This window comes from Ovis canadensis, chromosome 11, assembly GCF_042477335.2.
Source record: "Ovis canadensis isolate MfBH-ARS-UI-01 breed Bighorn chromosome 11, ARS-UI_OviCan_v2, whole genome shotgun sequence".
In the NCBI taxonomy this organism is placed as follows: Eukaryota; Metazoa; Chordata; class Mammalia; order Artiodactyla; family Bovidae; genus Ovis; species Ovis canadensis.
In genome coordinates, this window is record NC_091255.1 from 49,788,482 (window position 1) to 49,860,570 (window position 72,089).

A 72,089-nucleotide genomic window follows, 5' to 3' on the forward strand; every position below is an offset into this window, starting at 1 on the left:
ACAGCTGGCTATGGAAGGTCAGAGTCAGGAGAGGCACACATACAAGGTTTGGCAGTGCACAGGCACGAGGGGCCCTCCTCCTGAGTCTTCCAGCCCCTTAGGAAAGACCACGTGTTTGACATGAGTGCATGGGATACTATTCAACAGTTTGTTGTTCCTAATACTTATTTTGATTCTTTGCTCTCATAAAAGGAACTTCTAGTTGCTGTTTGACTTTCCCTTTAGATACTCCTGCACAGAGAAATGACGGGTCTAATAGACTGTCCAAACTGTCGTCATTACAGTTATGATTGTGGTTAATGCGTGTGTGTGTGCACGTGTGCTCAGTTGTGTCCAGCTCTCTGCAGCCCCATGGACTACAGCCTTCTAGCTCCTCTGCCCATGGCATTTTCCAGGCAAGAACCCTGGAGTAGACTGCCTTTTTCTTCTCCAAGGGATCTTCCTGACTCAGGGACTGAACCCAGGTCTCTTGTGTCTCCTGCATTGGCAAGTGGGTTTTTTACTAGTTGAGCCACCAGGGAAGCCCAATTGTGATGAATAAATTGGCATTAGTCTATGGAATGAATAAAATTATTATGCCTCAAGAGGGGTACATGAATCAGAGCAGATTTCTGAGTTTGCAAGAATCAGTTCAGAGACTTCTTTGGAGCATAATATATTTTGCAAGAAGTTACTTAATTCTTTCTACTCTGTCATCACATTCTTAGGCCAAAGAACAATTTTCTTTAGAGGATATTCTTTCTCACACTGGATGCTTACAAATATTTGATGAAGACGAATGCATGAGTGGCTGGACAACACCCAAGGCCAAAAAGAAAAAAACCCTCTGCATTCTAAATTGCAGCTATAAAATCCTTCCAGCACCCAAATATTATATATATATATATGATATATATATATATCATATATATATAGTTTGCAATTTGAGACAATTGAAAAAGTAAAGATGTTAAACTAGTTTAACTAAAAATGTTTTTGCATGTTTTTTGATAAATATATAAATAAATATTACATATAAATATACATTTACTTACATAATTTTATATATTTGTATTTTTGTTGCAAAACACTAATTATAGAATTGCTTATGAAATTTTGTAGTCAAAATGTTTATGCTATTGGATAACCTAAATATATTAATGTAATGCAAATATTTACAGACCTAATGAAGAAGTAGACAAGTATATGGTAATAGTTGAGGACATTAATAGTCCACTCGAGGACATTAATTTCACCACTGGACAGATCATCCAGACCAAAAAATACACAGGGGAATATTGGCCTTAAATGACACCATATACAAATCCATCTTGACAGACATATATAGAATACAGCTTTCAAGGGCAACATAATACATATTCTTCTCAAACACACACTTTACATTCTTCAGGATAGATTATATGTTGGCTCACTAAACAAACTTGTAGTAAGTTAAAAAAGATTGAAACTATATAAAGTATACTTTGAAACCACAGTAGTATCCAACATTAGAAAGAAAACTGGAAATTCACAATGTGGAGATTCAATAAAATGCAACTGAACAACCGATGAATCAAAGAAGAAACCAAAAGAGAAATTTTAAAATACCTTGAGACAAATGATAATGGAATTACAGCATACCAAAACGTATGGGGTGCAGAAACAGAAGTTCTAAAAGATAAGCTCATAGCAATGAATGCTTGAGAAACAAAAAAATTTCAAATAAACTGCCTAAGTTTACACTCAAGGAACTAGATAAAGAAGAACAAAGGAAGTCCCAAGTGAGCAGAAGCAAGGAAATAAAGATCATAGTGGAAATAAATGAAACAGAGACTAAAAAAGGGAAAATAATAGGAGAGAAGATCAACAAAACTAAAAGCTGTTTTTATTTTAAAAAGGTAAGCAACTTAAAAACTTTAGCTAGACTCACTAAGAAAAAGAGAAGCCTCAAATTTAATATCAGAAATGAAAGAACATTGCAAACTACTGTGTAAACACTGTAAAATGTAATACATTGGTGAAAGAAATTGAAGAAAATACAAATTTTTTGCTCAGGGATTAGAATAATAATATTGTTGAAATATCCTTACTACCTAAAGTAATTTACAGATTCAGCGCAATCCCTATTAAAAATCCAATGGCATTTTCACCAAAACAAGAAAAAAAATTGTAATATGTGTATGGAAGCATAGAAAACTCAGATAACCAAAGCAATCTTTTTTTTTCCTTTTTTTATTTTATTTTTTAATATAAATTTATTTATTTTAATTGGAGGTTAATTACTTTATAATATTGTATTGGTTTTTGCCATACATCAACATGAATCCACCACAGGTATACACGCTTTCCCAATCCTGAACCCTCTCTCCCTCCACCCTGCCCCGTACCATCCCTCTGGGTCAAACAAAGCTGGAGACATAATGCTTGCTGATAGCAAAGTGTGTTACAAAACTATAGTAAATAACACTGTATGGTTCGGCATAAAAACGCACATACATCATGGAACAAAATAGAGAGCCCCGGCATAAACCCATACATTCTACAGCCAATTAATCTATAGCAAAGGAGCCAGGAATATACAATTGTGAAAATACAGTTTTCTCGAAACATGGTGTTGAAAAAACTGACAGCCACTTACAAAAGAATAAAACTGAGCTACTATCTTACACCATACACAGAAATTAACTCAAAATGGACTTCCCTGGTGGTCTGGTGGTTAAGAATCCACCAGGGTTTGATCCCTGGTCTGGGAAGATTCCAGGTGCCTCAGAGCAAATACGCTCACCTGCCACATCTACTGGAGCCCCACACTCTCGAGTCTGTGCTCTGCAGAAAGATGCCACCACAGCGAGAAGCCTGCACACCTCAACTAGAGAGTAGCTCCCACTTACCCCAACTAGAGAAGGTCTGCACACAGCAATGAAGACCAACACAGGCAAAAAGACAAGAAAACTCAAAATGGATTAAACCTGAATCTGAAACCATCAAATTTCTGGAGGAAACATAGACCTTAACATTGCTCTTGGTGCTTAAAAAAAAAAAAAAATGACACTAAAAACAAAGGTAAAAAGTAAAGTGGGACTACATCAAACCAAAAAGCAGGAATTCCCTGGTGGTCCACTGAGTGTGACTCTGTGCTTTCACAGCTGGGGACCTGGGTTGAATCCCTGGTCCAGGAATTAAGATCCCACAAGCCACATGGTATGGCAAAAAGAAAAAAGCTTCCACACAGTAAAGTGAATGGTAAAAAAAATGAAAAGGCAGCCTACTGACTGGGGGAAAATACTTGCAAATCATATACATGTTAAGGATTGATACTAAAATATATAAAGAACTCACTTGACCCAATAACAAAAAAACAAAACAAAAACAATCTGATTGAAAAAATGGGCAGACGTTTAGAACAGACTTTTTTCTTTTTCCTTATAAGACATACAGATGGGCAACAGGTACTAGAAAGGTGCTCAACATTACTAAGCATCAGGGAAATGCGAATCAAAAGCATGATGAGTTATCACCTCATGGTTTTGCATGACTATAATGAGAAGGACGAGCTACATCAAGTCTTGGTGAGAATGTGGAAAAAATAAAAACATTTGTGGGCTGTTTATGGGAGCATAAATTGGTACAGTCACTATGAGAAATACTATGCCTGTTCCTCAAAAATGGAAAGAAGAACTACCATCCAATCCAGCAATTCCACTTCTGGGTATTTATCTGAAGAAAACAAAACACTAACTGGGAACAATATAAGCACCCACATGTTCATTGCAGCACTGTTTACGATAGGCAAGATATGGAAACAACCAACGTGCCCATCAATGGATGAATGAAGAAAATATGTTATGTATTATGCAATGGAATACAATTCAGCAGGAAAATATAAGCTGCTTTCCCATTTGTGACAATATAAATGGACCCAGAAGACTTTATGCTAAGTGAAACAAGTCAGACAGAAAGACAAATACTATATAATCTCACTTATATTTGGAATACAAAAGAAACCCAAAAATCTAAACCCTGGGCTCACAGATGGAGAGAACACATTAATGGTAGGCAGAGTTGGAGTGGGGTGGTGGAGGGTGGGCAAAATGGGTAAAGGGGGTCAAAAGCACAAGCTTCCAGTTATAAATACACTCATGAGGAAGGTAATGCACAGCATCGTGACTACAGTTAATAATACTCTCTTACATATTTGAAAGTTGCTAAGAGAGTAAATATTAAAAGCTCTCATCTCTCCAAAACATTTGGAACTGAAGTTGGTGATGGAGTTTAACTAGACTTACTGTGGTCATTGTGCAATACATACAGATATCAAGTCATTATGTTTCACACTTGAAACTAATATAACGTATTATGACAATTATACCTCAATTTATAAAAACAAGAGGACACATACCAGTAGAATTCAGAAAGCTCACAATAGACAGGAGAGCACATAACACTGCTGGTAGTGAAATGCTGAAACACTGTTTTATTCTTTTTTAATATTGTTGACTATATTCTTTCCCTCTGTGTGAAAGTAGTTTAGTCATGTCCGACTCTTTGCCGCCCATAGACTCTACAGTCCATGGAATTCTCTAGGCCAGAATACTGGAGTGGGTAGCCTAATGCTTCTTCAGTGGATCTTCCTGACTCAGGAATTGAACTAGGGTCTCCTGCATTGCAGGTGGATTCTTTACCAACTGAGCTATCAGGGAAGCCAATATTCTTTCCCTATGACATGAAATTACACTCCTACATTTGTAACTAGAGGAGAGAGAGGGAGAGAATAGCACAGGAAAAAAGTTAAGAAATTATGTCTCACACATTCAGCATCTGTTAAAATATGTAAATTGCCAAATTCAAATATACCTTGGCTATCATTGTATTTGACTCAATTTTTAAAAATCTGTGTATAAGTGGGAGGTCTCACCTCAGATCACTGACCCAGCTACAAAATGCTGCTGCTGCTAAGTCGCTTCAGTCGTGCCCGACTCTGTGCGACCCCATAGATGGCAGCCCACCAGGCTCCCCCGTCCCTGGCATTCTCCAGGCAAGAACACTGGAGTGGGTTGCTATTTCCTTCTCCAATGCATGGAAGTGAAAAGTGAAAGCGAAGTTGCTACAAGTCGAATTGCTTGGTGAAAGTATTTATACTGACCTCTGTAGAGGTCTTCCCCATTTTTATTTCTAAGTGTTTCATACTTTATGATATTTTAGGGTACAACTTAAAATGCTAATTTTTCAGTGTTTCTAACATGTGTGTGCATATGTGTGTTTTCTACATATGTGAAATGTGTGTGCATATATGTGTTTTCATATGTATGTGTATGTGTGTTTTCATATGTAAGGGTATGTGTGTCTCACTCTTTGTGACCCCATAGACTGCAGCCCACCAGGGTCTTCTATCCATGGAATTCTCCAGGCACAAACACTGGGGTGGATTGCCATCTTCTTCTCCAGGGGATCTTCCAGACCCAGGGACCGATCCTGGGTCTTCTGCATTGCAGGCAGATTCTTTACCATCTGGGCTTCTGGGAAAGTCCTGTTTCTGACATGTAAAACAGCAATTAGTTCATATATTATAACCAAACTTCCTCATTACTTCCAATAGTTTATCAATAGATGGGTTTTCTTTTTAATTTTGCATGCATAGTCATTGTCAACTACAGCTGATGGCTTGACCCTTCTAAAGTCTAACTTATAAGACAGAAGTAGGACTAGAACCAATTTATACAAAAGAACTTATAGAGAAATTGTGGTATCAAGACTAGCAGAATTTCCTCTTGCCTGGAAAGGATTTGAAAAATGAACGTGTGTTTTTGAAATGGGGTTGGAGTAGTCAGCCATGGGATTTCAGTCGGCAGAGGCACACAATCAAGGGTGGCAGTGCAACCAAGACTGCACAGGGGAGGGGGCCCTGCACCTGGGTCTTCCCGCCCTTATCAAAGACTACATAATCGACCTGAGTTCATTAGATGCCACTCAGCATTCTGTTATTCCATATACTTCTTCTGATTGCTCACAAAATGACCTTCTGATTATTATTTAACTTTACGTGTAGGTATTCACGCACAGAGAAATAACTGATCAAATGAACTATGAAAACTATAGTTCCTGCAATTATAATTGTGATCAATAAATGTGCATAAAATAATGGGATAGATAAATTGTTATGCCTCAGGAGAGGGGTTCAACCTTTGTATGTAAATAAGAACAGATTTCTGAGTCTACAAAAATAATTTTGGACCCTGTGTATTTGTCAAAATAATAGCAATCAACTTGAAAGCACTTGGGGAGAGAGCTACATTTTGCCCAGGTGAATGAATGTCATAATTTGATGGCACCATGTAATATTTTAATGTTACGCCTTTGAGTGCTTGTGGATTTCAGAGAAGGACGGCAATGCCAGCAATCAATGTTAGTTACAGCGTTTGAGCAAGACAGAGAATGTTGGGACTTCACAGAGACTCAGTAATGGAAGAAACCCTTATAGTCTCCTGCTAGAATTAACTCACAGAAGCTGCAAATCAAAGACACAATACCCCTACTGCCAACTGGTTGTTTAGTTGAGATATCTTGTCTCCATAGTAGCCCATTCCTTTTTCAGACATCTCTTATCAACAGTGATTATGTTAACATCTATCCCCCATTCCCCTCCCAGCCTGGTCTCCTGAATCTTTTGCTTATTGGGATCACTTGTTAGATAGCTAGATTGGCATTACTGAGCGGTTACTGAGCAGTACTCTCCCCGGTAGAAGATATGCACACTGAAAAATCACATTTGTTTCACACTAACCGCTGGCATATACTTTCCCACCTCCCAGGGTGCATTTTGGACAATGCCCAGCATTTCCCTACTGACTGCAGATGTTCATTTTTCCCTGAGGGCCCAGTCACTAAACTTTCCAACTAGATCTATAGTGTTAAGATTAAGTCTAAATATTTTCTCTAAATATTCTAAATGTACTGGATTATGGTTTAGTGGAATGAAATACCATTGAAATGCATGAACATATGTTATCATTCTTATGAGTGTGTCTGTGCCTTTTTAAGATGTTTCTAATTTACATTATTCACTTTCTGTACTGGGCTTCCCAGCTGGCACTAGTGATAAAGAACCTGCCTGCCTGCCAATGCAGGAGACATGAGAGATCCCTGGGGAGAGAAAATTCCCTTGAAAAAGGCACCCAAACCCACTCCAGTATTCCTGCCTGGAGAATCCCATGAACAGAGGCACCTGCCAGCCTACAGTACATGGGATCGCAGAGAGTCAGACACGACTGAAGCGACTTAACATGCCTGCACGCACTTTCTTTACTAAACTCACTCTTAGATTGTGCTTTTATTTACTTCAGATTTTATCTTCAACCATAAAATCTCTATAAAGGAAGGAAAGACCACAGCTCTTAGTCTTCTTGCCTGGAGAATTCCATGGACAGAGGAGCCTGACAGGCTGCAGTCCATGGGGTTGCAAAGAGTCGGACACAACTGAGCAACTATCACTCACTTAGTTACGGGAATTAAAATCATATGGAAGAGTACTCAGATTCTTGTTCAGCCACTCACTAGCCTTATTGGGAGAATGTACAGAACATACTTTTCATATATATTATGTTATCATTTTTCATTTTTAACTTATTTCTATTTAATTATAGTTGATTTACAATGTTGTGTTAATTTTCCACTACTTTCTTTCATATTATGTCCACTTATGTATTTTTTAATTATTTATTTATTTTTTTTACTTTACAATGTTGTATTGGTTCTGCCACACATCAACATGAATCCGCCACGGGCATATGCGTGTTCGCCATCCTGAACCACTTATGTATTAATCTACAAGTGTTTTCTTTCTCTTCCCCCCACTTTTACGGGTCAGCCAGTCTATAAGCAGATGGCTTTGAAAAAACACAATTGTTATATTTTCAAGAACATCACAGAAAAACAAATCTATTCATCACTAGAAAATTGGTTTTTCCCTTACTTGTTTCATGATAATCTAAGGTTTTGTCTCTTTTGTTTAACACTGTATGCCTGCGTGGGTGCATGCTAAGTTGCTTCAGTCATGTCCAACTCTTTGCAAACTTATGGACTAAATAGCCCAACAGGTTCCTGTGTAAATAGGATTCTCCAGACAAGAATACTGGAGAGGGTTGCCATGCCCTCCTCCAGGGGATCTTCCCAATTCAGGGATGAAACCTATGTCTCTTAAGTCTCCTGCATTGGCAGGCAGATTCTTTACCACTAGCACCCCTGGGAAGCAACTATATGCTTGACTTATTTTTTTTTTTTGCTGTAACTACTGAATTCATTCTTTAAAATATAAATTTATTTAATTGGAGGCTAATTATAATATTGTACTGGTTTTGCCTGACTTAACACAAATTAGCAATAAACTTCCAAGTTTTCAAGAGATGGGAATACCAGACCACCATATCTGTCTCCTGAGCAACCTGTAGCAGGCCAAGAGACAACAATTAGAATCGAACATGGAATAACAGACTGGTTCAAAATTGGTAAAGGAGTGCGTCAAGGCTGTATGTTGTCACCATGTTTATTTAACTTATATGCAGAGTACGTCATGTGAAATGCCAGGCTGGATGAAGCACAAGCTGGAATCAAGATTGCCAGGAGACATATCAATAACCTCAGATATGTAGATGACACCACCCTTATGGCAGAAAGCGAAGAGGAACTAAAGAGCTTTTGTTGAAAGTGAAAGAGGAGAGTGAAAATATGGCTTAAAACTCAACATTCGAAAAACTAAGATCATTGCATCCAGTCCCACCGCTAATGGCATACAGATGGGGAAACAATGAAAACAGTGACCAATTTTATTTTCTTGGGCTCCAAAATCACTGCACATGGTGACTGCAGCCATAAAATTAAAAGACGCTTGCTCCTTGGAAGAAAAGCTATGACCAACCTGGATAGCATATTAAGAAGCAGAGACATTACTTTGCTGACAAAGTTCCCTATAGTCAAAGCTATGGTTTTTCCCATAGTCATGTTTCGATGTGAGAGTTGGACCATAAAGAAGGCTGAGTGCCAAAGAATTGATGCTTTTGAACTGTGGTGTTGAAAATCCCTTGGACTGCAAAGAGACAAAGCCAGTCAATCCTAAAGGAAATAAACCCTGCATTTTCATTGGAAGAACTGATGCTGAAGCTGAAGCTCCAATATTTTTTCTACCTGATGCAAAGACCTGATTAATTGGAAAATACCCTGATGCTGGGAGAGCGAGAAGGCAGGAGGGGGAGGGGATGACAGAGGATGAGATGGTTGGGTGGCATCATCGGCTCAATGGACATGAGCTTGAGGAAGCTCCAGAATATGGTGAAGGACAGGGAAGCCTCATGTGCTGCAGTCCATGGGCTGCAAAGAATTGGATACAGCAGAGAGACTGAACAGCAAGAAAGTCAAGGTATTGGAAGGTAAGAGAACTTGTACCACATCCAAGGAGAACAGTAGAGTTTTGTGCTGCCCTCAATGACTAAAGAGTACACAGGTAATAACTGCATTTGATTCTTGCAAAATCTAATTGATCATAATATATAAACATGCAATACCTTAACTTTCACCAGTCCTTAGCCCCACAGAAGTTTTATACCAGGTGGAGAATTTTGCGTACTACAGATAACACTTTTGCTCTTCAAAGGCAGTGGAAAGAGAAAATAGTTACAGTGAACAATCAACAGTACACATGGGCACGACATATTTATTTTGCGGAAAAGTGGCCTCACAGTGATGTTCGTTGGCTGTTTACAAGTGGTGAAAGCCCTGACTGGATTGAGCTTGGGAGAAGCAAGACTGGAACATAAGGAGACTTGGAGAATAATTATTTATATAGAGATGGGTTGAGGACAGAAAGTATTTCCCACTTGTGTCCCACATCATGATCTTCAGAGTGTTCATGATAGAGAAGTCACCAGACAACTACAAATGTGGAACAGCTCATCCCATCTCTGTCTTCGGGTGCATCAATATTTGCACAAGGGAGCATGAACAAAGCTTCCACTGGCAGTGATAGAGGACTTGTGTGAACCCAATAGCTTAGGCTCCCTCTCACCATGGCTGCCCCTGCTCTGTGTGCTGCCAGTCAGAAGCAGAGAATGTTGCTGAGCACCGACAGGCTAGCGTCATAACTCATTCACCACACCACACAAAGGCAAGTTATCCTCTCAGACTAGTAGGAAAAGAGACAGGTTCTCCTTTCTAGGACTGCATGTTCTAAACATGGGTTTGTCATCCCTATCAGCTGTACTGTTGGCTAGAGTAGTATTGGCATAGGATTCTGAATAGCATCAATTTGGACCAAGAGACCCACTTTTTGAAGAACAAGACCAACAACAGGCACACAAACATGAGAGCTACCTGTTCTACCATACATCACATGACAGAGATGACTGGCCCCATGGACAATTGGAGTGGTCTTGCAAATGTGGGGCAAAGAACCAACTTAGAGGTGACAACACATGGTTTTGATATCGTGTCTTCTGGATGTAGTGTATATCTTGACCCAAAGACCATTACCTGATTCCTCTTAGGTAGTACCAAATATATCCACAGAGGTAGTACACATGGTTTCAGAAAGTGATGTAGGAGTGAATCCTCTCAACTGAACTCAAGGTAACATTCTTGGGAATCTGTGCTTCCCATCCTGGATTGAAGGCTTTAACACTGTGAAAGTCACATCTCTTTGAAGGAATATCAGTTCAGTTCCGTTCAGTCACTCAGTCGTGTTCATCATCTGATCAGTTTGCATTCCTCATGTAGGTAGACCAGTGGGAAGCTCTTTGAACTCCATCAAGCTGATTCACAAGTTTTTTTAAGAGAGATTTGTAACAAATTCTGGTGGAGCATACTAGTTGTCAGCAAAGTCTAAGGAGTTATTTTTTGTCCTCAGTAGCAAGTCAGTTAACATAAGGTGTTGTGTGGGGACAGGGGTTCTTTTACAGTTACTAATTGCTGAGGGATGGTTATCAAGAAGAGGTAGAGAGTAGGGACAAATAGTCTGAACGTAATTTCCTTGGCATATCTTAGGATGTGTCCATGCCCAGCAACTGTACATAAACAAAGACAACAACTACAGCTTAGTCACTGAGGTTCAAGCATCGGTTTCCTTGGGATGTAAAGGTAAACACCTGTGAGCAGGAACAGAAGACTCTATCCTTGAAGAGTGTGTTCATTATTAGCTAAAGCATACTACACAATCTACTTAATGAGCTAATAATTGATTCTGAGAGCTAACATGATACTCATAATGGATAATGCATATAGTATGTAGTATGTACTTAAGTCTCTATATCAGGAATGCCATGTAAAAATCAAACACAATGTAGGAAGATTATGGCAAAGAATTTATTGAGAAACACACAGGCAAGACTACTGCCTCTAGGAAGACAATTCCAAGGTACCATAAAAGGAAAACGCAGGTCACAAGAGACATGGGAATATTGATAGAGAAACATATGATTATGTTAATTATGATAAGCTGCAGAAACCTAATGAAACATTATGAGGACTTGTTTTCCTAAGCTACTTAGAAGTACAACATGGTCAGTCCTATTTTCAGAACAAAAACCGAGACATAATTCCTTATCAAAGATGCCTGGCACATGATGCTCTTACACCAGAGAAAGACAACTGGGGGAAACCCTCTGCACTCTATCAAGCTGATTTATAAGCTCTTAAAGAGGCAGATGGGTTAACAAATTCTGGTAGAGCATACCAGTTGTCAGCAAAGTCTAAGAAATCATTTTTTGTCCCCAAGTAGCAACTCAGTTGCTATAAAGTGTTGCGAGGAGACAGGGGTTCTTTGGTGAGGTGATCAGCAACAGGAAGGCCGACAGCAGGTAGACACACAGCTGGGGCGGCAGCAGGTGGTCTCACAGCACACAGGGCGGCTGCAAGGCTGGCAGCAGTTGGACCCACATTCCTGGGCATGGCACCCAGGCAGGCAGCAGCACGTGGGGTGGTAGCAGATTCTGTGGCAGTACACAGGGGCACAGTACACAGGCTGGCAGCAAGGCTGGCTGCAGCTGGACCCACTGAAGGTTTGTCCACAGCTGCTGGACCCACAGCAGGTGGGCTGACAGCAGGTGGTCACACAAGTAGGCTTGTGGCAGGTGGTTCTACAGCAGGTGGTTTCACTAGTTTGATAGCAAGTTGGAGGGCATGAGGGCTGGCAGCAGATGGACTCACAGCAGGTGGGCTGACAGCAGGGTTTGCTGTAACAGGTGGGCTGGCAGCAGCTGGTCACACAGGTAGGTTTGCAGCAGGTGGTCCTGCAGCAGGTGGTTTGACAGCACATGGGGGGGCAGCAGGGCTGGCAGCAGCTGGACTCACAGCAAGTGGTCCTGCAGCAGGGGGGCTGACAGCGCAGGGAGCAGCACGAGTGGGTCATTGTGTCAGTGGTGGAGGGTGGACTCCGGCTCAGAGCTGAGTTTCTCAGATTCTGAGGGCTTCTCCTGTTCTGGGCTTTTATATCCTGGACCCCCAATGTGGGACCAATAAGCAGGACTTTCCTGGTTGTTACTTATGTTATTGTTGTATTTTTGGATAATTGTCATGGAGGAAGTTGCTTTCTTAGTGTTTTATAGAGAGGCCTCTGTAAATCAGTGTTTGATCTTTTCCTTAATTGGGTCTAGTATTTAAGAATCTTTCCTAGAAATGAAAAGATCAGGAATCATCACCAGCAGCATTTCTGGTCATGTGGCATCATCTGGTCATGGGGTAGTTCCTGCTGGCTCTGTGAAGGGCACAACTGTTCTCTTTTCACAGCTTTGTTCCTTTGGCTCTACTTAGATTGAGACGTGCCTCGAAAGGGTCGGGATGCTGAATCATTCTGTGATGAATGAAGCGTGCTTGAGTTCAAGCCTGATCTCTGACAAAGTCAGAGGTAAGAGTTCCACATGTATATATATATATATATATATATATATATACACACATTTGGCAACTGGTTTGAAATGTTTCCCAGTTTTATCAGGGTCATCTGAGTGGAGAATCGTTGCCACATTGTTTTTCAAATGAAAATCAGCACCAAAAGTGGAACAGAGGCAAAGCTGAATCCTATTTTCAAACAGCATCCCTTCTGTACTGCTTCATTGCTATTTTCTAGTTAGGCTAATGACCTCTGGTGAGACATCCCCACTTGCATATACTTTCTTCTATAATTTGTGACAAGCGGGTTAGATAGGAGAATAACTAAGGTATGTTTGAATCTGTAAATTTACATATTCTGACAAATGTGGGATCTCAGCCACAATTTCTTAAAGCTTTTAGGCTTCATTTTCTCTCTTTTAGATATATATGCTAGAGTATGATTGCCGTGTAATGGGAAAACATACAGTCAATAGCAGTAGAAATGATAAAAATGATAGTGTAGAAAGGATAAAATGATAATGTAGTTCCAGTGGCAGAAAGAAGGAAAACAATTAAAATGTGTATGGAACCACAAAATAGCCAGTGCAACAGTGATAAGGAAGAACAAAGCTGGAAGCATCATTTCCTTGATTCCAATCAGTATTACAAAGCTATACCAACAAAACAGTATGGATTGGAAAAAACCGGCACCTAGATCAGTGGAATGGAATAAAGAGGCCAGAAATAAGTCCACACATTCTATGGCCTACTAATTTATTACAAAGGAGCCGAGAAGATATTAATGCAATAAGGAAATTGCAATCTTTTAAATAAATTGTGGTGGGAAAACTGGGCAGCCCTGTGCAAAAGAATGAAGCGGGACTCCTCAGACTCAAATGGACTCTTCCTGAGGGATATCTCCCCGCTTACGACCATGCGGATGGGCCTTGAGGACAGTAAGCCAAATGCAATGATCTAGAGAGAGACAAATACCATGTGATCTCACTTATATATGGAATCTTAAAAATTTTTTCTAAAACGGACCTCATAGATAGAACAGATCAATGGTAGCCAGAAGTGGGAGGTGGGGTGGGTGAAATAGGCAAAATGGATTAAATGGATTAAAAACTTGAACTTAACCTGGGCTAACAAAACCCCTAGAAGACAAAATAGATAGTGAGCTGCTTGACATTGGTCTCAGGGTAGACTTTTTGGATTTGACACCAAAAGTAAAGGCAACAGATCTAAAAGTGGGTCTAATTAAAGAGTTTATGCCTGGAAAAGGAAACTATCAATCAAATGAAAGGAAAACCTGTTGAATTGAGAGAAAATATTTTCAAATCATGTTTCATAAAGGGTTGATATTCAATGCGTAACTCAATTACTCACATCACTCATAACTCACATGACTCCATAGCAAAAATGAAACAATCTCATTTAAAATGGGCAGAGGTTCTAAAGAGATACTTTTCCAAAGAAGACATGCAAATGGCCATCAGATACATGAAAAAGTGTTTAATATCACTAATCCACAGGAATGCAAGTCAAAACCACAATGAGATATCAGTTCATACTGGTTTTAGCATGGCTATCATAAAAAGGTGACATACAAAGTTTTAGTGAGAATACGAAAAAAGGGAACCCCATTCCCTGTTAGTTGAAATGTGAATTGGTGCAGCCACTATGAAAAACGGTATGGGGTATGGAGATTCCTCAAAAATTAAAAATGGGAAATGGGGAAAATAGAATATGATCTAAATATTCTACTTCTTGGCATTTATCTAAAGAAAACAAAAACACTGACTCAAAAAGATTGATGCAGCCACATGTTCATGATAGCACTGTTTACACAAGCCAAGACATGGAAACAACCAAAGTGTCTGTCAATGGATGAATGGATAAAGAAAACATGGGACGTCTTATATAATGGAATGTTATTCAATGATGAATACAGGGATATCTTCCCATTTACGACAATGTGAATGGACCTTGAGGACATTAAGCTAAATGAAATAAGCTAGAGAGAGACAATTACCATGTGATCTCACTTATACATGGAATCTTAAAAAATTTTTTTGCAAAACTGAGCTCACAGATAGAACATATCAATGGTAGCCAGAGGTAGGTGGTGGGGTGGGTGAAATAGGTAAATGGGATCACAAGGTACAGGCTTCCACTTATAAAATAAACGCATGGGGAATGTAACGTACAGCATAATGACCAGAGTTAATAATACTGAAATGTTTGAAAGTTGCTAGAAAAGTAGATTTTAAAAGCTCTCATGCGGCTCAGAGGTTTCAAGCTTTGTATGGAAATACAAAAAACCTCGAATAGCCAAAGCAATCTTGAGAAAGAAGAATGGAACTGGAGGAATCAACTTGCCTGACTTCAGGCTCTACTACAAAGCCACAGTCATCAAGACAGTATGGTACTGGCACAAAGACAGACATATAGATCAATGGAACAAAATAGAAAGCCCAGAGATAAATCCACACACATATGGACACCTTATCTTTGACAAAGGAGGCAAGAATATACAATGGAGTAAAGACAATCTCTTTAACAAGTGGTGCTGGGAAAACTGGTCAACCACTTGTAAAAGAATGAAACTAGATCACTTTCTAACACCGCACACAAAAATAAACTCAAAATGGATTAAAGATCTAAATGTAAGATCAGAAACTATAAAACTCCTAGAGGAGAACATAGGCAAAACACTCTCAGATATAAATCACAGCAGGATCCTCTATGATCCACCTCCCAGAATTCTGGAAATAAAAGCAAAAATAAACAAATGGGATCTAATTAAAATTAAAAGCTTCTGCACAACAAAGGAAAATATAAGCAAGGTGAAAAGACAGCCATCTGAATGGGAGAAAATAATAGCAAATGAAGCAACTGACAAACAACTAATCTCAAAAATATACAAGCAACTTCTGCAGCTCAATTCCAGAAAAATAAACGACCCAATCAAAAAATGGGCCAAAGAACTAAATAGACATTTCTCCAAAGAAGACATACGGATGGCTAACAAACACATGAAAAGATGCTCATCATCACTCATTATTAGAGAAATGCAAATCAAAACCACAATGAGGTACCACTTCACACCAGTCAGAATGGCTGCGATCCAAAAATCTGCAAGCAATAAATGCTGGAGAGGGTGTGGAGAAAAGGGAACCCTCCTACACTGTTGGTGGGAATGCAAACTAGTACAGCCACTATGGAGAACAGTGTGGAGATTCCTTAAAAAATTGCAAATAGAACTACCTTATGACCCTGCAATCCCACTTCTGGGCATACACACCGAGGAAACCAGAATTGAAAGAGACACATGTACCCCAATGTTCATCGCAGCACTGTTTATAATAGCCAGGACATGGAAACAACCTAGATGTCCATCAGCAGATGAATGGATAAGAAAGCTGTGGTACATATACACAATGGAGTATTACTCAGCAGTTAAAAAGAATTCATTTGAATCAGTTCTGATGAGATGGATGAAACTGGAGCCGATTATACAGAGTGAAGTAAGCCAGAAAGAAAAACACCAATACAGTATACTAACACATATATATGGAATTTAGGAAGATGGCAATGACGACCCTGTATGCAAGACAGGGAAAGAGACACAGATGTGTATAACGGACTTTTGGACTCAGAGGGAGAGGGAGAGGGTGGGATGATTTGGGAGAATGACATTCTAACATGTATACTATCATGTGAATTGAATCGCCAGTCTATGTCTGACGCAGGATGCAGCATGCTTGGGGCTGGTGCATGGGGATGACCCAGAAAGATGTTCTGGGGAGGGAGGTGGGAGGGGGGTCCATGTTTGGGAATGCATGTAAGAATTAAAGATTTTAAAATTTAAAAAATAAAAAACTAAAAATTAAAAAAAATAAAAAAATAAAAATAAAAAAAAATTAAAAAAATAAAAATAAAAATAAAAGCTCTCATGCAAGAAAAAAGACTTTGTAACTATCAATTGTGACAGATGTTAACGTTAATGAGACTTCCTACAGTGATAACTCTGCAACATCTACAAATATCAAATTATTATGTGGAACACCTATAAACAATATAACGCCATGTCAATTACAGCTCAGTTTAAAACAAACAACCAAGGATAGATACATACTGTTAGAGTTCAGAAGTCTCATAGCAGGAGAGTACATGACACTGCTGTAGTGAAATATTGAAACACTTTCATTGTTTCCACCGCTGTTGGTTGTATGCTTTCCCTATGGCATGGCAGTTATACTCTTACATGTGTATCTGAAAGAGAGGGCAGGAAAAACTCTAAGCAATTATGGCCGACACATTTCACATCTATTGAAATCTATAAATCTATCAATTACCCATCCTATCTACCTCTTTGTCACAAATTATAAAAGAAAGCATGTGCAAGTAGTGATGTCTCACCAGAGGTGATTGATCCAGCTAAAAATAGTCATGGGACATTAATGCATTGATGTTGCCTGAAAACAGGGTACAGCTTTTGCCTCCTTTCCAGCGTTGGTGCTGAATTGTTAGTGAAGAACAACCTGTCAACACCTTCTACCTAAATGTACCATATAAAGCTGGGAAGGAAACGTTTTAGGTCAGTCACTACTGATTGGAAAGACATGTATATACATGTTTCAATGCCATTCTCCCAAATCATCCCACCCTCTCCCTCTCCCACAGAGTCCAAAAGACTGTTCTATACATCTGTGTCTCTTTTGCTGTGTTGCATACAGGGTTATCGTTCCCATCTTTCTAAATTCCATACATATGCGTTAGTATACTGTATTGGTGTTTTTCTTTCTGGCTTAGTTCACGCTGCATAATAGGCTCCAGTTTCATCCACGTCATTAGAACTGATTCAAATGTATTCTTTTAATGGCTGCATAATATTCCATTGTGTATTTGTACCACAGCTTTCTTATCCATTCATCTGCTGATGGACATCTAGGTTGCTTCCAAGTCCTGGCACAGAGACGACCCAGAAGGATGGTATGGGGAGGGAGGTGGGAGGGGGATTCAGGATGGGGAACACGTGTATACCTGTGGCAGATTCATGCTGAAGTATGGCAAAACCAATACAATATTGTAAGGTAATTAACCTCCAATTAAAGTAAATAAATTTATATTTCAAAAAAATTTTAAAAAAAGAAAGTCATGTATATAGATACACGTGATTATCTTGAATCTCAGACTTTGTCTGAGAGCAGACTTGGACTTTAGCAGGCTTCATTCATCACAGAATGCATCAGCATCCAGCAAGTCTCAACCTAAGCACAGTCAAAGGAACAAAGGAAAGGTGACTGTTCCGACCCTGGCCAAGGCAGGAAGAACTATCCCATGACCTGATGCCACATCAGGTCACATGCCAGAGATGCTGCTGCGATGATTCCTTATTCTTTTTCACTTCTGGAAATGGTTCTTAAGTACTAGTAATAATTAAAAAGAAGATCAAACACTAACTTAAATAGGCCTCAAAACACTAAAGAAATCATTTCCTCTTGGATAATTTCCCACTGACTACAAAAACGACATACACAAGGAAAGTCTTGCTTATTGGTCCCAACACTGGGGGTCCAGTGTATAAAAAGCCTCAGAACAGAAGTAGTCATCAGAATCTGAGAAACTCACTTGTGAACAGGAGTCCACACTCCACCACTGACAAAATGACTCACTCCTGCTGCTCCCCGTGCTGCCAGCCCACCTGCTGTGAGTCCAGCTGCTGTCGGCCTTGCTGCCCCCCAACTTGCTATCAGACTAGTGAACACACCTGCTGTAGGACCACCTGCTCCAAACCTACCTGTGTGACCACCTGCTGTCAGCCCACCTGTGGTGGGTCCAGCTGCTGCCAGCCTTGCTGTCGCCCTATCAGCTGTCAGACCACGTGCTGCAGGACCACCTGCCTCAAGCCTACTTGTGTGACCACCTGCTGCCAGCCCACCTGCTGTGAGCCCAGCTGCTGTCGGCCTTGCTGCCCCCCAACTTGCTATCAGACTAGTGAAAACACCTGCTGTAGGACCACCTGCTCCAAACCTACCTGTGTGACCACCTGCTGTCAGCCCGCCTGCGGTGGGTCCAGCTGCTGCCAGCCTTGCTGTCGCCCTATCAGCTGTCAGACCACGTGCTGCAGGACCACCTGCCTCAAGCCTGTTTGTGCGACCACCTGCTGCCAGCCCACCTGCTGTGAGTCCAGCTGCTGTCAGCCCTCCTGCCCCCAAACTTGCTGTCAAATCACTGAAACCACCTGCTGCAAACCTACTTGTGTGACCAGCTGCTGTCAGCCCACCTGCTGTTGATCCAGCAGCTGTGGACAACCCTGCGGTGGTTCTAACTGCTGTCAGCCAGCTTCCTGTGCACCCGTGTACTGCCATAGAACCTGCTACCACCCCACATGCTGCTGCCTGCCTGGGTGCCAAGACCAGAGCTGTGGATCCAGCTGCTGCCAGCCTTGCAGCCGCCCTGTCTGCTGTCAGACCACCTGCTGTCGGACCACCTGCTGCCGCCCTAGCTGTGTGTCCAGCTGCTGCCAGCCTTCCTGCTGCTGATCACCTTGCCAAGCATCCACTGTCCCTATACAGCACCTTCTATTAATTGACTTGCTACCTGGGGACAAAACAAAATCACTGCCTAGACTGTGCTGACAACTGACATGCTCGACCAGAATTTCAGTTACTCATCTCCTTGCTTAAGAGCTTGTGAAGTAGCTTGACGGAGTGCAGGGGGGCTTCCTCCAATTGTCTTCCTCTGGTGTAGGAGGACCATGTGCCACCTTCCTGCATCTGTGATAAGGGAGTATGTCTTGGTTTTGACTCTGAAAATAGGATTGACCATCTAGTTCTTCTGAGTAGCTTCAGAAAACCAGATCTCAGAATGTTTCTATAGGTTTATATAGCCTATCATAATCTTTATAATCGTATTTTCTCTTTTGCTACCCTCATAGTTCTTGTATCATGCTTTCTCCTTTTGCAATCACTTGGAGATTTACCTGTATGTTTCTCAATAAATGTGAGAATTTCTCACACAATTCTTCTGTATGTGTTTGATTTATTGCACCACATTCCTCATTTAGAGATTTATATGTTATATGTCTTATCCAATATGAGCATCCTATTAGCCCCCTTCCTAATTATTATCTCATTATTTTAAAAACCCATTTCATTGTGTAGTGTGATTTACCTAATAATAAACAGACTCATCCAGGATGAAGTCTTCTGTTCCTGCTCAAGGGCACTTGCATTACATCCCAAGGAAGGATGAATAGATGTCTGAACCTCAGTGACTATGTCCTTGGCGAACTAGAGTTGCTGTTGTTGTTCATGTGGTTTTCTATTGCTGGGCCTGGACACACCATGAGAGACTCCAAGGAAATTATGTTCAGACTATTTCTCCCTGCCCTCTATCTTTTCATGATAATGACCCCTCAGCAATTAGTAACTCCTCTCTCTGCCCACTGGTCTATCTAGATGAGGAGTCCAAAATGACCAGGTGACAGTTTAAACATAGACTTTATTCCCTAAAACATGTGACTTTCATAGTATTAAAACCGTCAGTCCAGGAGAGTGTAGATCCATGGGGAGGGGAAGAACAGATTCCCATATATATTACCCTGAGTTAAAGTGAGAGGGTTCACTGCTACTTCACTTTCTCAAACCATGTATACTACCTTTGTGGATATACATGGTACTACCTATATGGGAACCACATAGTGGCCATTAGGTTAAAATATGTACCAAATTGAGAAACAACATATCAACCTCGTGTGTTGTCATCTCTAAGTTGGTTCTTCACTGCACATCTACAAGACCATTCTAATTTTCCATGGGTCAGCCATCTCTTGATGAAACTGAAAGAGGCTTAATACTCTTGGCTTAAAACTCAACATTCAGAAAACTAAGATCATGGCATCTGGTCACATCACTTCATGGCAAATAGATGGGGAAACAATGGAAACATTGAGAGACTATTTTGGGGGGCTCCAATATCACTATAGATGGTGACTGTAGCCATGAAATTAAAAGAGGCTTGCTCCTTGAAAGAAAAGGTATGACCAACCTAGACAGCCTATTAAAAAGCAGAGAATTCGCAATTTTTAAAGGAATCTCCACACTGTTCTCCATAGTGGCTGTACTAGTTTGCATTCCCACCAACAGTGTAGGAGGGTTCCCTTTTCTCCACACCCTCTCCAGCATTCATTGCTTGCAGACTTTTGGATCGCAGCCATTCTGACTGGTGTGAAGTGGTACCTCATTGTGGGTTTGATTTGCATTTCTCTAATAATGAGTGATGTTGAGCATCTTTTCATGTGTTTGTTAGCCATCCGTATGTCTTCTTTGGAGACATGTCTATTTAGTTCTCTGGCCCATTTTTTGATTGGGTTGTTTATTTTTCTGGCATTGAGCTGCATAAGCTGCTTGTATATTTTTGAGATTAGTTCTTTGTCAGTTGCTTCACTTGCTATTATTTTCTCCCATTCTGAAGGCTGTCTTTTCACCTTGGTTATAGTTTCCTTTGTTGTGCAGAACACACCGAGGAAACCAGAATTGAAAGAGACACATGTACCCCACTGTTCATCGCAGCACTGTTTATAATAGCCGGTACATGGAAACAATCTAGATGTCCATCAGCAGATGAATGGATAAGAAAGCTGTGGTACATATACACAATGGAGTATTACTCAGCCATTAAAAAGAATACATTTGAATCAGTTCTAATGAGGCGGATGATACTGGAGCCGATTATACAGAGTGAAGTAAGCCAGAAAGAAAAACACCAGTACAGTATACTAACACATATATATGGAATTTAGAAAGATGGCAGTGATGACCCTATATGCGAGACAGCAAAAGAGACACAGATGTGTAGAGCGAACTTTTGGTTTCTGAGGGAGAGGGAGAGGGTGGGATGATTTGGGAGAATGGCATTGAAACATGTATACTGTCATGTAAGAAACGAATCGCCAGTCTATGTCTGATGCAGGATACAGGATGCTTGGGGCTGGTACATGGGGATGACCCAGAGAGATGTTATGGGGAGGGAGGTAGGAGGGGGGTTCATGTTTGGGAACGCATGTACACCCGTGGTGGATTCATGGCAATGTATGGCAAAACCAATACAGTATTGTAAAGTAAAATAAAGTAAAAAAAAAAAAAAAAGAAGAAGAAAAAAGCAGAGAATTCCTTTGCCTAAAAGGTCCATCTAGTCAAAGCTATGGTTTTTCCAGTAGTCATGGGTGGATGTGAGAATAGGACTATAAAGCTGAGCACCAAAGAATTGATGCTTTTGAACTGTGGTGTTGAAGAAGACTCTTGAGAGTCCCTTGGACTGCAAGGAGATCCAACCAATCCATCCTAAAGGAAATCAGTCCTGACTATTCATTGAAAGGACTGATGTTGAAGCTGAAACTCCAATACTTTGGCCACCTGATGTGAAGAAATGACTCATTTGAAAAGGCCCTGAAGCTGGGAAAGATTGAAAGCAGCAGAAGGGGATGACAGAGGATGAGGTGGTTGGATGGCATCAATGGACATGAGTTGAGTAAGCTCCAGGAGTTTGTGATGGACAGGGAAGCCTGGTGTGCTGCAGTCCATGGGGTCGCAAAGAGTCGGACATGACTGAGTGACTGAACTGAACTGAACAAGACAATTCTGATTTTCCATGGGCCGGCCATCTCTGTCATGTGATGTATGGCAGAACAAGTAGATCACATGTTCATTTGCCTCTTGTTGATCTTGTTTATCAAAAAGTGGGTCAGTGGGTCCAAAGTTGGACGATTCCGAATCCTATGACAATGTTACTATAAGCTGGTGGACAGTACTGCTGATAAGGACAACAAATCCATGTTTACAACATGGAATCTTGGTAAAGAAGAATTGCTGTCTTTTCCATGCACATGTAACCTAAGAGGAAAACTAGCCTGCCTTCAAGTTCGATGGCTAGGCTTCCTGAGGGATGTTATTCTCTGCTTCTGACTAACAGCATGTACAGCAGGGCCAGCAATGGTCAGAGCCAGCTTGTGCTGTTGGTCCACACACATCTCCCACGCCTGCCACCATGGATACTCCCTTTATGCTCTCTTGTATAAGAATCGATGCACCTAAAGACAGAGATGGGATAAGAGATCCCAAACTTGTAGCTGTCCCGTGTCTCCTTCGTGGTAAACACTCTGGAGGTCATTGATGCGGGACACAAAGGGGAAACACTTTCTGCCCTCACAACTACCTCCATCTAAATAATTCTCCAAATCCCTGTACTTTCCACTCGTGCTCCTCCCTTGGCTCAATCCAAACAGTCAGTCCTTTTACCACATGCAGATAGGCAAAGAACATCATTTCCTCAGGGCACATTTTCTCCAAAATATATATATATATACTGAACATGTGTACTGACTCACTGTTCACTGTGAGTATTTTCTCTTTCCACTACCCTTGGACAGCAAAAGTGTTATCTGTCATAATCAAAGTTCTCCATTTGGCTTAAAAGCTTATACTGAAGTTAACAGTTAATGAAATTTAAGATTTTGAATGCTCATATATTATGATCAATTTGATTTTATAGGAATCAAATGGAATTGGGTTGGTAATTATTTTAAATATTATTTTTAATTAGGGGATAATTACAATATTGCAATGGTTTCTACCATATATCAACATGAATCAACCATAGGTATATATATGAAGGAGGAAACAGACAGAACAGGCTCCATCTTGAAAGCAGGAATCCATCTTGGGCCAGACTGTGGACTTTGAGCTATATGGCCAGTATCTATAGAAGCGACATACGAACCGGAAATCCACACCCCCTGGATGGAAGAGCCCCAGGGCTCATACCTAGACTCTCCATCACCTAAAAATACCCTAATTATCTGTGTAACTGAATATGCCAGCCTTCCTGCTGCTGAAAATCTCACCAAAGAACCACCATCTCACAAATCAACCTTGCTGTTCCTCGGACAAATTCTTTTCCAAACGATGCTGAAAGCCAGAAGTCCATTACCAATTTCTTTTCTTATTCATCTGCCTATATAGAAGCTCATGAATCAGCTTGATGGAATGTAGAGGACTTCGCCCTGATTCTCCCCTTCCTATCCGTGTGGGTCATGTGCCAGCTTCCTGCATCATTATATTGGAGCATCTTGGCTTTGACTTTGAAATCTAGATCTTCACCTTCTCTCTACACGTATTTTTGGGGAAAAATCCTCATGACTTTTTCTTTAGTTTCTGATACTTATCTTCATAATAGTCTTCATAATCATGTATCTTTTCAATATACTGATTATTTTTGTATCTAACTTTCTTCTTTTTCATAATCACTTTGAGTTGTCTCTCTAGATGCAGGGGATTTTACCTGGGTTTCTAAATAAATCTTGTGCCACTATTCATCCCATACTGTGTTTTTGGTTATGATACAGCATCTGAAGAAAGAAACAGCAACTTACTCCAGCAGTCTTGCCTGGGAAATCCCATAGACAGAGGAGCCTGGAGGGTTATAGTCCAAGGAGTCGCAAAAGGGTCATACATGACTTGGCTACTAAACAACAGCAGAATTTATGATGCAAGGCTGAGCTCATACAATCCCCCACAAATTATTTTTTCCATTTCTCATGTGAGAAAACCTCCAACTTCATAAACTATCTCAAAGTGAACGCATGTCACTATTATCAGGTTAAGAAATAGAACTTAAGCCCAACCCTTTCAAATATAACTCTCAACAGTACAGAATCAGTCGCTTTCCTTTTATATTATGATTGTCAGACTCATCCATGTCATTTTCGGGTAGTTCATTCATTCTCCTTGCTGTATAGTCATCCAGTGATTGAATATGACACATTTTCCTTATTTGCTGTTGATATATATGTGGGTTGGTTGCAGTTTGGGGATAATAAAAGTAATGTTGTTATGAACTGGTCCTTTGGTGCACATAGATAAACATTTCTGTTGGATAAATATCTACAAGTAGAACAGCTTCGTCAAAGTGTTTATACTGTTCTCTGTAGAGGTCTTTCCCACTTTTATTATATTTCTTCTTTTAGTTACTCGATAGTTTATGCTATTATAGAGTACAACTTAAAATTTTAATTTCTCAGTATTTCTGACATATATAAAAGTAATTAATTTATGTATGCTGATATTATAACCAAACTTCCTAATTATTTCTAAATGTTTACCAATCGATGGGCTTAAAAAAATCTTTTTTACATACATAGTCATAACAACTGCAGTTGACAGGATTTCCCCTCTGAAGTTGAGCTTACACACATAAATAGGACTAGAACCAATTTATACAAAGGCACTTTAGAGAGAAAATGTGATATCAAGACTAGCAGAATTTCCTCAAGCTTGCAGGGGATTTGAAAAATGAATGCGTGCTTAAGTGGGGATGGGACAGTTGGCTATGAAGGTCAGAGTCAGGAGAGGCACACATACAAGGTTTGGCAGTGCACAGGCACGAGGGGCCCTCCTCCTGAGTCTTCCAGCCCCTTAGGAAAGACCTCGTGTTTGACATGAGTGCATGGGATACTATTCAACAGTTTGTTGTTCCTAATACTTATTTTGATTCTTTGCTCTCATAAAAGGAACTTCTGGTTGCTGTTTGACTTTCCCTTTAGATACTCCTGCACAGAGAAATGACGGGTCTAATAGACTGTCCAAACTGTCGTCATTACAGTTATGATTGTGACTAATGCGTGTGTGTGTGCACGCCTGCTCAGTTGTGTCCAGCTCTCTGCAGCCCCATGGACTACAGCCTTCTAGCTCCTCTGCCCATGGCATTTTCCAGGCAAGAACCCTGGAGTAGACTGCCTTTTTCTTCTCCAAGGGATCTTCCTGACTCAGGGACTGAACCCAGGTCTCTTGTGTCTCCTGCATTGGGAAGCGGGTTTTTTACTAGTTGAGCCACCAGGGAAGCCCAATTGTGATGAATAAATTGGCATTAGTCCATGGAATGGATAAAATTATTATGCCTCAAGAGGGGTATGTGAATCAGAGCAGATTTCTGAGTTTGCAAGAATCAGTTCAGAGACTTCTTTAGAGCATAATATATTTTGCAAGAAGTTACTTAATTCTTTCTACTCTGTCATCACATTCTTAAGCCAAAGAACAATTTTCTTTAGATGATATTCTTTCTCACACTGGATGCTTACAAACGTTTGATGAAGATGAATGCATGAGTGGCTGGACAACACCTAAGCCAAAAAAAAAAAAAAACAACCCCTCTGCATTCTAAATTGCAGCTATAAAATGCTTCTGCCCCCAAAACCATTATATATGTATATATATCATATATCTATAGTTTGCAGTTTGAGACAGTTGAAAAAGTAAAGATGTTAAACTAGTTTAACTAAAAATATTTTTGTATGTCTTTTAATAAATATATAAATAATATTACATATAAATATATATTTACTTACATGATTTTTATATATTTGTATTTTTGTTGCAAAACACTAATTATAGAATTGTTTATAGAATTTTGTGGTCAAAATGTTTATGCTATTGGATAACCTAAATATATTAATGTAATGCAAATATTTACAGACCTAATGAAGAAGTAGACAAGTATATGGTAATAGTTGAGGGCATTAACAGTCCACTTGAGGACTTTAATTTCACCACTGGACAGATCATCCAGACCAAAAAATAAACAGGGGAATATTGGCTTAAATGACACCATATATAAATCCATCTTGACAGACATATATAGAATACTGCTTTCAAGGGCAACATAATACATATTCTTCTCAAACACACATTTTACATTCTTCAGGATAGATTATATGTTGGCTCACTAAACAAACTCGTAGTAAGTTAAAAAAGATTGAAAGTATACAAAGTATACTTTGAAACCACAGTAGTATCCAACATTAGAAAGAAAACTGGAAATTCACAATGTGGAGATTCAATAAAATGCAACTGAACAACTAATGAATCAAAGAAGAAATCAAAAGAGAAATTTTAAAATACCTTGAGACAAATGATAATGGATTTACAGCATACCAAAATGTATGGGGTGCAGAAACAGAAGTTCTGAAAGATAAGCTCATAGCAATGAATGCTTGAGAAACAAAAAAATTTCAAATAAACTGCCTAAGTTTACACTCAAGGAACTAGATAAAGAAGAACAAAGGAAGTCCCAAGTGAGCAGAAGCAAGGAAATAAAGATCATAGTGGAAATAAATGAAACAGAGACTAAAAAGGGGGAAAAAATAGGAGAGAAGATCAACAAAACTAAAAGCTGTTTTTATTTTAAAAAGGTAAGCAACTTAAAATTTTAGCTAGACTCACTAAGAAAAAGAGAAGCCTCAAATTTAATATCAGAAATGAAAGAACATTGCAAACTACAGTGTAAACACCGTAAACTATAATACATTGGTGAAAGAAATTGAAGAAAATACAAACAAATTTTTTGCTCAGGGATTAGAATAAGTAATATTGTTGAAATATCCTTACTACCTAAAGTAATTTACAGATTCAGTGCAATCCCTATTAAAAGTCTAATGGCATTTTTACAAAAATAAGAAAAAAAATTATAATATGTGTATGGAAGCTTAGAAAACTCAGATAACCAAAGCAATCTTTTTTTTCTTTTTAAAATTTTTAATATGAATTTATTTTTAATATAAATTTATTTATTTTAATTGGAGGTTAATTACTTTACAATATTGTATTGGTTTTGCCATACATCAACATTAATCCACCACAGGTATACACGCTTTCCCAATCCGGAACCCCCCCCCCCTCGTCCCTCCCCGTACCATCCCTCTAGGTCAAACAAAGCTGGAGACATAATGCTTGCTGATAGCAAAGTGTGTTACAAAACTATAGTAAATAACACTGTATGGTTCGGCATAAAAACGCACATACATCATGGAACAAAATAGAGAGCCCAGACATAAACCCATACATTCTACAGCCAATTAATCTATAGCAAAGGAGCCAGGAATATACAATGGTGAAAATACACTCTTATCAACACATGGTGTTGAAAAAACTGACAGCCACTTACAAAAGAATAAAACTGACCTACTATCTTACACCATACACAAAAATTAACTCAAAATGGACTTCCCTGGTGGTCTGGTGGTTAAGAATCCACCTGCCAGTGCAGGGGACATGGGTTTGGTCCCCGGTCTGGGAAGATTCCGTGTGCCTCAGAGCAAATACGCTCACCTGCCACATCTACTGGAGCCCTTGCACCCTCGAGTCTGTGCTCTGCAGAAAGATGCCACCACAGCGAGAAGCCTGCACACCTCAACTAGAGAGTAGCTCCCACTTACCCCAGCTAGAGACGGTCTGCACACAGCAATGAAGACCAACACAGGCAAAAAGACAAGAAAACTCAAAATGGATTAAACCTGAATCTGAAACCATAAAATTTCTGGAGGAAACAGAGACCTTAACATTGGTCTTGGTGCTTAAAAAAAAAAAAAAACAGACACTAAACACAAAGGTGAAAAGTAAAGTGGGACTACATCAAACCAAAGAGCGGGAATTCCCTGGTGGTCCATTGAGTGTGACTCTGTGCTTTCACAGCTGGGGACCTGGGTTGAATCCCTGGTCCAGGAATTAAGATCCCACAAGCCACATGGTATGGCAAAAAGAAAAAAGCTTCCACACAGTAAAGTGAACAGTAAACAAAATGAAAAGGCAGCCTACTGATTGGGGGAAAATACGTGCAAATCATATACATGATAGGATTGATATTAAAATAGATAAAGAACTCACTTGACCCAATAACAAAAAAAAAAAAAAAAAACAATCTTATTGAAAAAACGGGCAGACGTTCAGAATAGACCTTTTTTTTTTCTTAAAAGACATACAGATGGCCAACAGGTACTAGAAAGGTGCTCAACATTACTAAGCATCAGGGAAATGCGAATCAAAAGCATGATGAGTTATCACCTCATGGTTTTGCATGACTATAATGAGAAGGACGAGCTACATCAAGTCTTGGTGAGAATGTGGAAAAAATAAAAACATTTGTGGGCTGTTTATGGGAGCATAAATTGGTACAGTCACTATGAGAAATACTATGCCTGTTCCTCAAAAATGGAAAGAAGAACTACCATCCAATCCAGCAATTCCACTTCTGGGTATTTATCTGAAGAAAACAAAACACTAACTGGGAACAATATAAGCACCCACATGTTCATTGCAGCATTATTTACGGTAGGCAAGATATGGAAACAACCAAAGTGTCCATCAGTGGATGAATGAAGAAAATATGTTATGTATTATGCAATGGAATACAATTCAGCAGGAAAATATGATCTGCTTTCCCATTTGTGACAATATAAATGGACCCAGAAGACTTTATGCTAAGTGAAACAAGTCAGACAGAAAGACAAATACTATATAATCTCACTTATATTTGGAATGCAAAAGAAACCCAAAAATCTAAACCCTGAGCTCACAGATGGAGAGAACACATTAATGGTAGGCAGAGTTGGAGTGGGGTGGTGGAGGGTGGGCAAAATGGGTAAAGGGAGTCAAAAGCACAAGCTTCCAGTTATAAATACACTCATGAGGAAGGTAATGCACAGCATCGTGACTACAGTTAATAATACTCTCTTACATATTTGAAAGTTGCTAAGAGAGTAAATATTAAAAGCTCTCATCACTCCAAAACATTTGGAACTGAAGTTGGTGATGGAGTTTAACTAGACTTACTGTGGTCATTGTGCAATACATACAAATATCAAGTCATTACGTTCACACTTGAAATTAATATAATGTATTATGAAGTTATACCTAAATTTATAAAAACAAGAGAGACACATGCCAGTAGAATTCAGAAAGCTCACAATAGACAGGAGAGCACATAACACTGATGGTAGTGAAATGCTGAAACACTGTTTTATTCTTTTTAATATTGTTGACTATATTCTTTCCCTCTGTGTGAAAGTAGCTTAGTCATGTCCGACTCTTTGCCACCCATAGACTCTACAGTCCATGGAATTCTCTAGGCCAGAATACTGGAGTGGGTAGCCTAATGCTTCTTCAGTGGATCTTCCTGACCCAGGAATCGAACTAGGGTCTCCTGCATTGCAGGTGGATTCTTTACCAACTGAGCTATCAGGGAAGCCCATATTCTTTCCCTATGACATGAAATTACACTCCTACATTTGTAACTAGAGGAGAGAGAGGGAGAGAATAGCACAGGAAAAAAATTAAGAAATTATGTCTCACACATTCAACATCTGTTAAAATATGTAAATTGCCAAATTCAAATATACCTTGGCTATCATTGTATTTTTTTTTTAATTTTAGTTTTTTATTTTTTAAATTTTAAAATCTTTAATTCTTACATGCATTCCCAAACATGAACCCCCCTCCCACCTCCCTCCCCATAACAACTTTCTGGGTCATCCCCATGCACCAGCCCCAAGCATGCTGCATCCTGCGTCAGACATAGACTGGCGATTCAATTCACATGATAGTATACATGTTAGAATGTCATTCTCCCAAATCATCCCACCCTCTCCCTCTCCCTCTGAGTCCAAATCAATTTTTAAAAATCTGTGTATAAGTTGGAGGTCTCACCTCAGATCACAGACCCAGCTACAAAGTGCTGCTGCTGCTAAGTCGCTTCAGTCGTGTCTGACTCCGTGCGACCCCATAGACGGCAGCCCACCAGGCTCCCCCGTCCCTGGGAATCTCCAGGCAGGAGCACTGGAGTGGTTTGCCATTTCCTTCTCCAATGCATGGAAGTGAAAAGTGAAAGTGAAGTTGCTCAGTCATGTCAGACTTAGCGACATCATGGACTGCAGCCCACCTGGCTCCTCCGTCCATGGGATTTTCCAGGCAAGAGTACTGGAGTGGGTTGCCATGCCTTCTCCGAGCTACAAAATAGGGATGCTACGAAATAGGGATGGAATATTAATTGGTTGATGCTGTCTGAAACCCAGTGTACTGCTTCTATGCCTGCTTCTAGTCTCCTGCTTTGGTGCCGATTTTCACATAAAAAGCATTGTGCAAAATATCCTCTACCTGAATGTCTCTGATAAAACTGAGAAATGTATTGAGTAAGTTGTCCAGATATGGACTGATGTGGAAGCCTTGAACCCGAGTTTCTAGGGATCAGAGTTGAACTCAAGCAGGCTTCATCCATCACAGAATGCATCAGCATCCCGACCCTTTCGAGGCACGTCTCAATCTAAGTAGAGCCAAAGGAGAAAAGCTGAGAAGGGAGAACAGTTCTGACTTTCACAGAGCCAGCAGGATCTACCCATGACCAGGTGATGTCACATGACCAGGAATGCTGCTGGTGATGATTCCTGATCTTTTCATTTCTAGGAAAGATTCTGAAGTACGAGACCCAATTAAGGAAAAGATCAAACACTGATTTACAGAGGCCTCTCTATAAAACACTAAGAAGGCAACTTCCTCCATGACAATTATCCAAAACTACAACAATAACATAAATAACAACCAGGAAAGTCCTGCTTATTGGTCCCAACATTGGGGGTCCAGGATATAAAAGCCCAGAACAGGAGGAGCCCTCAGAATCTGAGAAACTCATCTCTGAGCCGGAGTCCACCCTCCACCACTGACACAATGACCCCCTCATGCTGCTCCCCACGCTGTCAGCCCACCTGCTGCAGGACCACTTGCTGTGAGTCCAGCTGCTGCCAGCCCTGCTGCCCCCCCATGTGCTGTCAAACCACCTGCTGCAGGACCACCTGCTGCAAACCTACCTGTGTGACCAGCTGCTGCCAGCCCACCTGTTGCAGCAAACCCTGCTGTCAGCCCACCTGCTGTGAGTCCATCTGCTGCCAGCCCTCATGCCCTCCAACTTGCTATCAAACTAGTGAAACCACCTGCTGCAGGACCACTTACCACAAGCCTACTTGTGTGACCACCTGCTGTCAGCCCAGCTGCTGTGGGTCCAGCAGCTGTGGACAAACCTTCAGTGGGTCCAGCTGCGGCCAGTCTTGCTGTCAGCCAGCTTCCTGTGCCCCTGTGTACTGCCACAGAATCTGCTACCACCCCACGTGCTGCTGCCTGCCTGGGTGCCAAGACCAGAGCTGTGGGTCCAGCTGCTGCTAGCCTTGCAGCCGCCCTGTCTGCTGTCAGATCACCTGCTGTAGGACCACCTCCTGCCACCCCAGCTTCGTGTCCAGCTGCTGCCAGCCTTCCTGCTGCTGATCACTTTGCTAAAGAATCACTGTCTCTCTAACCAACCTTCTCATCACCTGATTTGGCATTCCAGAACAAATTTTACTTCCAAATGTTGCTACAGCCAATGTTCTATCATCAAATTTTTGTTATTAATCTCCCTGGTTAAAAGGTTGAGAATCAGCTTGGTAGACTGTGGAGGACTTCCCCTTGATTCTCTTACTCCTGTGTATATGAGCCATGTTCCACGTTCTTGCGTCCTTGATATGGAGTGATGGTCTCCACTTTGACTCGGAAATCAGGATATTCATCTTCTCTCTACATGTAACTATGAAGACACATACTCATGACTTTCTTCAGTTTCTGCTGCTATCTTCATAATAATCTTCATAATCAAGTTTCTTTTCAATGTACTTATGATTCTCATAACCTGCTTTCTTCTTTTTATAATCACTTCTAGTGTCTCCCAGAAGCAGGGAATCTTACCTGAATTTCTAAATAAACCTTGTGCCACTATTCATTTCATATTGTGCTTTGTGTTCTTATGCAACATTCATGATGTGAGGATTTATACACATACGCATATGCTATGAATTATTCATTCTGAGCTCATACAGTGCCCCACATTTACTATTTCTATTTCACATGAGAAAATGACCAACTTGGTAGATTGCCTCCGAGTGAACACTCCTGTCACTCTTACCAGCTTAAGAAATAGAACTTGCTGTCTTCAAATTCTCTCACTCATTCCCAAATGTAGGCAAGTTCACAATTTTTCTAAACTTGATATAAATGAGATACTATATAATTGGCCACTTGTTCTTTATATTAGGATTGTGACACTGATCCATGTAATTATCTGAAGTTCATTTAATCTCCTTACTGTATCATCTTCCAATGAATGCATATGACACCTTTCATCTGTTTACTACTGATATATGTGTGGATTGTTTGCAGTCTGGGGCTAATAAAATCATGCTACTTTAAAGTTTTAGAACAGGTTCTTTGGTACACGGATATAAACATTTCTATTGGATAAATATCTACAAGTCGAATTGCTTGGTGAATGTATTTGTACTGATCTCTGTAGAGGTCTTCCCCATTTTTATTTCTAAGTGTTTCATAACTTATGCTATTTTAGGGTACAACTTAAAATGCTAATTTTTCAGCGTTTCTGACGTGTGTGCATATGTGTGTTTTCTGCATATGTGTGAAATGTGTGTGCACATGTGTGTTTTCATACATATGTGTATGTGTGTTTTCATATGTAAGGGTATGTGTGTCTCACTCTTTGTGACCCCATAGACTGTAGCCCACCAGAGTCTTCTATCCATGGAATTCTCCAGGCACAAACACTGGGGTGGATTGCCATCTTCTTCTCCAGGGGATCTTCCTGACCCAGGGATTGATCCTGGGTCTCCTGCATTGCAGGCAGATTCTTTACCATCTGAGCTACTGAGAAAGTCCTGTTTCTGACATGTAAAACAGCAATTAGTTCATATATTATAACCAAACTTCCTCATTACTTCTAATAGTTTATCAATAGATGGGTTTTCTTTTTAATTTTGCATGCATAGTCATTGTCAACTACAGCTGATGGCTTGACCCTTCTAAAGTCTAACTTATAAGACAGAAGTAGGACTAGAACCAATTTATACAAAAGAACTTATAGAGAAATTGTGGTATCAAGACTAGCAGAATTTCCTCTTGCCTGGAAAGGATTTGAAAAATGAACGTGTGTTTTTGAAATGGGGTTGGAGTAGTCAGCCATGGGATTTCAGTCGGCAGAGGCACACAATCAAGGGTGGCAGTGCAACCAAGACTGCACAGGGGAGGGGGCCCTGCACCTGGGTCTTCCCGCCCTTATCAAAGACTACATAATCGACCTGAGTGCATTAGATGCCACTCAGCATTCTGTTATTCCATATACTTCTGATTGCTCACAAAATGACCTGCTGATTATTGTTTAACTTTACTTGTAGGTATTCATGCACAGAGAAATAACTGATCAAATGAACTATGAAAACTATAGTTCCTGCAATTATAATTGTGATCAATAAATGTGCATATTAATAATGGGATAGATAAATTGTTATGCCTCAGGAGAGGAGTTCAACCTTTGCATGTAAATAAGAGCAGATTTCTGAGTCTACAAGAATAATTTTGGGCCCTGTGTATTTGTCAAAATAATAGCAACCCACTTGAAAGCACTTGGGGAGAGAGCTACATTTTGCCCAGGTGAACGAATGTCATAATTTCATGGCACCATGTAATATTTTAATGTTACGCCTTTGAGTACTTGTGGATTTCAGGGAAGGATGGCAATGCCAGCAATCAATGTCAGTTACAGCGTTTGAGCAAGACAGAGAATGTAGGGATTTCGCAGAGACTCGGTAATGGAAGAAACCCTTATAGTCTCCTGCTAGAATTAACTCACAGAAGCTGCAAATTAGAGACACAATACCCCTACTGCCAACTGGTTGTTTAGTTGAGATATCTTGTCTCCATAGTAGCCCATTCCTTTTTCAGACATCTCCTCTCAACAGTGATTATGTTAACATCTATCCCCCATTCCCCTCCCAGCCTGGTCTCCTGAATCTTTTGCTTATTGGGATCACTTGTTAGACAGCCAGAGTGGCATTACTGAGCAGTTACTGAGCAGTACTCTTCCCAGGAGAAGATACGCACACTGAAAAATCACATTTGTTTCACACTAACCCCTGGCATGTACTTTCCCACCTCCCAGGGTGCATTTTGGACAATGCCCAGCATTTCCCTACTGACTGCAGATGTTCATTTTTCCCTGAGGACCCAGTCACTAAACTTTCCAACTAGATCTATAGTGTTAAGATTAAGTCTAAATATTTTCTCTAAATATTCTAAATGTACTGGATTATGGTTTAGTGGAATGAAATACCATTGAAATGCATGAACATATGTTATCATTCTTATGAGTGTGTCTGTGCCTTTTTAAGATGTTTCTAATTTACATTATTCACTTTCTGTACTGGGCTTCCCAGGTGGCACTAGTGATAAAGAACCTGCCTGACTGCCAAGGCAGGAGACATAAGAGATCCGTGGGGAGGGAAAATTCCCTTGAAAAAGGCATACAAACCCACTCCAGTATTCCTGCCTGGAGAATCCCATGAACAGAGGCACCTGCCAGGATACGGTACATGGGATGGCAAAGAGTCAGACACGACTGAAGCGACTTAACATGCCTGCACGCACTCTCTTTACTAAACTCACTCTTAGATTGTGCTTTTATTTACTTCTGATTTTATCTTCAACCATAAAATCTCTATAAAGGAAGGAAAGACCACAGCTCTTAGTCTTCTTGCCTGGAGAATTCCATGGACAAAGTAGCCTGACAGGCTACAGTCCATGGGGTTGCAAAGAGTCGGACACAACTGAGCAACTATCACTCACTTAGTTACGGGAAGAGTATGGAATCATATGGAAGAGAACTCAGATTCTTGTTCAGCCACTCACTTGTCTTATTGGGAGAATGTAAGGAACATACTTTTCATATATATTATGTTATCATTTTTCATTTTTAACTTATTTCTATTTAATTATAGTTGATTTACAATGTTGTATTAATTTTCCACTACTTTCTTTGATATTATGTCCACTTGTGTATTTTTTTATTATTATTATTATCTTACTTTACAATATTGTATTGGTTCTGCCACACATCAACATGAATCCGCCATGGGCATACGCATGTTCCCCATCCTGAACCACTTATGTATTAATCTACAAGTGTTTTCTTTCTCTTCCCCCTACTTTTATGGGTCAACCAGTCTATAAGCAGATGCCTTTGAAAAAACACAATTGTTATATTTTCAAGAATATCACAGACAAACAAATCTATTAATCACTAGAGAATTGGTTTTTCCCTTACTTGTTTCATGTTAATCTAAGGTTTTGTCTCTTTTGTTTAACACTGTATGCCTGCATGGGTGCATGCTAAGTTGCTTCAGTCATGTCCAACTCTTTGCAAACTTATGGACTACAGTCCAACAGGTTCCTCTGTAAACAGGATTCTCCAGACAAGAATACTGGAGAGGGTTGCCATGCCCTCCTCCAGGGGATCTTCCCAATTCAGGGATGAAACCTTTGTCTCTTAAGTCTCCTGCATTGGCAGGCAGATTCTCTACAACTAGCACCCCTGGGAAGCACCTGTATGCCTGACTTTTTTTTAAATTTTTTGCTGTAACTACTGAATTCATTTTTTAATATAAATTTATCTATTTTAATTGAAGGCTAATTACAATATTGCATTGATTTTGCCTGACTTAACACAAATTGGCAATAAACTTCCAAGTCTTCAAGAGATGGGAATACCAGACCACCTTATCTGTCTCCTGAGGAACCTGTATGCAGGTGAAGAGACAACCATTAAAATCGAACATGGAATAACAGACTGGTTCAAAATTGGTAAAGGAGTGCCTCAAGGCTGTATATTGTCACCATGTTTATTTAATTTATATGCAGACTACATCATGTGAAATGCCAGGCTGGATGAAGCACAAGCTAGAATCAAGATTGCCGGGAGACATATTAATAACCTCAGATATGTAGGTGACGCCACCCTTATGGCAGAAAGCGAAGAGGAACTAAAGAGGTTCTTGATGAAGGTGAAAGAGGAGAGTGAAAATATGGCTTAAAACTCAACATTCAAAAAACTAAGATCATTGCATCCAGTTCCACCACTAATGGCATACAGATGGGGAAACAATGAAAACAGTGACCAATTTTATTTTCTTGGGCTCCAAAATCACTGCACACGGTGACTGCAGCCATAAAATTAAAAGACGCTTGCTCCTTGGAAGAAAAGCTATGACCAACCTAGATAGCATATTAAGAAGCAGAGACATTACTTTGCTGACAAAGTTCCCTATAGTCAAAGCTATGGTTTTTCCCATAGTCATGTATCGATGTGAGAGTTGGACCATAAAGAAGGCTGAGGGCCAAGAATTGATGTTTTTGAATTGTGGTGTTGAGAATCCCTTGTACTGCAAAGAGATAAAGCCAGTCAATCCGAAAGGAAATTAACCCTGCATTTTCATTGGAAGAACTGATGCTGAAGCTGAAGCTCCAATCTTTTTTCTACCTGATGCAACGACCTGACTAATTGGAAAATACCATGATGCTGGGAGAGATAGAAGGCAGGAGGAGGAGGGGATGACAGAGGATGAGATGGTTGGGTGGCATCATCGGCTCAATGGACATGAGCTTGAGGAAGCTCCGGGATATGGTGAAGGACAGGGAAGCCTCATGTGCTGCAGTTCATGGGTGGCAAAGAATTGGATACAGCAGAGAGACTGAACAGCAAGAAAGTCAAGGTATTGGAAGGTAAGAGAACTTGTACCACATCCAAGGAGAACAGTAGAGTTTTGTGCTGCCCTCAATGACTAAAGAATACACAGGTAATAACTGCACTTGATTCTTGCAAAATCTAATTGATCATAATATATAAACATACAGTGCCTTAAGTTTCACCAGTCCATAGCCCCACAGAAGTTTTTATACCAGGTGGAGAATTTTGAGTACCACAGATAACACTTTTGCTCTTCAAAGGCAGTGGAAAGAGAAAATAGTTACTCTGAACAATCAACAGTACACATGGGCACGACATATTTATTTTGGGGAAAAGTGGCCTCACAATGATGTTCCTTGGCTGTTTACAAGTGGTGAAAGCCCTGACGGGATTGAGCTTGGGAGAAGCAAGACTGGAACATAAGCAGACTTGGAGAATAATTATTTACATAGAGATGGGTTGAGGACAGAAAGTATTTCCCACCTGTGTCCCACATCAATGATCTTCAGAGTGTTCATGATAGAGAAGGCACTAGACAACTACAAATTTGGAACAACTCATCCCATCTCTGTCTTCAGGTGCATCAATATTTGCACAAGGGAACATGAACAAAGCTTCCACTGGCAGTGATAGAGGACTTGTGTGAACCCAATAGCTTAGGCTCCCTCTCACCATGGCTGCCCCTGCTCTGTGTGCTGCCAGTCAGAAGCAGAGAATGTTGCTGAGCACCGATGGGCTAGCGTCATAACTCATTCACCACGCCACACAAAGGCAAGTTATCCTCTCAGACTAGTAGGAAAAGAGACAGGTTCTCCTCTCTAGGACTGCATGTTCTAAACATGGATTTCTCATCCCTATCAGCTGTACTGTTGGCTAGAGTAGTATTGGCATAGGATTCTGAATAGCATCAATTTGGACCAAGAGACCCACTTTTTGAAGAACAAGACCAACAACAGGCACACAAACATGAGAGCTACCTGTTCTACCATACATCACATGACAGAGATGACTGGCCCCATGGACAGCTGGAGTGGTCTTGCAAATGTGGTGCAAAGAACCAACTTAGAGGTGACAACACATGGTTTTGATATCGTGTCTTCTGGATGTAGTGTATATCTTGACCCAAAGACCATTACCTGATTCCTCTTAGGTAGTACCAAATATATCCACAGAGGTAGTACACATGGTTTCAGAAAGTGATGTAGGAGTGAATCCTCTCAACTGAACTCCAGGTAACATTCTTGGGAATCTGTGCTTCCCATCCTGGATTGAAGGCTTTAACACTGTGAAAGTCACATCTCTTTGAAGGAATATCAGTTCAGTTCCGTTCAGTCACTCAGTCGTGTTCATCATCTGATCAGTTTGCATTCCTCATGTAGGTAGACCAGTGGGAAGCTCTTTGAACTCCATCAAGCTGATTCACAAGTTTTTTTTTTAAGAAAGATTTGTAACAAATTCTGGTGGAGCACACTAGTTGTCAACAAAGCCTAAGGAGCTATTTTTTGTCCTCAGTAGCAAGTCAGTTAACATAAGGTGTTGTGTGGGGACAGGGGTTCTTTTACAGTTACTAATTGCTGAGGGATGGTTATCAAGAAGAGGTAGAGAGTAGGGAGAAATAGTCAGAACATAATTTCCTTGGCGTGTCTTAGGGTGTGTCCATGCCCAGCAACTGTACATAAACAAAGACAACAACTACAGCTTAGTCACTGAGGTGCAAGCATCGGTTTCCTTGGGATGTAAAGGTAAACACCTGTGAGCAGGAACAGAAGACTCTGTCCTCGAAGAGTGTGTTCATTATTAGCTAAAGCATACTACACAATTTACTTAATGAGCTAATAATTGATTCTGAGAGCTAACATGATACTCATAATGGATAATGCATATAGTATGTAGTATGTACTTATATCTCTATATCAGGAATGCCATGAAAAATCAAACACAATGTAGGAAGATTATGGCAAAGAATTTATTGAGAAACACCCAGGCAAGACTACTGCCTCTAGGAAGACGATTCCAAGGTACCATAAAAGGAAAACGCAGGTTACAAGAGCCATGGGAATATTGATAGAGAAACGTATGATTATGTTAATTATGATAAGCTGCAGAAACCTATAGAAACATTATGAGGATTGGTTTTCCTAAGATACTTAGAAGTACAACATGGTCAGTCCTATTTTCAGAACCAAAACCGAGACATAATTCCTTATCAAAGATGCCTGGCACATGATCCTCTTACACCAGAGAAAGACAACTGGGGGAAACCCTCTGCACTCTATCAAGCTGATTTATAAGCTTTTAAAGAGGCAAATGGGTTAACAAATTCTGGTAGAGCATACCAGTTGTCAGCAAAGTCTAAGAAATCATTTTTTGTCCCCAAGTAGCAAGTCAGTTGCTATAAAGTGTTGCTAGGAGACGGGGTTCTTTGGTGAGGTGATCAGCAACAGGAAGGCCAACAGCAGGTAGACACACAGCTGGGGCGGCAGCAGGTGGTCTGACAGCACACAGGGCGGCTGCAAGGCTGGCAGCAGCTGGATCCACAGCTCTGGTCTTGGCACCCAGGCAGGCAGCAGCACGTGGGGTGGTAGCAGATTCTGTGGCAGTACACAGGGGCACAGTAAACCGGCTGGCAGCAAGGCTGGCTGCAGCTGGACCCACTGAAGGTTTGTCCACAGCTGCTGGACCCACAGCAGCTGGGCTGACAGCAGGTGGTCACACAAGTAGGCTTGTGGCAAGCGGTCCTACAGCAGGTGGTTTCACTAGTTTGATAGCAAGTTGGAGGGCAAGAGGGCTGGCAGCAGATGGACTCACAGCAGGTGGGCTGACAGCAGGGTTTGCTGCAACAGGTGGGCGGGCAGCAGCTGGTCACACAGGTAGGTTTGCAGCAGGTGGTCCTGCAGCAGGTGGTTTGACAGCCCGTGGGGGGGCAGCAGGGCTGGCAGCAGCTGGACTCACAGCAGGTGGTCCTGCAGCAGGTGGGCTGACAGCGCGGGGAGCAGCACGAGTGGGTCATTGCGTCAGTGGTGGAGGGTGGACTCCGGCTCAGAGCTGGGTTTCTCAGATTCTGAGGGTGCCTCCTGTCCTGGTCTTTATACCCTGGACCCCCAATGCTGGGACCAATAGGCAGGACTTTCCTGGTTGTTACTTGTGTTACTGCGTAGTTTTGGATAATTGTCATGGAGGAAGTTGCTTTCTCAGTGTTTCATAAAGAGGCCTCTGCAAATCAGTGTTTGATCTTTTCCTTAATTGGGTCTAGTATTTAAGAATCTTTCCTAGAAATGAAAAGATCAGGAATCATCACCAGCAGCATTTCTGGTCATGTGGCATCATCTGGTCATGGGGTAGTTCCTGCTGGCTCTGTGAAGGGCACAACTGTTCTCCTTTCACAGCTTTGTTCCTTTGGCTCTACTTAGATTGAGATGTGCCTCGAAAGGGGCGGGATGCTGGTGCATTCTGTGATGAATGAAGCGTGCTTGAGTTCAAGCCTGATCTCTGACAAAGTCAGAGTTAAGACTTCCACATGTATCTATATCTATATCTATATATATATCTACATTTGGCAACTGGTTTGAAATGTTTCCCAGTTTTATCAGGGTCATCTGAGTGGAGGATGGTTGCCACATTGTTTCTCAAATGAAAATCAGCACCAAAACTGGAACAGAGGCAAAGCTGAATCCTATTTTCAAACAGCATCCCTTCCTTACTGCTTCATTGCTATTTTCTAGTTAGGCTAATGACCTCTGGTGAGACATCCCAACTTGCATATACTTTCTTCTATAATTTGTGACAAGCGGGTTAGATAGGAGAATAACTAAGGTATGTTTGAATCTGTAAATTTACATATTCTGACAAATGTGGGATCTCAGCCACAATTTCTTAAAGCTTTTAGGCCTCATTTTCTCTCTTTTAGATATATATGCTAGAGTATGATTGCCATGTAATGGGAAAACATACAGTCAATAGCAGTAGAAATGATAAAATGATAGTGTAGAAAGGATAAAATGATAATGTAGTTCCAATGGCTGAAAGAAGGAAAACAATTAAAATGTGTATGGAACCCCAAAATAGCCAATGCAATAGTGATAAAGAAGAACAAAGCTGGAAGCATCACTTTCCTTGATTCCAAACAGTATTTACAAAGCTATATTAACAAAACAGTATGGATTGGAAAAAACCGGCACCTAGATCAGTGGAATAGAATAAAGAGGCCAGAAATAAGTCCACACATTCTATGGCCTACTAATTTATTACAAAGGAGCCGAGAATATATTAACCCAATAAGGAAATTGCAATCTTTTAAATAAATTGTGGTGGAAAAACTGGGCAGCCCTATGCAAAAGAATGAAACTGGACTCCTCAGACTCAAATGGACTCTTCCTGAGGGATATCTCCCCGCTTACGACCATGCTGATGGGCCTTGAGGACAGTAAGCCAAATGCAATGATCTAGAGAGAGACAAATACCATGTGATCTCACTTATACATGGAATCTTAAAATTTTTTCTAAAACTGACCTCATAGATAGAACAGATCAATGGTAGCCAGAAGTGGGAGGTGGGGTGGGTGAAATAGGTAACTCAAAATGGATTAAAAACTTGAACTTAAGACCTGAGCTAATAAAACTCCTGGAAGAGAAAATGGATAGTGAGCTGCTTGACATTGGTCTCAGGGTAGACTTTTTGGATTTGACACCAAAAGAAAAGGCAACAGATCTAAAAGTGGGACAAATTGAATAGTTTATGCCTGGAAAGGAAACGATCAACAAAATGAAAGGGAAACCTACTGAATTGAGAGAAAATATTTTCAAATCATATTTCATAAATGGTTGACATTCAAATGTGTCACTCAATAACTCACATGACTCATAACTCACATGAGTCCATAGCAAAAATGAAACAATCTCATTTAAAATGGGCAGAGGTTCTAAAGAGATACTTTTCCAAAGAAGACATGCAAATGGCCATCAGATACATGAAAAGGTGTTTAATATCACTAATCAACAAGAATGCAAGTCAAAACCACAATGAGATATCAGTTCATACTGGTTTTAGCATGGCTATCATCAAAAAGGTGACATACAAAGTTTTAATGAGAATATGGAAAAAGGGAACCCCATTCCCTGTTAGTTGAAATGTGAAATGGTACAGCCACTATGAAAAATGGTATGGGGTATGGAGATTCCTCAGAAGTTAAAAATGGGAAATGGGGAACTAGAATATAATCTAAATATTCTACTTCTTGGCATTTATCTAAAGAAAACAAAAACACTGACTCAAAAAGATTGATGCAGCCACATGTTCATGATAGCACTGTTTACACAAGCCAAAACATGGAAACAACCAAAGTGTCTGTCAATGGATGAATGGATAAAAATAAATGGACCATCTTATATAATGGAATGTTATTCAATGATGAATAGAGGGATATCTTCCCATTTACGACACTGTGAATGGACCTTGAGGACATTAAGCTAAATGAAATAAGCTAGAGAGAGACAATTACCATTTGATCTCACTTAAACATGGAATCTTAAAAAATTTTTTTGTAAAACTGAGCTCACAGATAGAACATATCAATGGTAGCCAGAGGTAGATGGTTGGGTGGGTGAAATAGGTAAATGGGATCACAAGGTACAGGCTTCCAGTTATAAAATAAACGCATGGGGAATGTAATGTACAGTATAATGACCATAGTTAATAATACTGAAATCTTTGAAAGTTGCTAGAAAAGTAGATTTTAAAAGCTCTCATGCAAGAAAAAAGACTTTGTAACTATCAATTGTGACAGATGTTAACCTTAACTAGACTTCCTACAGTGATAACTTTGCAACATCTACAAATATCAAATTATTATGTGGAACACCTATAAACAACATAAGGCCATGTCAATTACAGCTCAGTTTAAAACAAACAACCAAGGATAGATACATACCAGGAGAGTTCAGAAGTCTCATAGCAGGAGAGTACATGACACTGCGGTAGAGAAATATTGAAACACGTTTATTGTTTCCACCGCTGTTGGTTGTATGCTTTCCCTATGGCATGGCAGTTACACTCTTACATGTGTACCTGAAAGAGAGGGCAGGAAAAACTCTAAGAAATTATGGCCGACACGTTTCACATCTATTGAAATCTATAAATCTATCAATTTATCATCCTATCTACCTATTTGTCACAAATTATAAAAGCAAGTATGTGCAAGTTGTGATGTCTCACCAGAGGTGATTGATCCAGCTAAAAATAGTTATGGGATATTAATGCATTAATGTTGCCTGAAAACAGGGTACAGCTTTTGCCTCCTTTCCAGCGTTGGTGCTGAATTGTTAGTGAAGAACAACCTGTCAACACCTTCTACCTAAATGTACCTAATAAAGCTGGGAAGGAAACGTTTTAGGTCAGTCACTACTGATTGGAAAGACATGTATATACATGTTTCAATGCCATTCTCCCAAATCATCCCACCCTCTCCCTCTCCCACAGAGTCCAAAAGACTGTTCTATACATCTGTGTCTCTTTTGCTATCTTGCATACAGGGTTATCGTTACCATCTCTCTAAATTCGAAATATATGTGTTAGCATACTGTATTGGTGTTTTTCTTTCTGGTTTACTTTACTCTGTATAATAGGCTCCAGTTTCATCCACCTCATTAGAACTGATTCAAATGTATTCTTTTTAATGGCTGCGTAATATTCCATTGTGTATTTGTACCACAGCTTTCTTATCCATTCATCTGCTGATGGACATCTAGGTTGCTTCCAAGTCCTGGCACTGAGACAACCCAGAGGGATGGTATGGGGAGGGAGGTAGGAGGGGCGTTCAGGATGGGGAACACATGTATACCTGTGGCAGATTCATGTTGATGTATGGCAAAACCAATAAAATATTGTAAAGCAATTAACCTCCAATTAAAATAAATAAATTTATATTTTAAAAAATTTAAAAAAAGAAAGTCATGTATATAGATACACGTGATTATCTTGAATCTCAGACTTTGTCTGAGATCAGACTTGGACTTTAGCAGGCTTCATTCATCACAGAATGCATCAGCATCCAGCAAGTCTCAACCTAAGCACAGTCAAGGAACAAAGAAAAGGTGACTGTTCTGACCCTGGCCAAGGCAGGAAGAACTATCCCATGACCTGATGATGTCACATGACCAGAGATGCTGCTGCGATGATTCCTTATTCTTCTTCACTTCTGGAAATGGTTCTTAAGTGCTACTCCTAATTAAAAAGAAGATCAAACACTAATTTAAATAGGCCTCAAAACACGAAAGAGATCATTTCCTCGTGGATAATTTCCCACTGACTACAAAAATGACATACACAAGGAAAGTCTTGCTTATTGGTCCCAACACTGGGGGTCCAGTGTATAAAAGGCCTCAGAACAGAAGTAGTCATCAGAATCTGAGAAACTCACTTCTGAACAGGAGTCCACACTCCACCACTGACAACATGACTCACTCCTGCTGCTCCCCGTGCTGCCAGCCCACCTGCTGTGAGTCCAGCTGCTGTCGGCCTTGCTGCCCCCCAACTTGCTATCAGAGTAGTGAACACACCTGCTGTAGGACCACCTGCTCCAAACCTACCTGTGTGACCACCTGCAGTCAGCCCGCCTGTGGTGGGTCCAGCTGCTGCCAGCCTTGCTGTCGCCCTATCAGCTGTCAGACCACGTGCTGCAGGACCACCTGCCTCAAGCCTACTTGTGTGACCACCTGCTGCCAGCCCACCTGCTGTGAGTCCAGCTGCTGTGGGCCTTGCTGCCCCCCAACTTGCTATCAGACTAGTGAACACACCTGCTGTAGGACCACCTGCTCCAAACCTACCTGTGTGACCACCTGCTGTCAGCCCGCCTGCGGTGGGTCCAGCTGCTGCCAGCCTTGCTGTCGCCCTATCAGCTGTCAGACCACGTGCTGCAGGACCACCTGCCTCAAGCCTATTTGTCCGACCACCTGCTGCCAGCCCACCTGCTGTGAGTCCAGCTGCTGTCAGCCCTCCTGCCCCCAAACTTGCTGTCAAATCACTGAAACCACCTGCTGCAAACCTACTTGTGTGACCAGCTGCTGTCAGCCCACCTGCTGTGGATCCAGCAGCTGTGGACAACCCTGCGGTGGTTCTAACTGCTGTCAGCCAGCTTCCTGTGCACCCGTGTACTGCCATAGAACCTGCTACCACCCCACATGCTGCTGCCTGCCTGGCTGCCAAGCCCAGAGCTGTGGATCCAGCTGCTGCCAGCCTTGCAGCCGCCCTGTCTGCTGTCAGACCACCTGCTGTCGGACCACCTGCTGCCGCCCGAGCTGTGTGTCCAGCTGCTGCCAGCCTTCCTGCTGCTGATCACCTTGCCAAGCATCCACTGTCCCTATACAGCACCTTCTATTAATTGACTTGCTACCTGGGGACAAAACAAAATCACTGCCTAAACTTTGCTGACAACTGACATGCTCGACCAGAATTTCAGTTACTCATCTCCTTGCTTAAGAGCTTGTGAAGTAGCTTGACGGAGTGCAGGGGGCTTCCTCCAATTGTCTTCCTCTGGTGTAGGAGGACCATGTGCCACCTTCCTGCATCTGTGATAAGGAAGTATGTCTTGGTTTTGACTCTGAAAATAGGATTGACCATCTAGTTGTTCTGAGTAACTTAAGAAAACCAGATCTCAGAATGTTTCTATAGGTTTCTATAGCCGATCATAAACTTTATAATCATATTTTCTCTTTTGCTACCCTCATAGTTCTTGTATCATGCTTTCTCCTTTTACAATCACTTTGGGTTTTACCTGTATGTTTCTCAATAAATGGTGTACCACAATTCTTCTGTGTGTGTTTGATTTATTGCACCACATTCCTCATATAGAGATTTATATATTATATGTCTTATCCAATATGAGCATCCTATTAGCCCCCTTCCTAATTATTATCTCATTATTAAAAACCCATTTCATTGTGTAGCGTGATTTACCTAATAATAAACAGACTCATCCAGGATGAAGTCTTCTGTTTCTGCTCAAGGGCACTTGCATTTACATCCCAAGGAAGGATGAATAGATGTCTGAACCTCGTGACTATGTCCTTGGCGAGCTAGAGTTGCTGTTGTTGTTCATGTGGTTTTCTATTGCTGGGCCTGGACACACCATGAGATACTCCAAGGAAATTATGTTCAGACTATTTCTCCCTGCCCTCTATCTTTTCACGGTAATGACCCCTCAGCAAATAGTAACTCTTCTCTCTGCCCACTGGTCTATCTAGATGAGGAGTCCAAAATAACCAGATGACAGTTTAAACAGAATTTATTGCCTAAAATATGTGACTTTCATAGTATAAAACCTTCTCTCCAGGAGAGTGTAGATCCATGGGGAGGGGAAGAACAGATTCCCATATATGTTACCCTGAGTTAAAGTGAGAGGGTTCACTGCTACTTCACTTTCTCAAACCACGTATACTACCTTTGTGGATATACATGGTACTACTGTGACGAAGGCTGAGCGCTGAAGAATTGATGGTTTGGAACTGTGGTGTTGGAGAAGACTCTTGAGAGTCCCTTGGACTGCAAGCAGATCCAACCAGTCCATTCTGAAGGAGATCAGCCCTGGGTGTTCTTTGGAAGGAATGATGCTAAAGCTGAAACTCCAGTACTTTGGCCACCTCATGCAAACAGTTGACTCATTGGAAAAGACTCTGATGCTGGGAGGGATTGAGGGCAGGAGGAGAAGGGGACAACCGAGGATGAGATGTCTGGATGGCATCACGGACTCCATGAACGTGAGTCTGAGTGAACTCCGGGAGTTGGTGATGGACATGGAGGCCTGGCGTGCTGCGATTCATGGGGTCGCAAACAGTCAGACACGACTGAGTGACTGAACTGAGCTGAACAAGACGATTCTGATTTTCCATGGGCCGGCCATCTCTGTCATGTGATGTATGGCAGAACAAGTAGATCCCATGTTCATTTGCCTCTTGTTGACCTTGTTCATCAAAAAGTGGGTCAGTGGGTCCAAAGTTGGACTATTCAGAATCCTATGACAATGTTACTATAAGCTGGTGGGCAGTACTGCTGATAAGGACAACAAATCCATGTTTACAACATGGAATCTTGGTAAAGAAGAATTGCTGTCTTTTCCATGCCCATGTAACCTAGAGGAAAACTAGCCTGCCTTCAAGTTCGATGGCTAGGCTTCCTGAGGGATGTTATTCTCTGCTTCTGACTAACAGCATGTACAGCAGGGCCAGCCATGGTCAGAGCCAGCTTGTGCTGTTGGTCCACACACATCTTCCACGCCTGCAACCATGGATACTCCGTTTATGCTCTCTTGTATAAGTATCGATGCACCTAAAGACAGAGATGGGATAAGAGATCCCAAACTTGTAGCTGTCCCGTGTCTCCTTCGTGGTAAACACTCTGGAGGTCACTGATGTGGGACACAAGGGGGAACGCTTTCTGCCCTCACACCTGCCTCCATCTAAGAATTCTCCAGATCCCTGTACTTTCCACTCTTGCTCCTCCCTTGGCTCAATCCAAACAGTCAGTCCTTTCACCACATGCAAATAAGCAAAGAACATCATTTCCTCAGGGCACATTTTCTCCAAAAAAAAAAAAATGTATATATATATATATATATATATATATATATATATATATGTGTGTGTGTGTGTCTGTGTGTGCATATCATAGACATGTGTACTGACTTCATTGCTCACTGTGAGTATTTTCTCTTTCCAGTACCCTTGCACAGCAGAAGTGTTATCTGTCATAAGCAAAATTCTCTATTTGGCTTAAAAGCTTCTACTGAAGTTAACAGTTGATGAAATTTAAGATATTGAATGCTCATATATTATGATCAATTTGATTTTGTAGGAATCAAATGGAATTGGGTTGGTAATTATTTTAAATATTTTTAATTAGAGGATAATTACAATATAGTGATGGTTTCCACCATACCTCAACATGAATCAACCATATATATATATATATATATATATATATATATATATATATGAAGGAGGAAACAGACAGAACAGGCTCCATCTTGAAAGCAGGACTCCATCTTGGGCCGGACTGTGGACTTTGAGCTATATGGCCAGTATCTATAGAAGCGACATACGAACCGGAAAACCAGACCCCCTGGATGGAAGAGACCTAGGGCTCGTACTTTGACTCTCCATCACATAAAAGAATACCCTAGTTATCTGTGTAACCCAATAGAATCATAAATTCTATTATGCTTATTGGGGTATGACCACAGGTCTATTAGGGAAATCCATTAGACCATTCAGGTATGACCTAAATCAAATCCCTTACGATTATACATTGGAAGTGAGAAATAGATTTAAGGGACTAGATCTGATAGATAGAGTGCCTGATGAACTATGGATGGAGGTTCATGACAATGTACAGGAGACAGGGATCAAGACCATCCCCATGGAAAACAAACACAAAAAAGCAAAATGGCTGTCTGAGGAGGCCTTTCAAATAGCTGTGACAAGAAGAGAATGAAAAGCAAAGGAGAAAAGGAAAGATATAAGGATCTGAATGCAGAGTTCCAACGAATAGCAAGAAGAGATAAGAAAGCTTTCCTGAGCGATCAATGCAAAGAAATAGAGGAAAACAACAGAATGGGAAAGACTAGAGATCTCTTCAAGAAAATTAGAAATACCAAGGGAACATTTCATGCCAAGATGGGCTTGATAAAGGACAGAAATGGTATGGACCTAACAGAAGCAGAAGATATTAAGAAGAGGTGGCAAGAATACACAGAAGAACTGTACAAAAAAGATCTTCATGACCAAGATAATCATGATGGTGTGATCACTCACCTAGAGCCAGACATCCTGGAATGTTAAGTCAAGTGGGCCTTAGAAAGTATCACTACAAACAAAGCTAGTGGAGGTGATGGAATTCCAGCTGAGCTATTCCAAATCCTGAAAGATGATGCTGTGAAAATGCTGCACTCAATATGCCAGCAAATTCGGAAAACTCAGTAGTGGCCACAGGACTGGAAAAGGTCAGTTTTCATTCCAATCCCAAAGAAAGGCAATGCCAAAGAATGCTCAAACTACTGCACAATTGCACTCATCTCACATGCTAGTAAAGTAATGCTCAAAATTCTCCAAGCCAGGCTTCAGCAATATGTGAACCGTGAACTTCCAGATGTTCAAGCTGGTTTTAGAAAAGGCAGAGGAACCAGAGATCAAATTACCAACATCTGCTGGATCATGGAAAAAGCAAGAGAGTTCCAGAAAAACATCTATTTCTGCTTTATTGACTATGCCAAAGCCTTTGACTGTGTGGATCACAATAAACTGTGGAAAATTCTGAAAGAGATGGGAATGCCAGACCACCTGACCTGCCTCTTGAGAAACCTATATGCAAGTCAGGAAGCAATAGTTAGAACTGGACACGGAACAACAGACTGGTTCCAAATAGGAAAAGGAGTACGTCAAGGCTGTATATTGTCACCCTGCTTATTGAACTTATATGCAGAGTACATCATGAGAAATGCTGGGCTGGAAGAAGCACAAGCTGGAATCGAGATTGCCGGGAGAAATATCAATAACCTCAGACATGCAAATGACACCACCCTTATGGCAGAAAGTGAAGAGGAACTAAAAAGCTTCTTGATGAAAGTGAAAGAGGAGAGTGAAAAAGTTGGCTTCAGGCTCAACATTCAGAAAACGAAGATCATGGCATCTGGTCCCATCATTTCATGGGAAATAGATGGGGAAACAGGGGAAACAGTGTCAGACTTTATTTTTGGGGGCTCCAAAATCACTGCAGATGGTGATTGCAGCCATGAAATTAAAAGACACTATTCCTTGGAAGAAAAGTTATGACCAACCCAGATAGCATATTGAAAAGCAGAGACATTATTCTGCCAACAAAGGTCCATCTAGTCAAGGCCATGGTTTTTCCAGTGGTGATGTATACATGTGAGAGTTGCACTGTGAAGAAACCTGAGTGCTGAAGAATTGATGCTTTTGTACTGTGGTGTTGGAGAAGACTCTTGAGAGTCCCTTGGACTGCAAGGAGATCCAACCAGTCCATTCTGAAGGAGATCAGCCCTGGGTGTTCTTTGGAAAGACTGATGCTGAAGCTGAAGCTCCAGTACTTTGGCCACCTCATGTGAAGAGTTGACTCATTGGAAAGACTGTGATGCTGGGAGGGATTGGGGGCAGGAGGAGAAGGGGATGACCGAGGATGAGATGGCTGGATGGCATCACCGACTCAGTGGACGTGAGCTTGAGTGAACTCGGGAGTTGGTGATGGACAGGGAGGTCTGGAGTGCTGCGATTCATGGGGTTGCAAAGAGTCAGACACAACTGAGCAACTGAACTGAACTGAACTGAACTTACAGTCCCCTGATAGAATTCACTCACAGAAGCTACAAATCAAAGATAGAATATTCCAACTGTTTGGTTGTTTAGTTGATGCTTCCATACCTCTGGTGCTGTGACATCCTACTCCCTTGGTACCCCATTCCATTTTCAAGCATCTCTCATAAATAGGAAATGATTACTTTAGCATTTCTACTTCCCCCAATCCAGTCTCCTGAATCTTTTGCTCACTGGAATCACTTGTTAGACAGTCAGAATGGCATTGCTGAGCTGTTACTCTTCCCAGGAGAAGATACTTGTAGTGCAAAATCACATTGATTTCTCCCTTATCCCTGGCATGTGCTCACCCTCCCACCTCTTGGGATGTGCTTTTCATTATGCCCAGTATTTGCCTACTAACTACGGAACCTTAAGATTCTCATTTTTCCCCAAGACCTCTATCACTGACCTTTTCAATCAGATATGTAGTGTTAAGGTTAAGTCAGAGTGGTTTCCATAAATATTCTAGATGTTACCAGATTCTAGTTTAGTAGAATGAAATATCATTGAAACAAATAGACATACATGACCATTCTTCTGACTTTTATTTTGTGCCTTTGTAAAATGCTTCTAGTGTACACTATCCACTTTCTGTACCAAGTTTCCTCATAGATTTGTGTTTCTGTTCATCTTATCTTCAACCATAAGTTCTCCATGGTGGAAAAAGACATCAGCTCTCAGTTATGGGAATTAGTGTCATAAGGAAGAGAGTTCAAATTTCTGTTCTGCTAATCATTAACACTTGATTAGGGGAATATATACATAAGTCACCTCAAGAATTGTTTATATCTATTTTCCTACTACTCTCTTTCTATATATTTTATCTACCCATGGATTAGAAGTATTTTCTTTCTCTTTCTCTCTCTTTCACTGGGTCAGTCAGTCTGCAAGTAGACACCTTTTGAAAAAACCACAATTCTTCTATTTTCAGGGATATCTCAAAACAAATTGATTCGTCACCATCATTAGTAGAGAATCATTTTTTTCTTACTTGTTCCATGGTGATGTAAGATTTTACCTGCTTTATTTTTCTGTATGCCTGACTTAACATCAACCATTCTCAAATTTATAAATTATTCAACTTCCAAGTCATAGTATTAATAAGAATCTAGAGCACATCTATAGAGAACAGCAGAGTTTAGTGCTGCCCTCAATGATTAAAGAATACATGAGTAATAACTGCCAGCCCATTTCTGGTTTGTAGACTTTTTGATGATGGCCGTTTTGGTTGGTGTGAGATGATACCTCATTGTAGTTTTAATTTGCATTTCTCTAATAAAGAATGATAGTGAGCATCTTTTCATGTGTTTATTAGCCATCTTTATGTCTTCTTTGGGGAAATGCTTGTGAGAGGGTAACAGGCAGGAAGGCCAGGGGTCTCCAAATGGAGGAAGAAAGCTGCAAGTGTCAGACATTTTTTATCTCTCTCTTAAGTGGCAGGAGGAAACAAACGACAAGTGTTAAGATTTTTTCCCCTTCTTTATACAAGTTTGGGAATGCATGTAAGAATTAAAGATTTTAACATTATTTAAAAAAATAAATTAAAAAAAATGAACCCTAGGTAGGAAAAAATAATAATAATAAAAAATAAAAAGAGGTTTCTCTTAAAATTCTGTGTTGCCATGATGGCCCCTGATTCCACCTGAACTTAACTTCTCAGACCTTGAGCTAATCAATGCATTTTTCTCATGGAAATATTTGTCTTAAGCTATGTTAATGTACTATGTATTTACCCTAGACACTGTCTTCAAGTCGGTTCCACCTAAGACTCAGAACCAACTTGACAAACCAGTATGTTTTACTTATACATTGTTCTCCTAATCTATGTTAATGAAATTATATATTTGCTTGGTAAACTGCCTTTCTTCAAGATTCATGTCAATTGTTTTATGGACCAGGATGACTCAGCTGGTGCCAATGTTATCTCAAAACGCATGTTGTGGGTGAGGGGCCTGGTGCCATTCTCTGAGTTTTGAGAAATTTCCTTTCTCTGATTAGCAGACTGCTAGTGGCTATATAACATCCGGCTAAAGACTAGCAACGGGGCATTCTCTCCGCCCCTTTCTGATGTCTATGTCAGAAGCTTTCTCCACTTGTTTATACTTTAACAAAACTTTATTACACAAAAGCTCTGAGCGATCAAAGCTTTGGGCCTGGATTGAATTCTTCTCTTCCGGAGGCCGAGAATCCTGTCGTCTTTCGTGGTTTAGCAACAACCTTTCACTTGTTTAGTTCATCTGGCCACTTTTTGATTGGGTTGTTCGTTTTTCTGGTATTGAGCTGCTTGGCATATGCCCTCAGGAAACTTTAATTGATACCTGTGGCGGATTCATGCTGATGTATGGCAAAACCAATACAATATTGTAAAGTAATTAACCTCCAATTAAAATAAATTAATTTATATTAAAAAAAAGAAAAAACACATCTGCCCCAATGTTCATTGCAGCACTAATTTACAATTGCAAGGACATGGAAGCAACCCAGCTTTCTATCAACAGATGAATAGATAAAGAAATTATGGTACATAATTGTGTACATTCCATACACAATGAAATATTACTCAGCTATAGAAAGGAACACATTTGAATCAATTCTAACGCAGTGGATGAACTTTGAGCCTATTATACGAATGAAGTAAGTCAGAAAGAAAAAGACAAATATTGCAAATTAACACATATATACAGAATCTAGAAAGATGGTACTGATGATCCTATTTGCAGGGCAGGAAAGGAGATACAGACATAATGAACAGATGTATGGTCACAGTGCAGGAGGGAGAGGGTGGCATGAGTTGAGAAAGTAGCATCAACCCATATACATTACCATATATGCAGTGAACGTGTGTATATGTGCGTGTATGTGTGTGTTCATCACTCGGCCATGTCTGACTCTTTGAGACCCCATGAACTGTGGCCTGCCAGGCTCTTCTGTTGATGGAATTCTCCAGGCAAGAACACTGGAGTCATTCCCTTTTCAGGGGGCTCTTCCTACCCAGGGTTTGAACCCAGGTCTCCTGCATTGCAGGCAGATTCTTCACCATCTGAGCCACCAGGGAAGCCCATAAGGTGGATAGCCAGTGGAGATTTGCAGTAAGATGCAGAACCTAAAGCTGGTGCTCTGTGATGACATAGAGGAGGGGTGAGATGGAGAAGGAGGTGGGAAGGTGGTGTAGGAAGAAGGGATGTATGTGTTGTAGCCACATGTTCCTGGAAACAAACTCACTCAGAAGGACAATGCAGAGAGTGGAGTGCAGCTTATTACACCAGCGGGCCCAAGTAGAGTCTCCCCTTAGCCAAGGACCCCGACCAGTTTTTGTGAAAACCATACATACCTTAAGTGTACTTGCCCAATCCAGCCTCCCCAAATTCTCTGAAACTAGTTTGAACAAAGGAAAAGAAAGACACAATCAAAGTTAACTTGTGATTCTTATGCCTTAAGCCTAGGTAGTTAGCAGTGGACAATTATCAATAGACCTGTGGTCATACCCCAATAAGCATAATAGAATTTATGATTCTATTGGGTTACACAGATAATTAGGGTATTCTTTCAGGTGATGGAGAGTCAAAGTACGAGCCCTACGTCTCTTCCATCCAGGGGGTCTGGTTTTCCAGTTGGTATGTCGCTTCTATAGATACTGGCCGTATAGCTCAAAGTCCACAGTCTGGCCCAAGATGGAGTCCTGCTTTCAAGATGGAGCCTGTTCTGTCTGTTTCCTCCTTCATATATATATATACTTATGGCTGATTCATGTTGATGTATGGTGGAAACCATTGCTATATTGTAATTATCCTCTAATTAAAAATAATATTTAAAATAATTACCAACCCAATTCCATTTGATTCCTACAAAATCAAATTGATCATAATATATGAGCATTCAATATCATAAGTTTCATCAACTGTTAACTTCAGTAGAAGCTTTTAAGCCAAATGGAGAACTTTCATTATGACAGATAACACTTCTGCTGTGCAAGGGTAGTGGAAAGAGAAAATACTCACAGTGAACAGTGAGTCAGTACACATGTCCATTATATATATATTTTTTTTTTTTTTGAGAAAATGTGCCCTGAGGAAATGATGTTCTTTGCCTATCTGCATGTGGTAAAAGGACTGACTGTTTGGATTGAGCCAAGGGAGGAGCAAGAGTGGAAAGTACAGGGATCTGGAGAATTCTTAGATGGAGGCAGGTGTGAGGGCAGAAAGCGTTCCCCCTTGTGTCCCACATCAGTGACCCCCAGAGTGTTTACCACGAAGGAGACACGGGACAGCTACAAGTTTGGGATCTCTTATCCCATCTCTGTCTTTAGGTGCATCGATACTTATACAAGAGAGCATAAACGGAGTATCCATGGTGGCAGGCGTGGGAGATGTGTGTGGACCAACAGCACAAGCTCGCTCTGACCATGGCTGGCCCTGCTGTACATGCTGTTAGTCAGAAGCAGAGAATAACATCCCTCAGGAAGCCTAGCCATTGAACTTGAAGGCAGGCTAGTTTTCCTGTTAGGTTACATGTGCATGGAAAAGACAGCAATTCTTCTTTACCAAGATTCCATGTTGTAAACATGGATTTGTTGTCCTTATCAGCAGTACTGCCCACCAGCTTATAGTAACATTGTCATAGGATTCGGAATCGTCCAGCTTTGGACCCACCGACCCACTTTTTGATGAACAAGGTCAACAAGAGGCAAATGAACATGGGATCTACTTGTTCTGCCATACATCACATGACAGAGATGGCCGGCCCATGGAAAATCAGAATCGTCTTGTTCAGCTCAGCTCAGTCACTCAGTCATGTCCGACTCTTTGCAACCCCATGTATCGCAGCACACCAGGCCTCCCTGTCCATCACCAACTCCCGGAGTTCACTCAGACTCTCGTCCATCGAGTCCATGATGCCATCCAGCCATCTCATCCTCAGTTGTCCCCTTCTCCTCCTGCCCTCAATCCCTCCCAGCATCAGAGTCTTTTCCAATGAGTCAACTGTTTGCATGAGGTGGCCAAAGTACTGGAGTTTCAGCTTTAGCATCATTCCTTCCAAAGAACACCCAGGGCTGATCTCCTTCAGAATGGACTGGTTGGATCTCCTTGCAGTCCAAGGGACTCTCAAGAGTCTTCTCCAACACCACAGTTCCAAACCATCAATTCTTCAGCGCTCAGCCTTCGTCACAGTAGTACCATGTATATCCACAAAGGTAGTATACGTGGTTTGAGAAAGTGAAGTAGCAGTGAACCCTCTCACTTTAACTCAGGGTAACATATATGGGAATCTGTTCTTCCCCTCCCCATGGATCTACACTCTCCTGGAGAGAAGGTTTTATACTATGAAAGTCACATGTTTTAGGCAATAAATTCTGTTCAAATTGTCATCTGGTCATTTTGGACTCCTCATCTAGATAGACCAGTGGGCAGAGAGAGGAGTTACTATTTGCTGAGGGGTCATTATCGTGAAAAGGTAGAGGGCAGGGAGAAATAGTCTGAACATAATTTCCCTGGAGTATCTCATGGTGTATCCAGGCCCAGCATTAGATAACCACATGAACAATGACAGCAACTATAGCTTGCCAAGGACATAGTCACTGAGGTTCAGACATCTATTCATCCTTCCTTGGGATGTAAATGCAAGTGCCCTTGAGCAGGAACAGAAGACTTCATCCTGGATGAGTCTGTTTATTGTTAGCTAAATAACACTACACAATGAAATGGGTTTTTAATAATGAGATAATAATTAGGAAGGGGGCTAATAGGATGCTCATATTGGATAAGACATATGATATATAAATCATATATGGAATGTGGTGCAATAAATCAAACACATACAGAAGAATTGTGGTACACCATTTATTGAGAAACATACAGGTAAAACTCAAAGTGAATGTAAAAGAAGAAAGCATGATACAAGAACTATGAGGGTAGCAAAAGAGAAAACATGATTATAAGGTTTATGATAGTCTATAGAAACCTATAGAAACATTCTGAGATCTGGTTTTCTTAAGTTACTCAGAAGAACTAGATGGTCAGTCCTATTTTCAGAGTCAAAACCAAGACATACTTCCTTATCACAGATGCAGGAAGGTGGCACATGGTCCTCCTACACCAGAGGAAGACAATTGGAGGAAGCCCCCTGCACTCCGTCAAGCTACTTCACAAGCTCTTAAGCAAGGAGATGAGTAACTGAAATTCTGGTCGAGCACGTCAGTTGTCAGCAAAGTCTAGGCAGTGATGTTGTTTTGTCCCCAGGTAGCAAGTCAATTAATAGAAGGTGCTGTATAGGGACAGTGGATGCTTGGCAAGGTGATCAGCAGCAGGAAGGCTGGCAGCAGCTGGACACACAGCTCGGGCGGCAGCAGGTGGTCCGACAGCAGGTGGTCTGACAGCAGACAGGGCGGCTGCAAGGCTGGCAGCAGCTGGATCCACAGCTCTGGGCTTGGCAGCCAGGCAGGCAGCAGCATGTGGGGTGGTAGCAGGTTCTATGGCAGTACACGGGTGCACAGGAAGCTGGCTGACAGCAGTTAGAACCACCGCAGGGTTGTCCACAGCTGCTGGATCCACAGCAGGTGGGCTGACAGCAGCTGGTCACACAAGTAGGTTTGCAGCAGGTGGTTTCAGTGATTTGACAGCAAGTTTGGGGGCAGGAGGGCTGACAGCAGCTGGACTCACAGCAGGTGGGCTGGCAGCAGGTGGTCGCACAAACAGGCTTGAGGCAGGTGGTCCTGCAGCACGTGGTCTGACAGCTGATAGGGCGACAGCAAGGCTGGCAGCAGCTGGACCCACCGCAGGCGGGCTGACAGCAGGTGGTCACACAGGTAGGTTTGGAGCAGGTGGTCCTACAGCAGGTGTTTTCACTAGTCTGATAGCAAGTTGGGGGGCAGCAAGGCCGACAGCAGCTGGACTCACAGCAGGTGGGCTGGCAGCAGGTGGTCACACAAGTAGGCTTGAGGCAGGTGGTCCTGCAGCACGTGGTCTGACAGCTGATAGGGCGACAGCAAGGCTGGCAGCAGCTGGACCCACCGCAGGCGGGCTGACAGCAGGTGGTCACACAGGTAGGTTTGGAGCAGGTGGTCCTACAGCAGGTGTGTTCACTAGTCTGATAGCAAGTTGGGGGGCAGCAAGGCCGACAGCAGCTGGACTCACAGCAGGTGGGCTGGCAGCACGGGGAGCAGCAGGAGTGAGTCATTTTGTCAGTGGTGGAGTGTGGACTCCTGTTCAGAAGTGAGTTTCTCAGATTCTGATGACTACTTCTGTTTTGAGGCTTTTTATACCCTGGAACCCCAGTGTTGGGACCAATAAGCAAGACTTTCCTTGTGTATGTCGTTTTTGTAGTCAATGGGAAATTATCCACGAGGAAATGATCTCTTTAGTGTTTTGAGGCCTATTTAAATTAGTGTTTGATCTTCTTTTTAATTAGGAGTAGCACTTAAGAACCATTTCCAGAAGTGAAGAAGAATAAGGAATCATCGCAGCAGCATCTCTGGTCATGTGACATCATCAGGTCATGGGATAGTTCTTCCTGCCTTGGCCAGGGTCAGAACAGTCACCTTTTCTTTGTTCCTTTGACTGTGCTTAGGTTGAGACTTGCTGGATGCTGATGCATTCTGTGATGAATGAAGCCTGCTAAAGTCCAAGTCTGATCTCAGACAAAGTCTGAGATTCAAGATAATCACGTGTATCTATATACGTCTTTCTTTTTTTGAATTTTTTAAAATATAAATTTATTTTAATTGGAGGTTAATTACTTTACAATATTTTATTGGTTTTGCCATACATCAACATGAATCCACCACAGGTATACACGTGTTCCCCATCCTGAACGCCCCTCCTACCTCCCTCCCGGTACCATCCCTCTGGGTTGTCTCAGTGCCGGCACTTGGAAGCAACCTAGATGTCCATCAGCAGATGAGTGGATAAGAAAGCTGTGGTACATATACACAATGGAATATTACGCAGCCATTAAAAAGAATACATTTGAATCAGTTCTAATGAGGTGGATGAAACTGGAGCCTATTATACAGAGTGAAGTAAGCCAGAAAGAAAAACACCAATACAGTATGCTAACGCATATATATGGAATTTAGAGAGATGGTAACGATAACCCTGTATGTGAGACAGCAAAAGAGACACAGATGTATAGAACAGTCTTTTGACTCTATGGGAGAGGGAGAGGGTGGGATGATTTGGGAGAATGGCATTGAAACATGTATATACATGTCTTTCCAATCAGTAGTGACTGACCTAAAATGTTTCCCAACTTCATTAGGTACATTTAGGTAGAAAATGTTGACAGGTTGTTCTTCACTAACTTTTCAGCACCAAAGCTGGAATGCAGGCAAAAGCTGTACCCTGTTTTCAGGCAACATCAATGCATTAATGTCCCATAACTATTTTTAGCTGGATCAATCACCTCTGGTGAGACATCACTACTTGCACATGCTTTCTTTTATAATTTGTGACAAAGAGGTAGATAGGATGATATTGATAGATTTATATATTTCAATAGATGTGAAATGTGTCAGCCATAATTTCTTAGAGTTTTTCCTGCCCTCTCTTTCAGGTACATATGTAAGAGTGTAACTGCCATGCCATAGGGAAAGCATACAACCAACAGCGGTGGAAACAATGAAGGTGTTTCAATATTTCTCTACAGCAGTGTCATGTACTCTCCTGCTATGAGACTCCTGAACTCTCCTGGTATGTATCTATCCTTGTCTGTTTGTTTTAAACTGAGCTGTAATTGACATGGCCTTATGTTGTTTATAGGTGTTCCACATAATAATTTGATATTTATAGATGTTGCAAAGTTATCACTGTAGGAAGTCTAGTTAAGGTTAACATCTGTCACAATTGACAGTTACAAAGTCTTTTTTCTTGCATGAGAGCTTTTAAAATCTACTTTTCTAGCAACTTTCAAACATTTCAGTATTATTAACTCTGGTCATTATGCTGTACATTACATTCCCCATGCGTTTATTTTATAAGTGGAAGCCTGTACCTTGTGATCCCATTTACCTATTTCACCCACCCCACCTCCAACCTCTGGCTACCATTGATATGTTCTATCTATGAGCTCAGTTTTAGAAAAAAATTTTTAAGATTCCATGTATAAGTGAGATCACATGGTAATTGTCTCTCTCTAACTTATTTTATATAACTTAATGTCCTCAAGGTCCATTCACATTGTCGTAAATGGGAAGATATCCCTGTATTCATCATTGAATAACATTCCATTATATAAGACGTTCCATGTTTTCTTTATCCATTCATCCATTGACAGACACTTTGGTTGTTTCCATGTCTTGGCTTGTGTAAACAGTGCTATCATGAACATGTGGCTGCATCAATCTTTTTGAGTCAGTGTTTTTGTTTTCTGTAGATAAATGCCAAGAAGTAGAATATTTAGATCATATTCTATTCTTCCCATGTCCCATTTTTAACTTTTGAAGAATCTCCATACCCCATACAGTTTTTCATAGTGGCTGCACCAATTCACATTTCAACTAACAGGGAATGGGGCTCCCTTTCTTCATATTCTCATTAAAACTTTGTATGTCACCTTTTTATGATAGCCATGCTAAAACCAGTATGAACTGATATCTCATTGTGGTTTTGACTTGCATTCCTGTTGATTAGTGATATTAAACACCTTTTCATGTATCTGATGGCCATTTGCATATCTTCTTTGGAAAAGTATCTCTTTAGAACCTCTGCCCATTTTAAATGAGATTGTTTCATTTTTGCTATGGACTCATGTGAGTTATGAGTCATGTGAGTAATTGAGTTACGCATTGAATATCAACCCTTTATGAAACATGATTTGAAAATATTTTCTCTGAATTCAGTAGGTTTCCCTTTCAGTTTGCTGATAGTTTCCTTTTCCAGGCATAAACTCTTTAATTAGTCCCACTTTTAGATCTGTTGCCTTTACTTTTGGTGTCAAATCCAAAAAGTCTACACTGAGACCAATGTCAAGCAGCTCACTATCTATTTTCTCTTCCAGGAGCTTTGTTAGCCCAGGTCTTAAGTTCAAGTTTTTAATCCATTTTGAGATACCTATTTCACCCACCCCATCTCCCACCTCTGGCTACCACTGATCTGTTCTATCTATGAACTCAGATTTAGAAAAAATTTTTTAAGATTCCGTGTATAAGTGAGATCACATGGTATTTGTCTCTCTCTAGATCATTGCATTTGGCTTACTGTCCTCAAGGCCCATCCGCATGGTCATAAACGGGAAGATATCCCTCAGGAAGAGTCCATTTGAGTCTGAGGAGTCCAGCTTCATTCTTTTGCACATGGCTGCCCAGTTTTCCCGCCACAATTTATTTAAAAGATTGCAATTTCCTTATTGCATTAATATATTCTTGGCTCCTTTGTAATAAATTAGTAGGCCATAGAATGCATGGACTTATTTCTGGCCTCTTTATTCGATTCCACTGATCTAGGTGCTGGTTTTTTCCAATCCACACTGTTTTGTTAATATAGCTCTGTAATACTGTTTGGAATCAAGGAAATGATGCTTCCAGCTTTGTTCTTCTTTATCACTATTGCATTGGCTATTTTGTGGTTCCATACACATTTTAATTGTTTTCCTTTGTTTAAGAGGACAAAGAGAGGGGACAAAGAGAGAAAATGAGGCCTAAAAGCTTTAAGAAATTGTGGCTGAGATTCCACATTTGTCAGAATATGTAAATTTACAGATTCAAACGCACCTTAGTTATTCTCCTATCTAACCTGCCTGTCACAAATTATAGAAGAAAGTATATGCAAGTTGGGATGTCTCACCAGAGGTCATTAGCCTAACTAGAAAACAGCAATGAAGCAGTAAGGAAGGGATGCTGTTTGAAAATAGGATTCAGCTTGGCCTCTGTTCCAGTTTTGGTGCTGATTTTCATTTGAAAAACAATGTGGCAACCATCCTCCACTCAGATGACCCTGATAAAACTGGGAAACATTTCAAACCAGTTGCCAAATGTAGATATATATAGATAGATACATGTGGAAGTCTTAACTCTGACTTTGTCGGAGATCAGGCTTGAACTCAAGCAGGCTTCATTCATCACAGAATGCATCAGCATCCCGACCCTTTCGAGGCACGCCTCAATCTAAGTAGAGCCAAAGGAACAAAGCTGTGAAAGGAGAACAGTTCTGCCCTTCACAGAGCCAGCAGGAACTACCCTATGACCAGATGATGTCATATGACCAGAAATGCTGCTGGTGATGATTCCTGACCTTTTCATTTCTAGGAAGGATTCTTAAATACTAGACCCAATTAAGGAAAAGATCAAACCCTAATTTATAGAGGCCTCTCTATAAAACACTAAGAAAGCAACTTCCTCCATGACAATTATCCAAAACTACAACCATAACATAAATAACAACCAGGAAAGTCCTGGTTATTGGTCCCAACATTGGGGGTCCAGGGTATAAAAGCCCAGGACAGGAGGAGCCCTCAAATCTGAGAAACTCAGCTCTGAGCCGGAGTCCACCCTCCACCACTGACGCAATGACTCCCTCGTGCTGCTCCCCGCGCTGTCAGCCCACCTGCTGCAGGACCACTTGCTGTGAGTCCAGCTGCTGCCAGCCCTGCTGCCCCCCCACGGGCTGTCAAACCACCTGCTGCAGGACCACCTGCTGCAAACCTACCTGTGTGACCAGCTGCTGCCCGCCCACCTGTTGCAGCAAACCCTGCTGTCAGCCCACCTGCTGTGAGTCCATCTGCTGCCAGCCCTCATGCCCTCCAAATTGCTATCAAACTAGTGAAACCACCTGCTGTAGGACCACCTGCCACAAGCCTACTTGTGTGAGCACCTGCTGTCAGCCCACCTGCTGTGGGTCCAGCAGCTGTGGACAAACCTTCAGTGGGTCCAGCTGCAGCCAGCCTTGCTGCCAGCCGGTGTACTGTGCCCCTGTGTACTGCCACAGAATCTGCTACCACCCCACGTGCTGCTGCCTGCCTGGGTGCCAAGACCAGGAATGTGGGTCCAGCTGCTGCCAGCCTTGCAGCCACCCTGTGTGCTGTCAGACCACCTGCTGCCGCCCCAGCTGTGTGTCCACCTGCTGTCGGCCTTCCTGTTGCTGATCACCTCACCAAAGAACCCCTGCCTCCTAGCAACACTTTATAGCAACTGAGTTGCTACTTGGGGACAAAAAATGATTCCTTAGACTTTGCTGACAACTGGTATGCTCTACCAGAATTTGTTAACCCATCTGCCTCTTTAAAAGCTTATAAATCAGCTTGATAGAGTGCAGAGGGTTTCCCCCAGTTGTCTTTCTCTGGTGTAGGAGCATCATGTGCCAGGCATCTTTGATAAGGAATTATGTTTCGGTTTTTGTTCTGAAAATAGGACTGACCATGTTGTACTTCTAAGTAGCTTAGGAAAACAAGTCCTCATAATGTTTCATTAGGTTTCTGCAGCTTATCATAATTAACATAATCATATGTTTCTCTATCAATATTCCCATGTCTCTTGTGACCTGCGTTTTCCTTTTATGGTACCTTGGAATTGTCTTCCTAGAGGCAGTAGTCTTGCCTGTGTGTTTCTCAATAAATTCTTTGCCATAATCTTCCTACATTGTGTTTGATTTTTACATGGCCTTCCTGATATAGAGATTAAAGTACATACTACATACTATATGCATTATCCATTATGAGTATCATGTTAGCTCTCAGAATCAATTATTAGCTCATTAAGTAGATTGTGTAGTATGCTTTAGCTAACAATGAACACACTCATCAAGGATAGAGTCTTCTGTTCCTGCTCACAGGTGTTTACCTTTACATCCCAAGGAAACTGATGCTTGAACCTCAGTGACGAAGCTGTAGTTGTTGTCTTTGTTTATGTACAGTTGCTGGGCATGGACACACCCTAAGATATGCCAAGGAAATTACGTTCAGACTATTTCTCCCTACTCTCTACCTCTTCTTGATAACCATCCCTCAGCGATTAGTAGCTGTAAAAGAACCCCTGTCCCCACACAACACCTTATGTTAACTGACTTGCTACTGAGGACAAAAAATAACTCCTTAGACTTTGTGACAACTAGTAAGCTCCACCAGAATTTGTTACAAATCTCTCTTAAAAAAACTTGTGAATCAGCTTGATGGAGTTCAAAGAGCTTCCCACTGGTCTACCTACATGAGGAATGCAAACTGATCAGATGATGAACACGACTGAGTGACTGAACTGAACTGAACTGATATTCCTTCAAAGAGATGTGACTTTCACAGTGTTAAAGCCTTCAATCCTGGATGGGAAGCACAGATTCCCAAGAATGTTACCTTGAGTTCAGTTGAGAGGATTCACTCCTACATCACTTTCTGAAACCATGTGTACTACCTCTGTGGATATATTTGGTACTACCTAAGAGGAATCAGGTAATGGTCTTTGGGTCAAGATATACACTACATCCAGAAGACACGATATCAAAACCATGTGTTGTCACCTCTAAGTTGGTTCTTTGCCCCACATTTGCAAGACCACTCCAATTGTCCATGGGGCCAGTCATCTCTGTCATGTGATGTATGGTAGAACAGGTAGCTCTCATGTTTGTGTGCCTGTTGTTGGTCTTGTTCTTCAAAAAGTGGGTCTCTTGGTCCAAATTGATGCTATTCAGAATCCTATGACAATACTACTCTAGCCAACAGTACAGCTGATAGGGATGACAAACCCATGTTTAGAACATGCAGTCCTAGAAAGGAGAACCTGTCTCTTTTCCTACTAGTCTGAGAGGATAACTTGCCTTTGTGTGGCGTGGTGAATGAGTTATGACGCTAGCGCATCGGTGCTCAGCAACATTCTCTGCTTCTGACTGGCAGCACATAGAGTAGGGGCAGCCATGGTGAGAGGGAGCCTATGCTATTGGGTTCACACAAGTCCTCTATCACTGCCAGTGGAAGCTTTGTTAATGCTCCCTTGTGCAAATATTGATGCACCCAAAGACAGAGATGGGATGAGTTGTTCCAAATTTGTAGTTGTCTAGTGCCTTCTCTATTATGAACACTCTGAAGATCATGATGTGGGACACAAGTGGGAAATACTTTCTGTCCTCAACCCGTCTTTATATAAATAATTATTCTCCAAGTCTGCTTATGTTCCAGTCTTGCTTCTCCCAAGCTCAATCCAGTCAGGATGCTCGTTGTAAACAGCCAACGAACATCATTGTGAGGCCACTTTTCCTCAAAATAAATATGTCGTGCCCATGTGTACTGTTGATTGTTCAGAGTAACTATTTTCTCTTTCCACTGCCTTTGAAGAGCAAAAGTGTTATCTGTGGTACTCAAAATTCTCCACCTGGTATAAAAACTTCTGTGGGGCTATGGACTGGTGAAACTTAAGGCACTGTATGTTTATATATTATGATCAACTAGATTTTGCAAGAATCAAGTGCAGTTATTACCTGTGTATTCTTTAGTCATTGAGGGCAGCACAAAACTCTACTGTTCTCCTTGGATGTGGTACAAGTTCTCATACCTTCCAATACCTTGACTTTGTTGCTCTTCAGTCTCTCTGCTGTATCCAATTCTTTGCAACCCATGGACTGCAGCACATGAGGCTTCCCTGTCCTTCACCATATCCTGGAGCTTCCTGAAGCTCATGTCCATTGAGCCGATGATGCCACCCAACCATCTCATCCTCTGTCATCCCCTCCCCCTCCTGCTTTCTATCTCTCCCAGCATCAGGGTATTTTCCAATGAGTCAGGTCTTTGCATCAGGTAGCAAAAATATTGGAGCTTCAGCTTCAACATCAGTTCCTCCAGTGAAAATTCAGGGTTAATTTCCCTTAGGATTGACAGGCTTTATCTCTTTGCAGTTCAAGGGATTCAACACCACAATTCAAAAACATTGATTCTTTGGCAATCAGCCTTCTTTATGGTCCAACTCTCATATCAAAACATGACTATGGGAAAAACCATAGCTTTGACTATAGGGAACTTTGTCAGCAAAGTAATGTCTCTGCTTCTTAATATGCTATCTAGGTTGGTCGTAGCTTTTCTTCCAAGGAGCAAGCGTCTTTTAATTTTATGGCTGCAGTCACCATGTGCAGTGATTTTGGAGCCCAAGAAAATAAAATTGGTCACTGTTTTCATTGTTTCCCCATCTGTATGCCATTAGTGGTGGAACTGGATGCAATGATCTTAGTTTTTCGAATGTTGAGTTTTAAGCCATATTTTCACTCTCCTCTTCCACCTTCATCAAGAAGCTCTTTAGTTCCTCTTCGCTTTCTGCCATAAGGGTGGTGCATCTACATATCTGAGGTTATTGATATGTCTCCTGGCAATCTTGATTCCAGCTTGTGCTTCATCCAGCCTGGCATTTCACATGATGTACTCTGCATATAAGTTAAATAAACATGGTGACAATATACAGCCTTGAGGCACTCCTTTACCAATATTGAACCAGTCTGTTATTCCATGTTCGATTTTAATTGTTGTCTCTTGACCTGCATACAGGTTGCTCAGGAGACAGATAAGGTGGTCTGGTATTCCCATCTCTTGAAGACTTGGAAGTTTGTTGCCAATTTGTGTTAAGTCAGGCAAAACCAATACAATATTATAATTAGCCTCCAATTAAAATATATAAATTTATATTTTAAAAAATTAATTCAGTAGTTACAGCAAAAAAAAAAAAAAGTGAGGCATACAGGTGCTTCCCAGGGGTGCTAGTGGTAAAGAATCTGCCTGCCAGTGCAGGAGACTTAAGAGACATAGGTTTCATCCCTGAATTGGGAAGATCCCCTGGAGGAGAGCATGGCAACCCTCTCCAGTATTCTTGCCTGGAGAATCCTATTTACACAGGAACCTGTTGGGCTATTTAGTCCATAAGTTTGCAAAGATTTGGACTTTACTGAAGCAACTTAGCATGCACCCATGCAGGCATACAGTGTTAAACAAGAGACAAAACCTTAGATTATCATGGAACAAGTAAGGGAAAAACCAATTCTCTAGTGATGAATAGATTTGTTTTCCTGTGATATTCTTGAAAATATAACAATTGTGGTTTTTCAAAGGCATCTGCTTATGAACCGGTTGACCTGTAAAAGCAGGGGGAAGAGAAAGAAAACACTTGTAGATTAATACATAAGTGGTTCAGGATGGGGAACATGCGTATGCCCGTGGCGGATCATGTTGATGTGTGGCAGAACCAATACAACATTGTAAAGTAAGATAGTCATAATAATAACAAAAATACACAAGTGGACATAATATGAAAGAAAGTAGTGGGAAATTAACACAACATTGTAAATCAAATATAATTAAATAGAAATAAGTTAAAAAATAAAAAATGATTACATAATATATATGAAAAGTATGTTCTGTACATTTTCCCAATAAGGCTAGTGAGTGGCTGAACAAGAATCTGAGTACTCTTCCATATGATTTTAATTCCCGTAACTAAGTGAGTGATAGTTGCTCGGTTGTGTCCAACTCTTTGCAACCCGATGGACTGTAGCCTGTCAGGCTACTCTGTCCATGGAATTCTCCAGGCAAGAAGACTAAGAGCTGTGGTCTTTCCTTCCTTTATAGAGATTTTATGGTTGAAGATAAAATCAGAAGTAAATAAAAGCACAATCTAAGAGTGAGTTTAGTAAAGAAAGTGCGTGCAGGCATGTTAAGTTGCTTCAGTCGTGTCTGACTCTCTGCGATCCCATGTACCGTATCCTGGCAGGTGCCTCTGTTCATGGGATTCTCCAGGCAGGAATACTGGAGTGGGTTTTTATGCCTTTTTCAAGGGGATTTTCCCTCCCCAGGGATCTCTTATGTCTCCTGCATTGCCAGGCAGGCAGATTCTTTATCACTAGTGCCAGCTGGGAAGCCCAGTACAGAAAGTGAATAATGTAAATTAGAAACATCTTAAAAAGGCACAGACACACTCATAAGAATGATAACATATGTTCATGCATTTCAATGGTATTTCATTCCACTAAACCATAATCCAGTACATTTAGAATATTTAGAGAAAATATTTAGACTTAATCTTAACACTATAGATCTAGTTGGAAAGTTTAGTGACTGGGGCCTCAGGGAAAAATGAACATCTGCTGTCAGTAGGGAAATGCTGGGCATTGTCCAAAATGCACCCTGGGAGGTGAGAAAGTACATGCCAGGGGTTAGTGTGAAACAAATGTGATTTTTCAGTGTGCGTATCTTCTACTGGGGAGAGTACTGCTCAGTAACTGCTCAGTAATGCCACTCTAGCTGTCTAACAAGTGATCCCAATAAGCAAAAGATTCAGGAGACCAGGCTGGGAGGGGAATGGGGGATAGATGTTAACATAATCACTGTTGATAGGAGATGTCTGAAAAAGGAATGGGCTACTATGGAGACAAGATATCTCAACTAAACAGCCAGTTGGCAGTAGGGGTATTGTGTCTTTGATTTGCAGCTTCTGTGAGTTAATTCTAGCAGGAGACTATAAGGGTTTCTTCCATTACTGAGTCTCTGCGAAGTCCCTACATTCTCTGTCTTGCTCAAACGCTGTAACTGACATTGATTGCTGGCATTGCCGTCCTTCTCTGAAATCCACAAGCACTCAAAGGTGTAACATTAAAATATTACATGGTGCCATGAATTTATGACATTTGTTCACCTGGGCAAAATGTAGCTCTCTCCCTCCAAGTGCTTTCAAGTTGATAGCTATTATTTTGACAAATACACAGGGTCCAAAATTATTCTTGTAGACTCAGAAATCTGTTCTTATTTACATACAAAGGTTGAACCCCTCTCCTGAGGCATAACAATTTATCTATCCTATTATTAATATGCACATTTATTGATCACAATTATAATTGCAGGAACTATAGTTTCCATAGTTCATTTGATCAGTTATTTCTCTGTGCATGAATACCTACAAGTAAAGTATTACAACAATAATCAGAAGGTCATTTTGTGAGCAATCAGAAGTATATGGAATAACAGAATGCTGAGTGGCATCTAATGCACTCAGGTCGATTATGTAGTCTTTGATAAGGGCGGGAAGACCCAGGTGCAGGGCCCCCTCCCCTGTGCAGTCTTGGTTGCACTGCCACCCTTGATTGTGTGCCTCTGCCGACTGAAATCCCATGGCTGACTACTCCAACCCCATTTCAAAAACACACGTTCATTTTTCAAATCCTTTCCAGGCAAGACGAAATTCTCCTAGTCTTGATACCGTAATTTCTCTATAAGTTCTTTTGTATAAATTGCTTCTAGTCCTACTTGTGTCTTATAAGTTAGACTTTAGAAGGGTCAAGCCATCAGCTGTAGTTGACAATGACTATGCATGCAAAATTAAAAAGAAAACCCATCTATTGATAAACTATTAGAAGTAATGAGGAAGTTTGGTTATACTATATGAACTAATTGCTGTTTTACATGTCAGAAACAGGACTTTCCCAGTAGCCCAGATGGTAACGAATCTGCCTGCAATGCAGGAGACCCAGGATCAATCCTTGGGTCAGGAAGATCCCCTGGAGAAGAAGATGGCAATCCACCCCAGTGTTTGTGCCTGGAGAATTCCATGGATAGAAGTCCCTGGTGGGCTACAGTCTATGGGGTCACAAAGAGTGAGACATACACACCCTTACATATGAAAACACACATACACATACATATGAAAACACATATGCACACACATTTCACATATGTAGAAAACACACACATGTTAGAAACACTGAAAAATTAGCATTTTAAGTTGTACCCTAAAATATCATAAATTATGAAACACCTAGAAATAAAAATGGGGAAGACCTCTACAGAGATCAGTACAAATACTTTCACCAAGCAATTCGACTTGTAGATATTTATCCAATAGAAATGTTTATATACGTGTACCAAAGAACCTGTTCTAAAACTTTTAAAGCAGCATGATTTTATTAGCCCCAGGCTGCAAACAATCCACACATATATCAGTAGTAAACAAATGAAAGGTGTCATATGCATTCAGTGGAAGATGACACAGTAAGGAGATTAAATGAACTTCAGATAATTACATGGATCAGTGTCACAATCCTAATATAAAGAACAAGTGGCCAATTATATAGTATCTCATTTATATCAAGTTTAGAAAAATCATGAACTTGCCTACATTTGGGAATGAGTGAGAGAATTTGAAGACAGCAAGTTCTATTTCTTAAGCTGGTAAGAGTGACAGGAGTGTTCACTCGGAGGCAATCTACCAAGTTGGTCATTTTCTCATGCGAAATAGAAATAGTAAATGTGGGGCACTGTATGAGCTCAGAATGAATAATTCATAGCTTATGCGTATGTGTATAAATCCTCACATCATGAATGTTACATAAGAACACAAAGCACAATATGAAATGAATAGTGGCACAAGGTTTATTTAGAAATTCAGGTAAGATTCCCTGCTTCTGGGAGACACTAGAAGTGATTATAAAAAGAAGAAAGCAGGATATAAGAATCATGAGTACATTGAAAAGACACATGATTATGAAGATTATTATGAAGATAGCAGCAGAAACTGAAGAAAGTCATGAGTATGTGTCTTCATAGTTACACGTAGAGGGAAGATGAAGATCCTGATTTCCGAGTCAAAGTGGAGACCATCACTCCATATCAAGGACACAGGAATGTGGAACATGACTCATATACACAGGAGTAAGAGAATCAAGGGGAAGTCCTCCCCAGTCTATCAAGCTGATTCTCAACCTTTTAACCAGGGAGATTAATAACAAAAATTTGGTGATAGAACATTGGCTGTAGCAACATTTGGAAGAAAAATTTGTTCTGGAATGCCAAATCAGGTGATGAGAAGGTTGGTTTGAGAGACAGTGATTCTTTAGCAAAGAGATCAGCAGCAGCTGGACACGAAGCTGGGGTGGCAGGAGGTGGTCCTACAGCAGGTGGCCTGAAAGCAGACAGGGCGGCTGCAAGGCTGGCAGCAGCTGGACCCACAGCTCTGGTCTTGGCACCCAGGCAGGCAGCAGCACGTGGGGTGGTAGCAGATTCTGTGGCAGTACACGGGGGCACAGGAAGCTGGCTGACAGCAAGACTGGCCGCAGCTGGACCCACTGAAGGTTTGTCCACAGCTGCTGGACCCACAGCAGGTGGGCTGACAGCAGGTGGTCACACAAGTAGGCTTGTGGCAAGTGGTCCTACAGCAGGTGGTTTCACTAGTTTGATAGCAAGTTGGAGGGCATGAGGGCTGGCAGCAGATGGACTCACAGCAGGTGGGCTGACAGCAGGGTTTGCTGCAACAGGTGGGTGGGCAGCATCTGGTCACACAGGTAGGTTTGCAGCAGGTGGTCCTGCAGCAGGTGGTTTGACAGCACGTGGGGGGGCAGCAGGGCTGGCAGCAGCTGGACTCGCAGCAAGTGGTCCTGCAGCAGGTGGGCTGACAGCGCGGGGAGCAGCACGAATGGGTCATTGTGTCAGTGGTGGAGGGTGGACTCTGGCTCAGAGCTGAGTTTCTCAGATTCTGAGGACTCCTCCTGTTCTGGGCTTTTATATCCTGGACCCCCAATGTTGGGACCAATAAACAGGACTTTCCTGGTTGTTATTTATGTTATGGTTGTAGTTTTGGATAATTGTCATGGAGGAAGTTGCCTTCTTAGTGTTTTATAGAGAGGCCTCTGTAAATCAGTGTTTGATCTTTTCCTTAATTGGGTCTCGTACTTCAGAATCTTTCCTAGAAATGAAAAGATCAGGAATCATCACCAGCAGCATTTCTGGTCATGTGACGTCATCTGGTCATGGGGTAGTTCCTGCTGGCTCTGTGAAGGGCAGAACTGTTCTCCTTTCACAGCTTTGTTCCTTTGGCTCTGCTTAGATTGAGACGTGCCTCGAAAGGGGTGGGATGCTGATGCATTCTGTGATGAATGAAGCCTGCTTGAGTCCAACTCTGATCCCTAGAAACTCGGGTTCAAGGCTTCCACATCAGTCCATATCTGGACAACTTACTCAATACATTTCCCAGTTTTATCAGAGACATTCAGGTAGAGGATATTTTGCACAATGCTTTTTATGTGAAAATTGGCACCAAAGCAGGAGACTAGAAGCAGGCATAGAAGCAGTACACTGGGTTTCAGACAGCATCAACCAATTAATATTCCATTCCTATTTTGTAGCATCCCTATTTTGTAGCTTGGAGAAGGCAATGGCACCCCACTCCAGTACTCTTGCCTGGAAAATCCCATGGATGGAGGAGCCTGGTGGGCTGCACTCCATGGGGTCGCTAAGTTGGACATGACCGAGCAACTTCACTTTCACTTTTCACTTCCATGCATTGGAGAAGGAAATGGCAACCCACTCCAGTGTTCTTGCCTGGAGAATCCCAGGGACGGGGGAGCCAGGTGGGCTGCCGTCTATGGAGTCACACAGAATCAGACACAACTGAAGCGACATAGCAGCAGCAGCATTTTGTAGCTGGGTCAGTGATCTGAGGTGAGACCTCCCACTTATACACAGATTTTTAAAAATTGAGTCAAATACAATGATAGCCAAGGCATATTTGAATTTGGCAA

The 72,089-nt window shown here is 41.2% G+C and overlaps 6 protein-coding genes and 1 pseudogene across 18 annotated transcripts in view; 4 read left to right on the top strand and 3 right to left on the bottom strand.

Annotated features, from left to right (window-relative positions):
* Positions 1-11,794: 11,794 nt before the first annotated feature.
* On the bottom strand, positions 11,795-40,285 carry LOC138415203 (keratin-associated protein 9-4-like). Of its 2 annotated transcripts, XM_069543449.1 has the most exons (4): positions 39,896-40,285; positions 39,718-39,793; positions 34,681-34,688; positions 11,795-12,307 (listed from the first exon to the last, which is right to left on the bottom strand). In XM_069543449.1, exons 1-4 carry the CDS (start codon positions 40,283-40,285, stop codon positions 11,795-11,797), a joined length of 987 nt encoding a protein of 328 aa, XP_069399550.1. The 2 variants fall into 2 exon arrangements, with proteins under 2 accessions (XP_069399550.1, XP_069399551.1); XM_069543450.1 differs by lacking the exons at positions 11,795-12,307; positions 34,681-34,688 and having other exon boundaries at positions 39,710-40,166; positions 40,224-40,285.
* Positions 18,504-19,382, top strand: LOC138415207 (keratin-associated protein 9-2-like; annotated as a pseudogene).
* LOC138415208 (keratin-associated protein 9-6-like) lies at positions 31,389-31,880 on the top strand. The gene has a single exon (XM_069543467.1). It carries the CDS (start codon positions 31,389-31,391, stop codon positions 31,878-31,880), a length of 492 nt encoding a protein of 163 aa, XP_069399568.1.
* Positions 40,286-44,725: 4,440 nt separating the features above from the next.
* On the top strand, positions 44,726-45,604 carry LOC138415206 (keratin-associated protein 9-2-like). Of its 7 annotated transcripts, none has more exons than XM_069543461.1 (3): positions 44,726-44,787; positions 44,839-45,410; positions 45,477-45,604. In XM_069543461.1, the coding sequence occupies exons 1-3, from the start codon at positions 44,726-44,728 to the stop codon at positions 45,602-45,604; spliced, it is 762 nt and encodes a 253-aa protein (XP_069399562.1). The 7 variants fall into 7 exon arrangements, with proteins under 7 accessions (XP_069399562.1, XP_069399564.1, XP_069399565.1 ...); XM_069543463.1 differs by having other exon boundaries at positions 44,839-45,009; positions 45,331-45,604; XM_069543464.1 differs by having other exon boundaries at positions 44,839-44,884; positions 45,206-45,604.
* An 11,324-nt stretch (positions 45,605-56,928) lies between these two features.
* Positions 56,929-57,807, bottom strand: LOC138415205 (keratin-associated protein 9-2-like). Of its 6 annotated transcripts, none has more exons than XM_069543455.1 (3): positions 57,761-57,807; positions 57,407-57,580; positions 56,929-57,214 (listed from the first exon to the last, which is right to left on the bottom strand). In XM_069543455.1, exons 1-3 carry the CDS (start codon positions 57,805-57,807, stop codon positions 56,929-56,931), a joined length of 507 nt encoding a protein of 168 aa, XP_069399556.1. The 6 variants fall into 6 exon arrangements, with proteins under 6 accessions (XP_069399556.1, XP_069399557.1, XP_069399558.1 ...); XM_069543456.1 differs by having other exon boundaries at positions 56,929-57,322; positions 57,545-57,601; XM_069543457.1 differs by having other exon boundaries at positions 56,929-57,202; positions 57,524-57,694.
* Positions 57,808-62,130: 4,323 nt separating this feature from the next.
* LOC138415204 (keratin-associated protein 9-2-like) overlaps positions 62,131-72,089 on the top strand; it is a 25,567-nt gene continuing 15,608 nt past the window's right edge. Inside the window, exon 1 of the mRNA XM_069543451.1 lies at positions 62,131-62,444. Within this exon, the coding sequence (XP_069399552.1) occupies positions 62,131-62,444 (314 nt within the window). The remainder of the gene's footprint in view (positions 62,445-72,089) is intronic.
* Positions 70,418-70,993, bottom strand: LOC138414732 (keratin-associated protein 9-9-like). Its single transcript, XM_069542516.1, has one exon. It carries the CDS (start codon positions 70,991-70,993, stop codon positions 70,418-70,420), a length of 576 nt encoding a protein of 191 aa, XP_069398617.1.

Excerpts from the sequence above, each read along its gene's own strand:
- LOC138415208 (XM_069543467.1), top strand. The coding sequence starts at position 31,389 with ATGACCCCCTCATGCTGCTCCCCACGCTGTCAGCCCACCTGCTGCAGG.
- LOC138415205 (XM_069543452.1), bottom strand. The coding sequence starts at position 57,807 with ATGACTCACTCCTGCTGCTCCCCGTGCTGCCAGCCCACCTGCTGTGAG.
- LOC138415203 (XM_069543449.1), bottom strand. The coding sequence starts at position 40,285 with ATGACCCACTCGTGCTGCTCCCCGCGCTGTCAGCCCACCTGCTGCAGG. Across the intron at positions 39,794-39,895 it reads GCCAGCCTTGCTGCCAGCCG|CCTTGCAGCCGCCCTGTGTG; the intron begins GTTTACTGTGCC and ends AGCTGCTGCCAG.
- LOC138415206 (XM_069543459.1), top strand. The coding sequence starts at position 44,726 with ATGACTCACTCCTGCTGCTCCCCGTGCTGCCAGCCCACCTGCTGTGAG.
- LOC138414732 (XM_069542516.1), bottom strand. The coding sequence starts at position 70,993 with ATGACCCATTCGTGCTGCTCCCCGCGCTGTCAGCCCACCTGCTGCAGG.